Source organism: Neophocaena asiaeorientalis, unplaced genomic scaffold (assembly GCF_003031525.2).
Source record: "Neophocaena asiaeorientalis asiaeorientalis breed wild unplaced genomic scaffold, Neophocaena_asiaeorientalis_V1.1 scaffold186, whole genome shotgun sequence".
In the NCBI taxonomy this organism is placed as follows: Eukaryota; Metazoa; Chordata; class Mammalia; order Artiodactyla; family Phocoenidae; genus Neophocaena; species Neophocaena asiaeorientalis.
Window position 1 is genome coordinate 621,653 of NW_020172504.1, and position 72,089 is coordinate 693,741.

Here is a 72,089-nt window from a genome sequence, read left to right on the forward strand (position 1 = left end):
AAATACTATTGGTAAAAGTATTTAAAAAACAGAGAAAATATATATAAATTTGAGACAGTAGTTGCCTCGAAAGAGGGAAGGAAAGGAATGTGATTAGGAAAGGAGTACATAAGGGAATTTATAGGGAATGGTAATTTTCTTTTCTCATAATGGGTGATAAGTCACAGGAGGTTGTTGTATTGCTTTTGTTTATTCTGTACTCATGTTTTACAAATATTGTTTTATAGGCATTCAATGTTTAATAAAAACAATTAAAATTTGATGTATTTCCTTTCTCTGTAATATATTTGCTCTGCCATAAAACAAGTTTATGATTTTAACAGATTTCAATTCTTTGCTTTCAACAGCAGCAGTTACAACTGAATATGCATATACATTCAATAGTTCTATTACTGTGCCTAAGATCAAAAGAATTATTAAATCTAACTTTAAGAAATAAGATGTCCAAGGAATAGGGCAATTTTTGGAGTAAAAATTAGTTTAGAACTCATAAAAATAAAAACAACTTCTTAATCTTCTAAGTGGTTAGTAAATCAAAGATATAGGCTATGTATTTTTTTTTTTTTTACTTTAGATGGACAGCAATAACAAATCCCTAACTGGACAAATCTCTTCAGATTTTAACTTTACTAAAAACCTGATCCCAACCTAAGAAGTTCTACAATTTGCAAAAACACTTTAAAAACACTTTTTAAAAAAGGCTTATTCTTTTAAAAAAGAATATAACTATAATACATAAAACTTGGAAATGCTTACGCTTTAGTGGATTGTTCTATCAACATGTGGATTTATTGAAAGAGCTGTGTTAACACATATTAAAAACCTAGGGACGAACTTGTTAAAACATTCTTTTTTACCTTTTTACCAAAAAAAGAATTCTCAAACTGTGAAATACAGTTAGTTGTTTACCTAGTATGGAAAGTGATGAAACAATAATGAAATCTGTCAACTTTTGTCTGTCTCCATAAAAGTAAATCTTGCATCCCAAATATATACATATGGAGAGATATAAATAAAAATCTTTATACAGTTTTATCTATGGATGTGGTTTACAGATTGTTCTTCCCCAGAACTATACTCAAAAAGGTTTTTCCAGCATTAAGGGTTTTATAATTCGATAAGTCTGAAGCCTACCAATAGTCAACACAAAAGAGTAAAACACTAGCTTTTTGAACCATTTTAGTTTTCAACAGGAAATGATCCTAAAGGTAAAAAGAGGCTTAGCCAATTATTTACTCATTCTTTTACCCACATATTTAAATATTAACGATAAGAAAAATTTAAACGCCAAGCTTATAAAATTCCTCCATAAGGGTATAATTATTCTAGCTATTTTTCCCCCCAAAGTAGTATCTCTGAGCTCTTTCTTGGAATGTCTAAGAGTTTTGAATTGAAATGCAGCGACACCAACGCCAAAGATCCCCTTCCTTCCCATAAATCTAGAGATTCAGCGTCTAATTAATTACCTTTGGATATATTAATAACTCACATATAAATGCTAACCGCTATTTAGCATTTTTATTAACGTCCCGTCCATTAAAGACTTAGTAGTAATTTTCATATTTTACACCATCTATTATAAAATAATAATAAACTATTTATTACGAATATATATTTCACGGCAACTTCACCTCTTAAACCTAGGCTTAACTTTTTTCGTCCTCCCCATCTAACCAAAAACTTTAGGATCATATCCTTTTTAACACTTTAATTGAACCTCACAACTCAAAACTACCAACCCCGCTAATCCCTTATTTCATACGATTATAACTTTTTTTAAAGTACTTTAAAAGCCCTATACCTTTTTCCTTCATCCGTAAGACAAGCTCTGAGAACAAAAGTGAGGGGTCAAGGATAGTGTGAAATCTGAGGGAAGAGGTGGGGCAGAAGGTTAAAGAGAGTTTGGAGTAGGACAAAAGAAAGAACTAGAAAAGTAAGCTGGGTGACGAAAACCGTTAGGCGCTGGTTAGGCTTGGGTGCAGCTAAGGACACGAAGGGGAGGGGCTTAACCTCTTGCGCTCTAACCCCCAACGCACGGAAGCGACTGCCACACACCCTATCCGCCTCTCAGAGCAGCAGCCATTTTGGCTTTGCCCCAGCCCCGCCCCTCGGACGCGGACGGCTCCATCCCCCCACGCGCACCCCACCCCCGCCTTCTTCGCGCAGAAACAGGAAGTGGGATTGCGGACCTAGGAGCCAGGCCGGCAGCAGCTCAGGACTAGAGTCGCGCTCTGAGCGCACTGCAGTCAAATCCTTGCCGCTGCCCCTGCCTGTCGCCTCCCAAGAAAAGTCGTGGGACCATGTCGAATATGGAGAGTATCCTTTCCTTTCTTAAAAGCTGCTGCTAGGGCTTAAAGAGGTGGGAGAGAGGAGGGCCTGGAGCCCTGGAAGGTGCCTGGTGGTGACCTTTTAGGTCTAGTTGAGGAGGGATGAGGGTTCTGACTCCGATTGGTAGGCTTTGGCAGCTTATTTTGTTTTGTTTGTTGTTGTTTTCCTGGTAGCCACAAGCATCCTGAATCAGGGGACGTGGGGCTGCTTTGAGAAGATTACTGAACACGAACCCTCCCTTGTTGAAGGCTACTGTCACCTGTTCTTTCAGGGAATTTATCCACTTCTGAAAAATCGAAGGAGAGTGGTGTGGAAGCAGGCGACAGTTTGCCAGAGGTTTGGGGCAGAGGTATAGGTTTTGAATGGGTAACGAGGGCAAATAGTTTTTGTGGAACTTCTTCCTTTTTCTGGATGGAGGTGACTGGTAATGAGTTCTTAATACCAGCCCTCCGAACTAAGTTGATTGCTTGCTTGTTAATAATCTGATTTAGCACGTGAGGAAACTCATAGTTTCCTAAAGCCACAAAAATCCATCAGTTGCACCTGTGTTACCACTTAAGTAATGTGTTCAAGGTTAGGAACCAAACTGTGTGAAGCTCTGAATTGAAGAAGGATGAGGTGGTTTTTTGCAAGTGAAATACCATCACAGGATTTTCATGTCTTTGTCCTTCTTCCAGAAATTGGCATTACAGAAATAGAGTAGTTTGATATCTTGCTATTGAATGAAACTTGGCAAAATAACAAAATTGGGTCATAGAAATTCTCTGATAGCTCATATTGAAACTATTTTCATTCATTAATTTGTAAGTCTGAAATATAGAAAGACATTTGGTGAGAGGATTAAATTATGTAAACTGTACTGAGAATATTGGTAACATATTTGGTGCTGAACTGGCCAAGATAAACCAAGAATAAAATGTGAACCTTTGTGGAGGTGCAGAAATAGGTCATTTCATGAACAGAGTAGATGACTAAAAGGCCCAGTTTAAAGGATATAATTTATAGAAGTGTAGTTGTGTTAGATGATTTTTATTAAAGCACCATCATAAAAGAGCACTGGATTATGAGTCAGAAGATCAATTTCCAATCCCGGTTCTGCCTTTTAAGAAACATGTGAGTTAGAACAACTCATATAGCCTCTGTTATGCAATGTTTACTCATCTGTAAACATACTAACTGACCTGTCAGCCTTATAAAGCTCTTGTGAAGGTAAAATGAAATGTAAGGGATTACTAAATTACGAAGTTTTGAACATGTTAAGTATTAAGAAGTGGAGTACAATTTGCTATCTTTTTTGCCAGATCTTTTGGAAGGGTTTGAGGTAATAGCTCTAAAACTGCTTTTATTTCCTACTTTAATAATGCAAATTACTTTTGCTCACCTAAAAACCTACTCTATGTGATTTCCAATAATAAGATAGTTACTAATTTTCTTTCACTGAAAAGTATGTATGCCTGACTATAATTAAAATTAATGGTACTATTATCAGTAGTTTAATACATAACAAAAATGAACTATAACTACTCTTAAGTCCATCAAAGGAAGTGAGGACTTCATTCATACCGTCTGGCAGTGGTTAGTTCTCTTGGTCCTCTTTTTAGAATCCAGACCTTTTCCTTTGAGTATAGAGGAAGAAAATGACATATGGACTCAGACCTGTCTTTCATAAATAAATAACTTGAACTGAAACTTGAGTAACATTTATTTGTCACCTATTTGAAATGCAGAAATCTCATTGTTACAGTATGTAAGAAGAATAAATGTGCTAACACAATTGAATTAGCATAGTAATTGTGACTTCTGTCCTTGGGCAGATAGATACACTGAAGTTATGTTGGATTAGATCCAATATCATTTTAAACAACTGATGGAATAGCCAAATTTATTTATTTTTAAAAATTTTTATTACAGTATGTTTGCTTTTACAATATCATGTTAGTTTATGCTGTATGGCAATGTGCCTTTTCCTGGGGAAAATATTTGTCGCTGACATCTCTTTCTCTAGGGGATTCTAACCTGAAAAAGGTTGAGAAGCAACGAAGTAGATAATAGGTACTGTAGACATAAGAGTAAAGAAAGGGATGTTGTGAACTGGACTGGTATCATTGTCTCCTTTTGTAGTCACCTAGACAGATGAGACTGTGTTATAGGCAAAAATTGCCAGCTACCTTAAAAATGCTCTCCATTGTGAATGGCTTTACATCCTAAAGCAGAATTACAGATCAGAGTCCCTGAGGCTTTGCTAGTGTTGACAAATGTATTGTGATATTTTAACCAAGATATTAATAATAGTTCAAATTTTGTTTTTTAAATATCACCTGACAGTAGTCTTACAATGTATGTCCTGGCTTGCTAGTAGAATGTTGTCTTACAAGAAGTATTTTATGTAAGGAATGCTTATCGTTCATCATTTGATGCTATTTGAGGATCACTTCTGAGCAATTCACTATGAAAGTTAAAATACAAAAAGAGAAATAAGAGTTGAGCTGGCTTTGAATTCCTTCTTGTTCTTCTATTCACAGTTAATTACCCATCTCTAGGCTTCAGTTTTCACATCTGTACAATGAGGGAAGTTGACAAGCGATCTCTAAGGTTTCTTTCAATTCTGAAGATCTCCCTGAGTTTCTGTGTTCCCAAACTCTACCTCCCAGACATACACAAGGGATGATGAAGATGCTGGGAGCTGAAAAAGAGGAAAGTTGGGTATATAATGCCACTTTTTCTCATCAAATGTATGAATAACCATCTATGGTATGGCACCACTGCTTTATTCTGGAGCAGGCAGGTGCTAGTAGAACATTCTTATTCCTTCCTCTTACCTCCTTTGTTTTCAACCTTTACTTCTATGTAAAGGATTGTAAAATCCTACTGTTGGCACTTGGAATCAAATAGCTTTCTGCCCTACTATGTTGGGATAACTTACTTTCCCTTGGTGTTGCTCCACCCACTTCAGAGAGGTAGGCAGGATGTAAGAGTTCTACTATGAATTTCTGCTAGTAAACTGACTATAACCATTTTTCTTGAGGAAGCAGATTGAAATCTTAGAGCAAGGTTTCCTTCTGTATGCATATTAAATATGTGGAACCCTAATGATTGTTATTTAAATTTTAAAGCAATAATCTATTAAGGCATAGGTGATTTCTCCCCTTTGCCTGTCAGCAGTGTGATTGCTATTAAATGAAATCACACAGAATGTTTTTTTTTCCTTTTTAAATTTTTTTATTTTTGGCTGTGTTGGGTCTTCGTTGCTGCGTGTGGGCTTTCCCTAGTTGTGGAGAGAGGGGGCTACTCTTTGTTGCGGTGTGCGGGCTTCTCATTGCAGTGGCTTCTCTTGTTGCAGAGCACGGGCTCTAGGCGTGTGGGCTTCAGTAGCTGTGATGTGTGGGCTCAGTAGTTGTGGCTCGCGGGCTCTAGAGCGCAGTCTCAGTAGTTGTGGTGCACTGCCTTAGTTGCTCCGCAGCATGTGGGATATTCCTAGACCAGGGCTCAAACACGTGTCCTGTGCATTGGCAGGCAGCTTCTTAACCACTGCACCACCAGGGAAGCCCAACATAGAATGTTTTAAAGACACATTGGGATTTTTTTTATTCCTTGACTAGCTGTATTGCCCAGTTAAGATAGGTGACTTATCTAAATCATGAGGTGGTAATGACAATTTATTGAACATCTACTATGTACCAAACTTTGTGCTGGGGATTTTATATATTATCTCAAAACCTCAAAACAACCCTGGAAGACGGGTGGTAGTGTCCTCATTTTATAGAACAGGCAATTAAAGCTAAGAAAGCTACAGAGCTTGTAAGTGTAAAGGATCTGAGCTCGGCTCCAAAGTCTCTGGTGTGTTCACGTTTCCATAGTGCCTCCAGAACTTACAGTGCACTTCAGTTATATTTGATCAAGTCCTAGGGTTATGCAGAGCTACTCTTTCTATATATTGACATTGCATTTGAGATTTTTGCTTTAAAAAGAGTTTGGAAAACAATGAATCAACACAATCACTTTAGGGAGGACCTAGCTTAGATTTTCTCGAAGACAAGTCTATTCATAGATATATTTCATATTAAGAGGCACACCTGGGCTTCCCTGGTGGCACAGTGGTTGAGAGTCCGCCTGCCGATGCAGGGGACACGGGTTCATGCCCCGGTCCAGGAAGATCCCACATGCCACAGAGTGGCTAGGCCCGTGAGCCATGGCCGCTGACCCTGCGCATGCGGAGCCTGTGCTCCGCAACGGGAGAGGCCACAGCAGTGAGAGGCCCGCGTTCTGCAAAAAAAAAAAAAAAGAAAGAGGTACACCTGTATGATGTAATGTTTTAAATTTTAATTTTATAGAGTTAGAAGATAGGGAATACTACTTTCTGAAAATTTGAAATAATTGTTCAGATGATTCATTGATTTTTCTTATTTATCAATCCCAAGGGCTAAGTGAGTTAGTGTTTTCCTTTTGCATGGATTTTGGCAGGAGGAGGGAAACCTACTGCCATTAATGGAGATCTTTGAGACCAATTTTTCGGAGTCAGTGTTTATGTTAGCAAAAAAGCAAGCATGGTGGTGTATAATAAACCTCATAGTGGTTAAGAGGAAGATGGTAGGGAGGGGAGGAAGAAGGGTACACTGGACAAAGGAGCTGTATGTGAAGACATAGAGTCAGGTAACTGGTGGAGGCCATCATCACTGAAGCACAAGTTGCTGGAGCCTGGGATTACCCAAGATCTAGTTTAGGGCCTTATGCATTATTCTATACATGTTAATATGTATTACTCTTCAGCCTTTCTAAACCTTCAATCCATCAAAAATAAAGTATTTCAGTCATTGTCTTTTCAGTTGGCAAAGAAAAATAAATACTGTCTTAATAGCAACCACTTTGCCAAATTGAATTTATGATTAGTCAGTGAAGGAGATTATTCTGCCAGTTTTATTTTTTCCAAATAGAAAAATACTCCAAGGATTTACAGCTAACTAAAATATCTAAAATATTTCACAGTATATCAACTCTGGTTCATAGTTCAATTTAGTGGTTGAATCAACGCCATTATTTTCCACATTAGCAATAGAGGATATTCACTTATTGTAGTGTATACAGAGGGTGATTATTTGAATAGCAGGCACCTGAATTTAAGAATCGCCTACCCTGGTTGTAGAAGGTACCCGAGAGTTAGAGGCAAGGTTTTAGACGGAGGAGTGTTTTGATTTCTGGCCTAGGACAAAAGATACATCATCAGAAAAACACTGGTTTTACAGGTTGCCTGGGATACATAGACACATATGAATATATTTGGCAGGGGTGGTAGTCTAAGGTATGTAGTCCACCTCTATGGAATCATGTGCTTTACACTATATTTATGAGTCAAAATGGGAAAAATAAGAAGAGACCATGTAAAAAGTATTTTCCAAAACCAAATGTCTTCAATTTTAAAAGCCGTCCTTTATTGTGAGACTCTCCTTCCTACATTTTTGGTGCTGCGCTATTCTTTCTGTTAATTATACCAGTCCAAGGATTTTTTAAAAAGTCTGGGATCTGCTATGACATTGGTTTTCTCACTCTTAGCCACAGAGCCCTTTTTTTTCCTGAATGGAATCATGTAGAATCCTAATATACTACAGAAATAAACATCATTGTATTAGAGTAAACTTATTCTTAAGCTTATATGTGTAATCGAGTCCTCTTGCCCAACATCAGTGATGCTTTTTCCCCAGTATATCAGGTACCATTGCAAAACATTTTTTCTACTATTCATTTACTTAAATCTATTGAGTACTTCCATTAATCACTGCACTAAGCTGATGGTATAAGGATAATTAGGGTTCATCCATATTCTCAGGGTGTCCATAGTCTAGTTAAAGAAGTAGACATGTAAACAAAGAATTATAATGAAATACAGAAAAGTACATCATATATAAAGTAACATGGGAATACAGAGTAAGTAGCTACTGACACTGTAAATTTCAAATTAGTGTTTCCACAGAGTATACTTAAAATTTAGGACCAGAATGTTTGAAGACAGCCTTGGAGAAGAGCTATTTTATATTAAATTTATATCAAGCACAAACAGGTTCAGTGTATCCAAGTTATAATACTACTACACATTCCTAACAGTGTTGTCCATTTACCAGTATTATTTAATACATGCTTTTGGGTTTTTTTCTTTTAATTTTCAAGCAACCCTCTTTTTTAAATTGCAAGGATACCATCTCATGCAACAGGACTATAAACTCTCAATCTAACCTTTTATTTGAAATGAATTTTTTACAAAAATCATGTAACTTTAATCCTCACCTCCCCAAGAGCAAGTACAAAAAAGAATAAAAGACCAGTTACCTGCCACTGGGCTTAAGAAATAAAACATTACCAACTCATCTCCCTTATTTCCCCACCAAAGGCAACCACTGTCTAAAAGTTCATATTTATCATTTCCATGCATTTGTTTATATTTGACCACATACGTGTACATTCTTAGGATATAATTAATGCCTTGCATATTTTCCAATTTTATGTGTGTGGTATAATGTTTTCTTTTTTATTCAAGATGGTTCTTCAGATTCATTCATTATGTCATTTTCACTTTCACCTCTATGTAGTTTTTTTTTTTAACATCTGTACCTTTTCTTTTTAAACATCCAATAAAGGAGTATAATTGCTTTATTGTAGAAATATCATACAATTTATCCATTCTATTTAGTGATGAACATTTAGGTTGTTTCCATGGTTTTCTGTCATTATAAACAATACTGCTATGATCACTTGTACATATTTGCTGTGTCAGCTGGGGACAGTTTCTCTATGGTATATACCTAGGAGTGGGATTGCTGGGTTGGAGACTATGGGTATTTTCAAGTAATGATTTTTTGATGATTTCCATTGTAATCTATATACCTTTTATTTTTCTTATGCTTGGTAGGACTCCAGAACAATGCTTAATTTAAAAAAATATGTGTGTGTGTATATATATATATATATATATATATATATATATAATATGAATTGTAAGATATTTTATTCTAATTCTGTGAAGAATGCCATAAGTAGTTTGATAGGTATTGCATTGAATCTGTAGATTGCTTTGTGTAGTATAGTCATTTTCAAAATATTGATTCTTCCAATCCAAGAACATGGTATATGTCTCCATCTGTTTATGTCATCTTTGATTACTTTCATCAGTGCTTTATAGTTTTCTGAGTACCAGTCTTTCACCACCTTAGGCAGGTTTGTTCCTAGGTATTTTATTCTTTTTGTTACAGTGGTAAATGGGAGTGTTTCCTTAATTTCTCTATGTGTTTTTTTCATTGTTGGTGTATAGGAATGCCAGAGACTTCTGTGCATTAATTTTGTATCCTGCAGTCTTACCAAATGCATTGATTAGATCTAGTAATTTTCTGGTGACATCTTTAGGATTTTCTATGCATATTATCATGTCATCGGCAAACAGTGACATTTGTACTTCTTCTTTTCCAATTTGTATTCCTTTTATTTCTTTTTCTTCTCTGATTGCTGTGCCAGGACTTCCAAAACTATGTTGAATAAGAGTGGTGAGAGTGGACATCTTTGTCTTTTTCCTCATCTTAGTGGAAATGCTTTCAATTTTTCACCATTGTGTTTGATGCTTGCTGTGGGTTTGTCATATATGGCCTTTATTATGTTGAGGTATGTTCCCTCTATGCCCATTTTCTGGAGAATTTCTATCATGAATGGGTGTTGAATTTTGTCAAAAGCTGTTTTGCATCTATTGAGAAGATCCTATGGTTTTTATTCCTTAATTTATCAATGTGGTGTATCACATTGTTTGATTTGTATATATTGAAGAATCCTTGCATCCCTGGGTTAAATCCCACTTGATCATGGTTTTTAATCCTTTTAATGTCCTGTTTGATTCTGTTTGCTAGTGTTATGTTGAGGATTTTTGCATCTATGTTCATCAGTGATATTGGTCTATAATTTTCTTTTTTTGTGGTATCTTTTTCTGGTTTTGGTATCAGGGTGACGGGGGCTTTGTAGAATGAATTTGGGAGTGTTTCTCCCTCTGCAGTTTTTTGGAAGAGTTTGAGAAGGATCAGTGTTAGCTCTTCTCTAAATGTTTGATAGAATTCACCTGTGAAGCCATCTGGTCCTGGACTTTTGTTTGTTGGAAGATTTTTAATTACAGTTTCAATTTCATTAGTTGTGATAGGTCTGTTTATATTATCTAATTCTTCCTTGTTCAGTCTTGGAAAATTGTACCTTTCCAAGAATGTGTCTATTTCTTCATGGTTGTCCATTTTACTGGCATATAGTTGTTTGTAGTAGTCTCTTATAATCCTTTGTATTTCTGCAGTGTCAGTTGTGATTTCTCCTTTTTCATTTCTAATCTTATTGATTTGCCTCCCCTCCCTTTTTTTCTTGATCAGTCTGGCTAAGGGTTTATCAATTTTGTTTATCTTCTCAAAGAACCAGCTTTTAGTTTCATTGATCTTTGCTATTGTTTTCTTCATTATTATTTCATTTATTTCTGCTCTGTTCTTTATGATTTCTTTCCTTCTACTGTTTTTGGGTTTTCTTTGTTCTTCTTTCTCTAGTTGCTTTAAGTGTAGGGCTAGATTGTTTATTTGAGATTTTTCTTGTTTCTTGAGGTGAGATTGAATTGCTATAATTGAATTGCTATAAACTTTCCTCCTAGAAATGTTTTTACTGCATCCCATAGGTTTTGGGTCATTGTGTTTTCATTGTCAATTTTTTCTATGAATTTTTTAAATTTCTTCTTTGATTTCTTCAGTGACCTCTTGGTTATTTAGTAGTGCACTGTTCAGCCTCCCTGTATTTGTTTTTTACAATTTTTTTCCTGTAATTGATTTCCAATCTTATAGCATTGTGGTCAAAAAACATGCTTGATACGATTTCAGTTTTCTTAAATTTTTTGAGGATTGATTTGTGACCCAAGATGTGATCTATCCTGGAGAATGTTTCGTGTGCACTTGAGAAGAAAGTGTATTCTGCCACTTTCGGGTGGAATGTTCTATAAATATCAATAAGATCTATCTTGTCTATTGTGTCATTTAAAGCTTAAGTTTCCTTATTTATTTTCTGTTTGGATGATTTGTCCATTGTTAAACTCCTCTACTGTTATTGTGTTACTGTCAATTTCTCCTTTCATGGTTGTTAGCACTTGCCTTATGTATTGAGGTGCTCCTGTGTTGGGTGCATAAACATTTATAATTGTTTTGTCTTCTTCTTGGATTGTTCCTTTGATCATTATGTACTGTCCCTCCTTATCTTTTGTAACAGTCTTTATTTTAAAGTCTATTTTATCTGATATGAGTATTGCTACTCCAGCTTTCTTTTGATTTCCATTCGCATGGAATATCTTTTTCCATCCCTTCACTTTCAGTCTGTATATGTCCCTAGGTCTGAAATGGGTCTGTTGTAGACAACATATATATGGGTCTTGTTTCTGTATCCATTCAGCCAGTCTGTGTCTTTTGGCTGGGGCATTTAATCGATATGTATGTTCCTATGACCACTTTCTTAATTGTTTTGGGTTTGTTTTTGTGAGTCTTTTTCTTCTCTTGTGTTTCCTGCTTCAAGAAATTTCTTTAGCATTTGTTGTAAAACTGGTTTGGTGGTGCTGAATTCTCTTAGCTTTTGCTTGTCTGAAAAGCTTTTGACTTCTTTATTGCATCTGAATGAGATCCTTGCTGGGTAGAGTAATCTTGGTTGTAGGTTTTTCTCTTTCATCACTTTAAGTATATCCTGCCACCCCTTCTGGCCTGCAGTTTCCACTGAAAAATCAGCTGATAACCTTATGGGGATTCCTTTATATGTTATTTTTTGTTTTTCCCTTGCTGCTTTTAATATTTTTTTTCTTTGAATTTAATTTTTGTTAATATGATTAATATGCATCTTGGTGTGTTTTTCCTTGGGTTCATCCTGTATGGGACTCTCTGTGCTTCCTGGACTTGGGTGACTATTTCGTTTCCCATGTTAGGAACGTTTTCAACTATAATCTCCTCAAATATTTTCTCAGACCTTTTCTTTTTCTCTTTGTCTTCTGGGACCCCTATAATTCAAATGTTGTTGTGTTTAGTGTTGTCCCAGAGGTGTCTGAGCTTGTTCTGAATTCTTTTCATTCTTTTTTCTTTATTCTGCTCCTCAGCAGTTATTTCTACCATTTTGTCTTCCAGCTCACTTATTCATCCTTCTGCCTCAGTTATTCTGTTATTGATTCCTTCTAGTGTATTTTTCATTTCAGTTATTGTGTTGTTCATCTATGTGTGTTCTTTAGTTCTTCTAGATCTTTGTTAAACATTTCTTGTATTTTCTCAATCTGTACTTCCATTCTGTTACTGAGATTCTGGATTATTTTTACCATCATTACTCTGAATTCTTTTTCAGGTAGATTGCCCATTTCCTCTTCATTTATTTGGTCTTGTAGATTTTTACCTTGCTCCTTCATCTGTGGCATATTTTTTGCCATCTTATTTTTTTTTGAGTGAAATTGTACTGCTGTTTTACTGGTTGTTTGGCCTGAGGCTCCCAACACTGGAGTTTGTAGGCTACTGGGTAGACCTGAGATGGGTCTTGGTGCTGAGATGGGGAGCTCTGTGTGACCTCACTCCTATGAATATTCCCTGGGGTCTGAGGTTCTCTGTTAGTCCAGTGGTTCAGACTTGGAGCTCCCACCTCAGTAGCTTCTGCCTAACCCCAGGCTTGCGAACCAAGATCCTGCAAACTGGTTCACTCTGGGGTTCCTCCTGTCTCCTTGGGCATTAGAATATACCACCAGCGGCCGGCAGGCTCCCTAGTTGTTGGGGGAGCTAACTCCACATCTTACCACACCACCATCTTGACTCTGCCTCTCTGGATTGATTTTTATATGTTCTGCTTGCGATTGTTTTTTTGTTTGATTTTTTGTTTATTTGTGTTTCTTGAGTCTAAAGATTTTATTCTCATCAGTTATGGAAGACTCTCAAGTATTATCTCTTTGAATGTAACATTTTGCACATTGTCTTTATTATATCTTTGTGGTATTGCAGATATTAGACCTTTTTATTCTGTTTTCTTTATTTCTTGTCCTCTCTTTCATATTAACCTTATTTTTTCACTCTAATCTTAATTCAGATCTATAGTCAGTTTGCTAATTTTTTTTTTTTTGCTGTACGCGGGCCTCTCCAATTTGCTAATTTTCTCCTCAGCTTTGTCTAATTTTCTTTTATCTAGTTTGCTCCACCCCCAGCTGTGAGCCAAGGCCCATAATGACAGTTAACCTTGTCATCTCATCTTCCTTTGCCAGCTGATAAGACTTCTTTCTATGACACCCTTATGCTAATGTTGTAGCCTTCAAGGTTCTAGGTTTATTCAGAAAATTCAGTTCCAGCATCTCATCTCATGAGCTCCATAGGGGGCTTTGTCTTCAGGGGCTTCAGTGCTTACCTACTACTAATATTTACTTCTTCCTCCTTGTTTCTGTCTCCTGAGGATTTTCCTTCCATTTTTACAATCTAAGCTCTGTATTTAAAAGGGCATTTGTTGTAGTTTATCCAGTATTTCAAGGTGTTATTATAAATGTGTAGGCCTCCATATTAATGGAAGTGGTTCATGTCTTTTTAGGATGAAGGGGGGAAAGCTTTATGGTATTAAATGGACTTTAGTAATGGATCTCCTATTAATATTTTTGGCTAATATTTTATATCATGATCATTCTTAACCATTAATATTAAATTAGAGTTGGCTATAGTAGGTAGTCAGTCCTCAGTATCTGCAGTTTGTAGTAAATTTCAGGTTTAAGGGAAACTGAAATCATTCTTTAAAAACAACAATGAATATATAAATTATATGAATTCATCTAAAATAGTTGGCTTCTTAATTCAGCTTTTAACAATAGTGACTTTTTCTACAGAGACAGCAATTCTATTTGGGAGATGATTTGAAAAATAAAAAAATCATTACCTTTTTATTTATTTCCATCTATCTCAGTGATTCAGGTTCTCTGCAGGGTTCAATTTTGCCCCCCTCCCCAGGTAGCATTTGACAATGTCTGGAGAAATTTTTGGTTATTGTAATTCGTAAAACAGAGGGGTTGCTAGTGTCATCTAGTGGATAAAGCCAGGAATGCTTATAAACTTCGTAGAATACATAAGACATCCCCCACAACAAAGTATTATCTAGCCCAAAATATCAGTAGTGCTTAGGTTAAAAAACCCTGTTTATAAAAGGAGCTATAATTTTCTCAGTTACCTAGCTGAAATTGATAAATCTTACTTAAAAATGTAACATATATGATACATTAAAACTACCCAGAAATTCATACACATATACTTATTTTCTTAACAATTCTAGTTATATCTGTTGATGAAAAGTACTCATGGTAGCAAGTCTTCCCTCTCATTATCCATAAATATAAGGTGTTAAATTAAAACTATGAAGCCTTTGAGAGATGAACAAGGTTAATTTATGGTTTAGCTTTGGTAAATAATCGAATAATGCTTATTTTCTGATAGTGATATAATCAAACTAACAGTTAGCTTTTTAAACTATATAGTGTATGTGTGCCTTTCAAAAAAATGAACCCTGCATCCTTTATAAATGTCCCAAAGAAATACAGAATCAGGGTTTAAAAAAATAGATTTTACCTTTTTCTAAAGGGCAGAAAACACATAGCATCATTCTTAATAGTGATTTAATCATGATATAAAGCAGTTGGTTTTGAAATAATCCACATTGCTTTGTCAGATTCATGTGCATTACTTCATATTTGTTTTTGCTTGTGTCATGAAAATGAAAGATTTGTGGTATTGCTTATTTGGGTCTTATTCCCATTATATTTTTGTCGTTTTTAATTAAAAATGTTTAATCTTAAAATAGTTTTAGACTTAAAGAGAAATTGCAGAAATGTACAGAGATTTCTTTTATTCCCTTTACCAAGCTTCTCCTAATGTTAACACCTTACATAAACATAATCATAAGCCAAAGGAAATCCACATCACTACAATATTAACTAAACTACAGATCTTATTTGGATTTCACCAGTTTTTCCCCTAATGTCCTTTTTCTGTTTCAGAATCCAATCACGCATTGCATTTAGTTGGCATGGCTCCTTCGTCTTCTCCATTCTATAACAGTTCTTCAGTCTTTCTTTGCTTTACATGAACTTGATGCTTGACAAGAACACTGGTCAGTTATATCTTACATAGAATATCTCTCTCAGTACAGGATTCCCTGACGGTTTCTCTGGAGTAAATTGAGGTTATGTTTTTGACAACACCACCATATAAGTATGCTGTACTCTTCCCAGTTCATCATTTCAGAAGGTAAATGGTGTTGAAATGTTTTATTACTGGTGATATTATCCTTGGTAAGGTGGTATCTGCCAGGTTTCTCTACTATAAAGTTGCTCTTTTTCCCTTTGTAATTAATCTTTCTTGCCATTACTTTAATTTAAAAAATTTTTATTTTATATTGGAGTATGGTTGATTTAAAATGTTGTGTTAGTTTCAGGTATACAGCCAAGTGATTTAGTTAAACATATACATATATTATTTTTCAGATTCTTTTCCCATATAGGTTATTACAGAGTATTGAGTAGATTTCCCTGTGCTATACAGTAGGTCCTTGTTGATTATCTGTTTTATATATAGTAGTGTGTATGTTAATCCCAAACTCCTAATTTATCCATCCCCCCACCTTTCCCCTTGATAACCATCAGTTTGTTTTAATAGAAATAATTAAGTTTCTTAAAATTATTAAGTTTTATTTATTTCTTTTATTTTCTTCTAAAATTATTTCTTAAAATAATTAACTTAATTTTAACAGAAAACAAATGTGGAAGAGATAAAAATTGTTCTGTTTCCTCAAATACTTTGTGAATATTTGGTTTAAATAGCATAATCTTATAAGTTTTATAATTTTAACATCTTGTTTTCAGTTAGGTTGGGAAATGACTTTTTTTTTTTAAACCTTAACATATAATTTCAGAACACCTATTTAACTTGAAGTTTGCTACAAAGGAACTTAACAGGAATGCCAAGAAATGTGATAAAGAAGAAAAGGCTGAAAAGGCCAAGATTAAAAAGGTAAGTAATTTTGTGTGTGTGTGTGGTATGCGGACCTCTCACTGTTGTGGCCTCTCCCGTTGCAGAGCACAGGCTCCAGACACGCGGGCTCAGTGACCATGGCTCCTGGGCCCAGCTGCTCCACAGCATGTGGGATCTTCCGGACCGGGGCACGAACCCGTGTCCCCTGCATCGGCAGGCGGACTCTCAACCACTGCGCCACCAGGGAAGCCCCAAGGTAAGTAATTTTTAATCTTTTTACTTTTTTTTAAACTCATGAAATGAGCACAGTTATATGATGGAAGAGTGGTTGTTTTAGTTTATTTTACATTGAAGAAGGATTACTGGCTTTAGCATTTTAAGCCAAATATCTATTAAGTAAATTATTTATTATTTGACATAATTAATAATGGCTTTTTTGTTTATTTCTACTTATGTGTGCAAGTATGGCTCATAACACAGAGTATAACTGTACTGTTACCTAACTGTTCTGTTGCCTAGATCTAATGACTGTCCTTTGGTTTGTAGCCAGAACCACTGTTATTGAGAAGTATAAAGCCTGTATGTCAGAAAAATATTTCACATTTTTTGGCTCATTTGAATTTCTTTAGTCTCTAAAGTTTTTTTTTTTTTTTGCGGTACGTGGGCCTCTCACTGTTGCGGCCTCTCCCGTTGCGGAGCACAGGCTCCAGACGCGCAGGCTCAGCGGCCATGGCTCACGGGCCCAGCCGCTCTGCAGCATGTGGGATCTTGCCAGACCAGGGCACGAACCCATGTCCCCTGCGTCGGCAGGTGGACTCTCAACCACTGCGCCACCAGGGAAGCCCAAGTTTTTTATTTTTTTAACATCTTTATTGGAGTATAATTGCTTTACAATCATGTGTCAGTTTCTGCTGTATAATAAAGTGAATCAGCTATGTGTATACATATATCCCCATATCCTCTCCCTCTTGCGTCTCCTTCCCACCCTCCCTATCCCACTCCTCTAGGTGGTCACAGAGCACCCAGCTGATCTCCCTGTGCTATGCGGCTGCTTCCCACTAGCTGTTTTACATTTGATGGTGTATATATGTCAGTGCTACTCTCTCACTTCGTTGCAGCTTACCCTTCCCCTTCCCATGTCCTCAAGTCCATTCTCTACATCTGCGTCTTTATTCTTGTCCTGCCCCTAGGTTCATTAGAACCATTTTTTTAAAGATTTCATATATATATGTGTTAGCATACAGTATTTGATTTTCTCTTTCTGACTGACTGCATTCTGTATGACAGACTCTAGGTCCATCCCCCTCACTACAAATAACTCAATTTCATTTCTTTTTATGGCTGAGTAATATTCCATTGAATATAAGTTTTATATATACATAGTACATAGAATTAATGTATATTGTGACTTGTGCATTGTGTATTTTCTAGGATTTACAAGACTCAGCATATAGTTGGACTCATGGCTATGACATATTACACTAAAGGATACAAAGGGAAAACACATGGGGTGATGTCTGGAGGAATCCAGGCTTAAGCTTCCAAGAGTTCTCAGTGGAAACACACAGGACAAGCTTAATTCCTGCAGCAACAAATTGTGACAACATATGTTAAATGTTGTCTACCAAGTAAGTTCTCCTGTGACTAGGAGTCAAAGGCTTTTATTGGTAGTCACGCAGGGATCCTCTGCCTAGCACACACCAAAATTCCAGTCTCCCAGAAGGAAATCCATTGTTTGGCATAAACCACATTGTTTGTATAAAGAGTGTAGGCACAGTGAGCCATTCTTAACTGTTCTGGGAAAGATGGAAACCTTCCCCAAATCCAAGTTCCTAGATGCTAGTTACACGCCAAACTTGCAAATAGACGTTTCGAAGGACAGCAGACTCAGGCTTGCTGTGTTAACTCTTTTCTGCACATGTGTATTTTTGTATCTATTTTTAATATTTTATTAACTTACTCTGATCTTTGGTAATAGCGTATATCCTACCCTTAAATTGAGTCACTTTGGGTATTTTATGCTCTTAATAGAGAAAACTTTATGGGAAGAAAACTTTCAGAAAAGGAGAAAGAAATAGTTAGGCTGAGTTAGAAGAAAAAATACTTAAAATTAATGTATTAGCATCATCCTTTTCTAAAAGTATAAGCCCAACTATTTCAAGGAAAGAGAAAACATAAAAAAGATTTTGGTCTTACATTTTTGTATATTGAGGAAATTAGAAATAATCTAAAAATAATTTTTGAATTTTCAAATCTCAGGCAAGCACAGCAGTATTAAAACATGCATATTCCCAACAAACAAAGTCCAGGTCCAGATAGTTTTACCGGTGAATTATACCAGACATTTAAAGAATTAAAGTACACCTTTGAACAACACAGGTTTGAACTTCACAGGTCCACTTGTGCACATATTTTTTTCAACCAAGATGTACTATAGTACTACACTATTCATGGTCGGTTGAATCCACAGATGCAGAGCTGTAGATACAGAAGGCCAACTGTAAAGTTATACATGGATTTTTGACTGAGTGGGGTTTGGCACCCCTAGCCCCGTGTTGTTCAAGGGGCAACTGTAATACCAATCAACCTCAAACTCACTCATCCAAAAAATTAAAGAGGAGGGGACACATCCAAACTCACTCTATGAGGCCAGCATTACCCTGATACCAAAACCAAACAAGGAAACTACAAGAAAAGAGCATTATAGGCCAATAGCCCTGATGAACATAGATGTAAAAATCCTCAACAAAATAGTAGCAAACCAAATTCAACAATGCATTAAAAGGGTCATATACCATGATTAAATGGAATTTATTCCAGGGATGTGGGGATGGTTCACCATCCACAAGTCAATCAGGGTGATATACCACATTAACAAAATGAAGGATAAAAATCATATATTCATCTCAATAGATGCAGAAAAGGCATGTGACAAAATTCAACATTCATTCATGATAACAGCTCTCAACAAAGTGGATGTAGGGGGAATGTACCTCAACATAATGAAAGCCATAGATGACAAGCCCACAGTTAGCATCATACCCAAGGAAAAAAAGCTAAAAGGTTTTCCTCTAAGATCAAGATAAGGATGCCGACTTTTACCACTTCTGTTCCACATACTGCTGGAAGTCCTAGCCAGAGCAATTAGGCAAGAAAAAGAAATAAAAGACATCCAAATCAGAAAGGAAGAAGTAAAACTGTCTCTATTAGCAGATAACATGTATTACATATAAAAAACCCATGGCATTATATATAGAAGAATCCACCAAAAAAAAATTAGAATAGATGCAATAAAGTTGCAGGATACAAAATCAATATACAAAAATCAGTTGTGTTTCTATAACTAATAATGAACTATCAGAGAAGTTAAGAAAACAATCTTATTTACAATTTCATTAAAAATAAAATACCTAGGGAAACTTAACCAAGGACCTGAAAGACTACACTGAAAACTATAAGACATTGATGAAAGAAATTGAAGAAGATGCAAATAAATGGAAAGATATTCCATTCTCATGGGTTGGAACAATTAATATTGTTAGAATGTCCATACTGCTCAAAGCAATCTACAAATTCAGTTCAATCCCTATGAAGATGCCAATGGCAGTTTTCGTAGAAATAGAACAAACAGTCCTAAAATTTATATGGAACCACAAAAGACTCTGAATATCCAAGGCCATCTTGAGAAAGAACAAGGCTCAAACATCATGCTTCCTGATTTCAAACTATATTACCAAGCTGTGGTAAATGAGACAGCATGATATTGACATAAAAACAGACACGTAGATCAATGAAACAGAATAGAGAAATCAGAAATAAACCCACACATTTATGGTAATTTATTTGCAACAAAGGACCCAAGAATATACAATGGGGAAAGGACAGTCTCTTCAGTAAATAGTGTTGGGAAAGCTGGACAGCCACATGCAAAAGAATAAAACTGGACCACTGTCTTACAACATATACAGCAGTTATCTCAAAATGGATTAAAGACTTGGACTTTAAACGTGAAGTCATAAAACTCTAGAAGAAAACATAGATGGTAAACTCCTTGATACTGGTCTTGGCAGTGATTTTTTGGAATCGACACCAAAAGCAGAGGCAACAAAAGCAAAAATAAAGAAGTGGGACTTCATCAAACAAAAAAGTTTCTGCGCAGCAAAGGAAGCCATGAAAAAATTTAAAAGGCAGCTAACTCTATCCTAAGTTAAAAGTGGGAGAAAATATTTGAAAACCATACAGCTGATAAGGCGTTTACATCTGAAATATGTAAAGAATTTATACAAGTCAAAAGCAAAATACCAAACAATCTGATTTAAAAATGTGTAGAGGATCTGAATATACATTTTTCATAAAAAGACATACCAATTTGCCAACAGGTACATGAAAATGTTCTCAGTATCACGCATCATCAGGGAAATGCAAATCAAAACACAGTAAGACATCACTTCACACCTGTTATCAAATGACTGTCATCAAAAAGACAAAAAGTGGCTTCCCTGGTGGCACAGTGGTTGAAAGTCTGCCTGCCAATGCAGGGGACACGGGTTCATGCCCCAGTCCAGGAAGATCCCACATGCCGCAGAGTGGCTAGGCCTGTGAGCCATGGCTGCTGGGCCTGCGCGTCCGGAGCCTGTGCTCTGCAATGGGAGAGGCCACAACAGTGAGAGGCCTGCGTACCACACACACACACACACACATGCACACACACACAAAAAAAAAAGACAAAAAGCAAAAAGTGTTGGAGAGGTTGTGGAGCAAAGGGAACCCTTGTGTACTATTGGTGGGAATATAAATTAGTGCAGCCACTATGGAAAACAGTATGGATGTTCCTTGAAAAGTGAAAATTAGAACCTACCATATGGTCCAGCAATTCCACTTCTGGGTATTTATCTGAAGGAAACAAAAACACTAACTCAGAAAGATATATACACCCCCATGTTCATTGCAGCATTATTTATAATAGCCAAGACATGCGGGGCTTCCCTGGTGGTGCAGTGCTTAAGAATCCACCGGCCAATGCAGGGGGCACGGATTCAAGCCCTGGTCCAGGAAGGAACCCACATGCTACAGAGCAACTAGGCCAATGTGCCACAACTACTGAGCCTGTGCCGTAGAGCCCATGAGCCACAACTACTGAGCCCACATGCCACAACTGCTGAAGCCTGCACGCCTAGAGCCTGTGCTCTGCAACAAGACAAGCCACCGCAATGAGGAGCCCGCACACCATGATGAAGACCCAATGCAGCCAAAAATAAATAAAATAAATTAATTTTTTAAGAAAGACATGAAAACAACCTAAGTGTCCATCAATGGATGAATGGAAAAAGAAAATTTGGAATATATATATATATATATATACATATATATATATAAAGTCGAATATTATTCACCCATAAACAAGGAAATCCTGCCATTTGCAACAACATGGATGGACCTTGAGCATATTATGCTAAGTGAAATAAGTCAGAGAGAGAAAGGCAGATGCCATGTGATCTAACTTATGTGGAATCTTAAAAAAAAAACTCATGGATAAAGAGAATAGATTTGCGGTTGCCAGAGGAAGGAGGTGAGGGGTGGGTGTGTGTGAAATGGGTGAAGATGGCTGAAAGGTACAAACTATCAGTTATAAAATAAGTCCTGGGAATATAATGTACAGCGTGGTGACTACAGTTAATAATACTTTATTATATATTTGAAAGTTGCTAAGAGATCTTAAAAGTTCTCATCACAAGAAAAAAAATTGTAGCTATATGTAGTTATGGATGTTAACTAGGAAAAAAACTTGGAAAGTGTTTGAGGTTGCATATACTAATGTATTTATCACATTGGTGTTTATATTATTGAAGAATTGGAAACAAACTAAATACCCAGCAAACAGGGATCTTAACTGATCCATGTGCTCTAATTTCAGTCACTTATGTACCCTATCAATTTTGCTATACTGGGGTACCATCTGAGCTATTTAACATTTTTCTTTAAATTGACTTTTAACTTAATACCTGGCCATAGCTATTACAGTATAGCAGAAAGCATGGATCTGTGTTAGTCATATCCATTTCAGATATACATTTAAATAAATGCATGATTAAAATGAAGATACTTATGTCTGTGTAACATCTAAAATAATTTTATGTACTATCAGTAGTGTTTTTACCACACACGAGGAAAGCCCTGATTAATGGTACATCCATACAACACAGCCTTTTTTTTTCTTTCAACAGTCTTTAGAGTGATGATGTAGTTATATATTTATTGACTTAAAAAAATTTTAATTAGGTGAGAAAACAGTATGCTCTGATGCATGTACTCTTGTAATTTATATTGTAATATTTCAATAAATAGGTTTATGTACTTGGAATACTTTATACTGAAATATTAATAGTGGTAATGGCTGAGTGATTATGGAAAAAATTTTAAACTTTATATTCTAATTTCTTAAAATGTTAATGAGTATATATCTTTTAGTCATAAATAAAAAATTAAAGGACTATAAATTCTCCTTTTATTTCCTAAAAATACTAATTGTAAAAGCTCTTAAATATTAAAAATGTTAGTTGGGCATTGTTTTCCTCTTTCTAAAATATCTACTTTTGCTCCCTATATTTACTTTTGGTGTTTGTCTTCACTGTTTACTTTTGCTGTGTTTAAAACAGGCCATTCAGAAAGGCAATACAGAAGTTGTAAGAATACATGCTGAAAATGCAATCCGCCAGAAGAATCAAACAATTAATTTCTTGAGAATGAGTGCTAGGGTTGATGCTGTGGCAGCCAGAGTTCAAACTGCAGTTACAATGGGCAAGGTAAGCCTTAATATCTGTAAATAATAGGAACTCTTGATTTAAGTTATTGGAGATATTAAGAATTGTCAGAAATCTAAATCTACTGCAAAGTGTTACAAAGGTACTCGCCTTCCTGGGCAGGAGAAAGATAGTCAAAATGCTTACTGAGGAAACCGATTTTGGCAGTGGCTTTTCAGCTAAGGTCTAATTAGTTGTCTTCCAATGAATAGTCAAACATAAAAGATAGTCGATGCCTAGACCAGAAATACATAGTGTACTTTTACTGTTAAGGAAACGGTAGATAAATTTTATAAGATGATCTACAAGTAATATAAGAAACTACATAAATTTTGAGGTTGTTTATATTATAGGATTCTCAGTCTTTTTTTTTATACTCCCAATAGGTAACCAAGTCCATGGCAGATGTAGTTAAGTCTATGGATGCTACATTGAGGAGTATGAACCTTGAAAAGGTAAAAAAGATAAATAAATATATTGATGTTCAGATAATATCTTTTCAGAGTAAGTTTTTTTCTTATGACCATATTTCTTTTTGCAAATTTCTGCCCTGATGGACAAATTTGAACAGCAGTTTGAAACACTGGATGTTCAAACGCAACAAATGGAAGACACAATGAGTAGTACTACAACCCTAACAACACCACAAGCAAGAATAGTTTCTCTACTTATACTAACTTTTAAAAATTACCCAAGTTCAAAATATAATGGCTTTGTGAACCTAAATCATCTCTAGAATGTGAAGTAAACATGGTGTATCCCCAAAATGCAAGTAGGAAGTTATGCTCTGACCCTGGATTCCTAAGGACATGTTAGAAGATGACATTTCCTATCTTGTTTTGAAGTTCTAAGAATTATTATAGGTCACATGTCTAGAGAGTATGGAACTTGATTCTGCCCTGCTGCCAGTGGTCCTTATTGATAAAAGCATTGAACTAGGGACTCACTGAGGCCAGTGGGTATTAGGTATTATCCTAACCCCAGTTAAGTCATCTCATTGCAGATATTCTGCTTCCTGCCTACTCTTTAGGTATGTTATTAGGCATAGATCACAGATGAACAAATAGTAAATTATAAGATCAATTATTTTTCAGAAAACTAGGATGTTTTCTAGGATATTGTTGCATCTGCAGCTTAGAGATGTGCTACAGAGAAAATTAAATTTGAAACTAGTTTGGATGTCATGTGAGCCAGAAATAAAGATTTTGTGAAACTTGAGTATTAAAATAGAAGATTTATATCATTACCAATCTTCTTTTTGATCCCAGCACCTACACATAGTTCATCAAATAAAAAACTTGTTATCACTACATAAGATGATAATATGGATAATTTACAAAACAGGTTAGGAGAAAAATCAATAGCCATCCATCAGAATTTTACTGAAGGTGATGCCTTTCACTAAGAGGTAAATAATAAGAGAACAAGCTTATATTCATGTTTTAGAGTTAAGAAGAAAGTATTCGTGTATATGTCTTATAGAGAGCATATATTTAGTCATTACGTTTATACCTCCTCCAGAGCCTTGCTTCCCCAAAGTGTGGTGCAAAAATCAGGAACATCTGTATCATCTGGGAGCTTATTAGGAATGCAGAAATTCAGACCCTATCCACAGATATATTGAATTGGAATCATTTTAATAAGATTTACAGGTGATATTTATGCCCTGATTTTGAGAAGCACTGTCCTAGAGTTTCTGATTCTTATTCAGGCACCTTAGGTGATTTTATGGTCAAGATTAGGAAAACACAAGGGGACTGGAAAAATGACTTGAAGTCAGGACACTTGGATTTCTAATCCCTACTCTGTCACTAATTAAGTTTGGGACCTTAAGATACTCACTACCTTGGGCCTCAGTATTCATAACTGTAAAATGTAGGGTTGGATTTGATGATATCTAAATGCCTTTTAGCTCTGAAAAATCTTGAGATTCATTCACCTAACATTTGCTAAGCACCTTCTCCTGTTTCAGGTATTGTGCTAGGTGCTGGGGATATTCAAGTATATACAAAACATTTTTCATAAAGAGTCAACCAAAATTTACAACAGAAATGGGCATGCTTAGATGCCCAAATTCTCATACCTTGCTAATGAGTAATTAGAATTTAAATTAGCATATTCACTTTGGAAAAGCAATGCGGTAGTGTCTACAGTCCATTCTTAACATAGCAGCCAGAGCAATCCTGATAAAACAAGTCAGATCATGTCATTCTTCTGCTCAGAACCCTTCAGTGGCTCTGCATGTCTCTCAAAATAAAAGCCAAATTCTTTATGGTGGCCTATAGTGCCCTCTAGGATCTGCCTCATCCTGCTTCTCTGACCTTATCTCCTATTATTGCTCATCACTCTACTAAGATATTGGCTTCCTTGTTATTTCTCAAACACACCATGTACATTTCTTCCTCAAAGCCATTCACTTGCAGGTTCCTCTGCCTGAATCTTCTTCATCTGTCTTGCACTCATCCTCATTGCCCACTCCCCCACCTCCTTCAGTTCTTTGTTCAAATGTCATTTTCTCAGTGAGGTCTTTTAAGATCATCCTACTTAGAAGTACACCAGTGGCACATCCACCAAGTGCTGTACTCCCTATCTACCATCCCTGCTTTATTTTTCTGCATTGTACATATCACCTTCTAATAAACCACATAATTTAAAAAGTTTTTATTTGCCCCTCCCTTTCATGTGCACACACTAGAATGTAAGCTTAATGAAGGCAGGGATATTTTTAATTATTTTTGTTTACTGATGTATCCCTAACACTTAAAATGATATCTGGCATAAAGTAGGTGCTCAGTTAATATTTGTTGAATAAATCAGAGTATATGAAAATGCATGTGACCTATAACCTAGTACTTCTATTTTTAAATTTATACACAAAAGACCTACATGTGTATAAACATACTTCTACATAAGAATGTTCATTGCACTATTGTCTATAATCAGGAGAAATTAGAGGAAAATGTCTAAATGTCCAGAAATAAAATGGATAAATACAGTTGAGAGTATTTTATATTACAGTACTATACAGGAGTGAAAGTTAATGAACTAGAGCGCTAGATCTCAATATAATTAGATCTTATAAGGTTGAATTAAAAAAAACAAGTTGCAAAATAGTATACTTAGTATAATGCCATTTAAGTAAATTTTGAAAACACAAATAATGGTATTTTAGATATGAAGTAAAAACAACACAATCTAAATGCACCGAAGTATTTGATCTATTATTTTCTGAACTTGTTTATATTTTGAAGGTGAATGAAAGACAAGAGAGACTAAGACCCAACAACATTATTAGAGGTTTGCTTAAAATTTGGCACCTTGTGGTAGAGCTGTAACTATGTCTTAGAGCTCCTACCTGTATGTTCAAAATATTTTAAATAAGTTAAAAACAAGTTTTTTTTAATTAATTGGACTCTATTCCCTGAGAACTCCTGTACTGTTGTAAATATCTCAATACTTATATTTTATTCATCTCTAGATACTTTAAAAAGTAATCCTTAATATCAAATTTGCATCAACTAGCAGAAAGGACAGTTATGATTAATCTAAAATTTAAGTCTGTTACATTTTAAATACGAGCAAAGTTGGTTCACTCCATTAGAGAGCTACATTACTCAGATTCAAATTATATGTGAATATCACTGTGAATATTTTTCACATAACCTCATAGTTTAAGGCTTTATAATTTAACATTATTCATAAATAAATCATTTTATGAGATAATTCAGCTCCCTCTGGTGGTAAAAATTTTTTTTAAAACTTTCTTTTAAAAACTGTAGATCAGTTCCCCCTTTTTAAAGCTAGGTCAGAAGCAAAAACTACCCAAAAAGCAAATACCATTCAAATACAAATTCTTATTTTTTTATTCTAGAACCAGGTGGATATGCTGCTTCAAGAAATGGCAGATGAAGCTGGGTAAGAAATTATTCAGATGCTTTTGAAATAATCTTGATTTAATATCTACAAGTCCTACAATTATGTAATGTGGATAAAAATATCACCAATGGTCAGAGTTAGGTTTTTGACCCTAGAATTTAGTGCTTCAAGGAACTTTAGAACATCCAGCTCTTTGTCATGCTCATAAAAATATGACTTTGTTCCAATCATCTTAGTATTTTCTTAAAAATCTCTGGAGATAGATTCGGTTAGTGTGTGATAAGAAATGAAGGAAGGTGACTGAGGGAGGCAGGAGTGTTTAAAAAGTTTCCTCTGTACCGTTTGTGTTCAGCATATATCAAATGTTTAATTGTTTTTAATAGGATCTTCCAAAAGAATTCTACTATGATCAGGCCATTAAGTCTTAAGCCAAGTTTGAGTCCTGCAAACTGAGCAATATGTGCAAAACATCCAAGGAGTTCAAAAGATGGCAGCATTTCATTGTTGTAGATGGTTATTTGTTGTTTAAAAAAGTAAATAATTAACACCCTTTCTGGCCCAGCTATTAGAAATAGGGTATCTGTTAGGCTATTTATTTTAGGCTTTTCATGTTTGAGGGGAATGACTTGACTGTAATATTATCAGTGCTACAGAAGTCATGTTATATCAGTATTCTCTGGTATTTTACTTAGTTCAAGAGAACATTATAGTAAAGAATTAAAAATATTTTTTCAAAGATAAAGATTAAAACTGGGTGATACTAAAGTTTTATGCTTTATCTTCAAAGGTAGAGTAATAGGTTGAAATAAGGTTCTTAAAGACACCTGGAAAATAGAGTTGATTAATATTATTCTAGTGTTGAAACTAATTAGAAAGAACTTAATTAGTTACCAGCTCTTTAGTTCACTGTTGTATCTCTCATTAGTGGGTTAAAACCTAGGTTAATAAATCAGGTTTGCAATATTTGAGAACAGGGCCAGAGGGTAGGTGGTACACTATTTTGCTTTGTTAGTATCTAATATAGCCCATATCCAACAAGGAGTTAGTAAGAAGGATGATTTTTAGGTATTATAGGAGAGACTAAGGCATGTGTAAAAAGACTCCATTTTATTAATATGAGGCTAAGAACTTGTTTCTTTTTGTACCAAAGACGAAATAAGAAGATTGGGCTTGAAAATAGAGCAAGGGAGGTCTTTCAAAACGAATATTGCCGTATCACAGCCTTACTGACTCTCAGTGGAAATCAAGTTCAGTAGACAACTTTTTTATAAGATTTAGAATAGGATTTCTCAAACTTGACACTGTTGACATTTTGGGCTAATAATCCTAGGGGCTGTCCTATGTATGTAGGATGTTTAGTAGTGTCCCTGGCATCTACCCACAAGTAATATCACCCCTCCCCACCCAGGTGTGACAGCCAAAAATGCCTCCATACAATGACAAATGTTCCTTGAGTGTAGGGAGCCAAAATCAAGTGATTACTTCTGTCAATAATGGGTGGTGACTGGAGCAGTAGAAATAGGTAGAACCATTGATGTCGAAATACCCATCCTTATAGATGTTTAAGTATAGCAAAATTTTAGTATACTATATCTTTACCTTTTAAATAACAATCTGTCTCTAGAATCTCCTAATGACGAAGTTACTGTATTCACTGTAGTGTTTTCAAACTGGAGTTGGCATACACTCGTCTAGAGACAGGCAGAAAGAGTAGTTTGTATCCTCAGGAGTATCTATAATGGAGATTAAAATCGTGGCCTTGGAAGGAGACAAACCTGGATTTGAATCCTATCTGTCACTAGAGTGATCTTGGGCAAGTGTACTTAACTTTTCTAAACTTCAGTTATATGGGTAGATGCAAGTAATGATTTCTAGCAAGGGTAGCTCAGGATCTAAACACTGAACTTGTAGTTAGCTCAAATGTTAGATATGGATATTGATCCTGAGGCTACATATGTCTAGCCTGTTTTATCTTTTTTTGGCACATTAATTTTCTTTACAGTAGAAGACATATAGTAATCTCCAGTAAATTCAGTACATTGGATAACCATTGTTTTGGTCTTTCTTTTTGTTCAGATGACCAGATCATTATCCTATATTTTATTCACTTTTCTATCATAAGATTATCATCCACATGGGGTTGCCACTAGGGCTCAACAAAAACTCTTTAAAATTAGTAATTCATTTATCCTAAGATGGACATTCAGAATATGTATTATTATTATTATTATTTTGCTGTACGCGGGCCTCTCACTGTTGTGGCCTCTCCCGTTGCGGAGCACAGGCTCCGGACGCACAGGCTCAGCGGCCATGGCTCATGGGCCCAGCCGCTCTGTGGCATGTGGGATCTTCCCGGACCAGGACACGAACCCGTGTCCCCTGCATCAGCAGGCAGACTCTCAACCACTGCACCACCAGGGAAGCCCAGAATTTGTATTTTTGAATTAATTAACTTATTTATTTTTGGCTGCATTGGGTCTTTGTGCTGTGCACGGGCTTTCTCTAGTTGCAGCGTTGGGGGGCTACTCTTCGTTGTGATGCGAGGGCTTCTCATTGCAGTGGCTTCTCTTGTTGTAGAGCACCGGCTCTGGGTGTGTGGGCTCTAGAGCGCAGGCTCAGTAGTTGTGGCACAGGGGCTTAGTTGCTCCACTGCATGTGGGATATTCCAGGACCAGGGATCGAACCCATGTCCCCTGTACTGGCAGGCGGATTCTTAACCACTGCACCACCAGGAAAGTCCCCAGAATATTTTTAAGTTCTATTTGCATCTATAAAATTGAACCAGTATTATGTTTATTTAAATTAAGGTAAAATGCTAGGAAGAATATTCAAATTTGCAATAAGAATGTTTTTGTAATTTATAATAACAATTATAAGCTTGTTATAATTAGATAAGGAGAAAAATGCTTATATTAACATTCATTTATGTTAATTATTTTAAAATTGTAGCCTTGATCTCAGTATGGAACTACCACAAGGTCAAACAGTTTCTTTTGGCACAGGTGTTAACTTCCATGGAACAGGTAGAAGTTGGATTTTATCTTGATTTGTATGAACTTGATGAATGAATTAAATATATGTGTATTTATATGTATATATAAGCAAATATATTCTCCTTTTATCTATTATAAAGAGTATTTTTCTACTATAATATGACATCATCGTAAATAAGCAAGATGTAATTAGCCTTTAACTCCTTAATGATGGACATTGCATGCATATTTCATTTAACAATTGAATTTGTTCCCCTTCATAGCCTTCTGCTCTATTAAGTTCTCCATTTATTTTGAAATGTTTAAAAAAAGTAAATTCTTAATATTTTTGTGTGAATTTTTGAGACAAGATTTTAAATCTTATTTGAATATGAGCTATTTAAAATATTAGTGATTTATATTTGTCACAGCCCTGTGACTTTTAATTTTTGCTTTCTCCAGGATGAACTATCACAGAGACTTGCTCGTCTGCGTGATCAAGTGTAATTTAAAGAACTAGCGCTTTTGTTTACTTCACTGGCTTCTGAAATATTTTGTGTGTATGTATAGATAAGTTTCACTCCAATTACAATAAGAATGCCATACATTACAGAATGCTTAACACTATTTGTATATAATGCTTTCTTTTACCTTGCTGTACTTTCCAGTACTTTAATTCCAGAGAGTTTCCACCTTGACAGATTTTACAGTTTTGTATATTATGTTGAAAAGTGCAAGAGATGGGTTTTTGTAGGTGTCTTAGACTGAGCTAGCATTAACTTGTTGTATATGAAATATCTTCCTCAAAAATTACATTAAAAAATCTAGGACCAAAGTACTACAGAATAAAGTACTTTATACAGAATAAAGTATAGAATAAAAGTTTTGGTTTCTTTTTAACTCAAGGTAGTTTTAAATCTCTGTCTACATTCACATGTGATACATAAAAATAAAAACAGGGAAAATATGTTTACTTAATATGTTTACATAACCAAAAACACCTCATTTAGCATCATGCAATGGACGGTGCTACTTTTTGTGTTTTATGTTTGTTTTTGGTATTCAAGCAGAAATTCAGTTGACTTTTAATCTGTATTCATCAACTTTTAAATTTAGATTACTATGAGAATCTTTACCTAGTAATTTAATGACTATTAATTGAATTCCTTAAATAAAAAATATTTTCATTGATAAAAAATCTGCAAAATTAAATCAAAGAAATTAAGGTTTGCTCATTAAATATTTTTCTCTTTGGTAAATATCACTGTTAAGACTCACCAAGAAATTCAACATTTCATACTTTTAAATGAAAGTGAAACATTTTTAATGATTACCCAATTTGCACTCAACCCTTGTTAGGTTGTATTTTAAAAGGAGATTAATTTGCATGGCCTTAACATCATTTACATTTCTCACAGAATTGTTGATTGGTTTTCAAAAATCTTGGCCAGTGTTTTTAAACCAACCAACAAAAAATAACAACAAAATTGAACCAACTCAAGTTACAACTTTGTTGATCCTTGAACAACGTAGAGGTTATGGGTTTCAAGCCCCCTTTGCAGTTGAAAATCTGCATATAACTTTATAGCTGGCCCTCTGTATCTGTGGTTCCACATTCGCAGATTCAACAAAACACAGGTTGTGTAGTACTGTAGTGTTTATTGAAAAAAATCTGTGTATAAGTGGACCCACACAATTCAAACCTGTGTTGTTCAGGGGTCAACTGTACTATAAGTCCTGGTTAAATGTGTTCATTCTTTTATCTTAAACAACTCTCATAACTGGAAGAAATAAAGTGGAAAATAAATAAATTGGAATAAAATGTTTTGCCCAGCTATGCAAATAACTTCCAGCCTAATGGAGGTCAGGAGCATAACATACACGGTGGGCAGAAAACTCATAAGATTGTAAAGAAGACTAGACTCTTGAAGGCCAGGATTCTTGGGGGAAAGTATTTGATGACCAGCTGTACTACTTGCCATCTCCCCAGGAATATCTATATTTTACCCAACTAAGATGAACAAATTAACATATGCCTGCACTTTTCTGATGTAGCAGTCTCAAATGTGGAGAAGTGACCAAGTTAGATTTTAGAAAGTGTACTACTAATCTAGGTTAAGTAGGTAAAGTGTTTTTCCTTACTTAATGTATGATTGGTCCATGAAAGAATGCCAGTATTTCATGAAATTCTATTAAGAACACGTCTGTTTAGGCATTCTTCGTTCAAAGTGCAATTATGGAGGCTCTTTTTCTTTTAATTTTTAAATTTAATTTAATTTCTTTTTTTATACAGCAGATTCTTATTAGTTATCCATTTTATACATATTAGTGTATATATGTCAATACCAATCTCCCAATTCATCACACTGCCACCCCCACCCCCCCGCCGCTTTCCCCCCTTGGTGTCCATACGTTTGTTCTCTACATCTGTGTCTCTATTTCTGCCCTGCAAACTGGTTCATCTGTACCATTTTTCTAGGTTCCACATATATGCATTAATATATGATATTTGTTTTTCTCTTTCTGACTTACTTCACTCTGTATGACAGTCTCTAGATCCATCCATGTCTCTACAAATGACCCAATTTTGTTCCTTTTTATGGCTGAGTAATATTCCATTGTATATATGTACCACATTTTCCTTATCCATTCGTCTGTTGATGGGCATTTAGGTTGCTTCCATGACCTGGCTATTGTAAATAGTGCTTCAATGAACATTGGGGTGCATGTGTCTTTTTGAATTATGGTTTCCTCTGGGTATATGCCCAGTAGTGGGATTGCTGGGTCATATGGTAATTATATTTTTAATTTTTTAAGGAACCTCCATACTGTTCTCCATAGTGGCTATATCAATTTACATTCCCACCAACAGTGCAAGAGGGTTCCCTTTTCTCCACACCCTCTCCAGCATTTGTTGTTTGTAGATTTTCTGAAGATGCCCATTCTAACTGGTGTGAAGTGATACCTCACTGTAGTTTTGATTTGCATTTCTCTAATAATTAGTGATGTTGAGCAGCTTTTCATGTGCTTCTTGGCCATCTGTATGTCTTCTTTGGAGAAATGTCTATTTAGGTCTTCTGCCCAGTTTTGGATTGGGTTGTTTGTTTTTTTTAATATTGAGCTGGATGAGCTGTTTATATATTTTGGAGATTAATCCTTTTTCCATCGATTCGTTTTTTTGCTAAGTACTCACAATTCATATGTGATGTTTCCTATTGTAAAAGAGAGCATGTATAAATGAAGATTATTTTCACTGGTTAATGAAATGAGAAATTACTTTTTTGCTATGTTTGGGTTAAACCTATTTAACTTTCTTGGTAATTCATAATTTGACTATATGATGTGACTTCAATGTGGTAATCTTCCATTTTGTTTATCATTGATGCTTTGTCTTTTCTACTTAAAGGGTAAGTTTATTTACATTTGGAACATCCCAGAGAAGCATAGAAGAGATTATTACAGACTAAAATATCTGTGAAATAGAGTTTTCTTATTTTCCATTGGTGGGAATTGTAGCTTTTTTTTTCTTTTTTGACTTTAATGCAAATTGTTAAATTGCAAATATGGCTTACTTACATCTAGAAATATAAATGACTCTGATCTAAAGATAACTGCTCATAGTTTTATTTAACAACCGAATCAGATTTGTCTTTTAAAACTATTGTTCTCTGATAGACACAAAGTTTTGCTTTTGGATTCATTTATTATCTTATAATAAATTTTTCTTTCTTACAATTTGTTCTTAGACCAAGAGCCCCACAAACTGTGAACTCTTTCTTACCTTGTTAGTACAAGTTATATTTCTACTTTGATAAGTGATTCAATCATTGAAAAGTATAACACATCAAACTATACTATCATGAAAAGTAGACATCACAGCACCTTTCATTTACCTTCAGTTTTAGTTCCCTATCAATCTACTTTTCTCCAGATTTTTTTCTAAGTATTTGATTATATCATTTGGTAAAATGTATAAGGTTAAAAGCTCAGAAACATTTTGCTGCACCTTCACCCTTTAGACGATGTGGCTATTATTTAAAGCAATCTTAAAAAGGACCCCTGACAAAAATTATATCCCTGCTCCTATATGCCTCAATGCCTAAAATTTTCCACTTTCTTATGTAAGCATTGTGGGCTGGATTATTTTAACTGCTAATTTATTACCAGTCATTGCTACAAATAAACAAATAGGAGATAGAACAGGTAAATTATGATGAGAGATGAGTTTGCTTTACAATTTAGAAAGTTATGGGAAAGGACATCTGGATGGACTATCTGAAGAGAGTCTTAAGGGTACTAGTTATCTATAAAGAAAATAAGAAAAGGATTGATAGGTTGCCAAAGACAAACCTAGCGTAGTTTTCGGTGGATTTGCTCAAGTTAGTAAATAACTGTTAGTAAATAACTGTTCCAAGAGAGTCTTAAATTGGCTCTAGTGTAGACTGTAGAGGAAAAAGCCCCAGATCTGATCTACAGTGATTGATTTGGATTTCTAGCTCTAGCTCTGATACTGACTTCTAACTTAAATAATTCTCTTACCGCCATTTGGGCCTTATATTCCCCTTCTACAAATCTTTTTAGAGTACATTGGTTGCATAAACTGAAGTGAGTTGCTGTAGTACAGTACATTACCTCCATTCTTTTCTGTTTTCTACTATTCACCCAAAAGATTGCTAAATGCAGTATTAAGATGTTATGAGTCTTAGAGTCTTTTGTCTCAGGAGAGCTAGAGAACATCTAATCCACCCCATAACTCATTTTACAGAAGAGGAGACCAGAGAGGTTCAGATCTACCACATTTGTTGGGCATCTACTATGTGTTAGGAATGGTTCTGGGTACTTTGATATACTGTGGTTTATTTAATCCTCAAAATCCTGTGAGCAGTTGGATGATTGTTATCCCAATTTTTAGAGAACAGGAAATAGGCTGATAGTTGAAGTAGATGGTGAAGAGTCATACAGCAACTGAGAAACAGAGCTTGGATTTTATTACTGATATGTCTGACTTCAAATTCAGTGTTCATGGCACTGTACTATACTGGATTCTAACTGGAATTACAAGAGAAGCCTTGTTATACCTCATCTACATTCTATTCCCAATATATAATTTTCTGATTTTATTGCTGAGACAGTGAAAGCAACTAATCAAATTCTTGACTAGAGGGTAGTTCATCCTGAGACAAATAGGTGTTCTAGGTGAAGATTGGTTCTTCTCCTATTTCTTTCTTCTGCAGTTTGAGCTATCAGAAAAATATGATTTTATTTCAGTTTGGAAATCATAGCCGTTTTTCCATAAGTTAACAAATGGAATCAATTTGTTGCAAAGTTAACTAAGTTGTATTCATAATCAAGCTTTTCATCTTCCACACTGGGAAATGCTCCCAAGCAAAAATATATATTGGTCAAAATCATTTGACTAAAATTACAAGAATAAAATCTATCCAGCCTACTACCTACTGATGATACTGTCTATATTCTTGTCAGTATACTACTTCTCTACTGTACTAGCAGGTACAAAGTTCTTGAAAGTACCTCACTACAAATAAATGACTGTTGTGCCTGTGGTGCTTAATAATTTATATATTAACCACTAACTCATGAGTTATTTCATCTGCCAGACAGGTAAAAGCCTTCCAGCCTTCAGTTAGAAAAGTCCAAATAGAATGTTAAAGGAAAATTTATGCCTAGTAAAATAACTTATTCTGTTTAATGTTTGTTCTCTAACCTAGGGAAGGAAAAAATGTCTTCATTCAATGTCTTGCTTGGTCATTAAAATAAAGTTGGGTCCCATGTTCCAAGTGAAGGTTCATAAAATGATGCTGTGTCCATTTCTTAGAAATCTTACTCAAACTTGATCATGCCAGAGCTTGATATGTTTAGCTTTTGCTTTATCAAAATGACATGAAATCATTGGCAGGAAAAAGATTAAAACTTTTGGAAAACATCGCACAGTGATTTTATGTTACTTCTATAAAGGGATTTGGGTTTGAAGTAACAATTATATGGAATCTTGATAATTTCTTATTTAGATTCAATCAAACAAAGTCTAAGAGCCATTCTGGGGTTAAATGAAAGATGATGGAAGATACTTTTCCAAGTAATGAGAAGAAAAGAAAGATTTCCAATTACAAAAATCTATAGAGATTTCCCAGCTCATTATGCCTTTTTGAGGCCCTCCAGGTGGAATTGCCTATTTACAGAAGAAAGAAAATCGAAAGCTAAATTCATTATTCCCATTCATGTTACACCCATTGTAAGCTTCATAAAGAAGAGGCATTACTTAGCTCCGGTGAATATAGCAACAGCATTCTACTTGTAAAGGACTTGAAATTGTCTTGCTTCTTTTTTTTTAATATTTTTATTGGAGTATAATTGCTTTACAATTGTGTGTTAGTTTCTGCTTTATAACAAAGTGAATCAGCTATACATATACATATATCCCCATATCTACTCCCTCTTGCTTCCTTTAGCCCAACCTCCTGCTTCCTTTTAACTGACCAAGAAGGTCGACCCTATGGAAAAACCTTCCTGTTGCTATAAATCTCCAAGTAGAACTACATCTGAGACACCCCAATTCTTCTGACGTGTGTGAGATTAGAGAGTGAGAAAGAGGTTCAAAATGGCAACACTCATTGAAGTAGGAAATTTTCACATTAAATAACTATTTTTTCAGCACTTACTATGCACAAGGCCCAAACTTGTCTTTACTTATACTGCCCAGATGGATGCTCAATGATTCAAAATATTTAGAGGTTTTTTTTTTTGAGGGGAGGGAAATGATAACCAACATATATTAAGTACCGGGTATATAACTATTACTGTTTTACCTGTTACTTCATTTAATCCCCTCAACAACCTCATAAAGTGAATATAATCCCATTTTACAGATAACAAAAATTCAGGTCTTGTCCAAAGTAGTGATGATAGTAATTTAATTAACACTTTTTGAATATTTGCTATATGCCAAGCACTATTCTAAATGCTCCTAACTCTTTTAATTGTCACTTCCATTTTACAGGTGAAGAAATTAGTAAGTGGCAGGGCTGAAATTCACACCAAAATATTTAAGTTCTTTTAGTTTGCAAGGAATGTAGATAAGCTTAGATCATGTCTGCTAAAGAGGATTTATTATAAAAATATGTAGAGAAATACAGAGGTCAGTACACCATTTTGATAACCATACAACCAGGCCTCACAGGTAACTGGAACTTTACATATTCAAGATACAACAGTAGCTCTAGCAGTCTAATAAGAGAGATGGATTATCAATACCTCTACTAAAAGTTCCCCTCAGAAACTATTATGTTTCTCCTGCCCCTAACGTTACAGCATTTGGTGATCACCATTATCAGCTTACTCTGCCTGTTTCTATGGCTTCAATCAGCACCCATAATTGCCATAACCAATCTTTTCCTGTTTTCCATGTCCCTAATCCTCCTTTCTCACTACCAAATTCAAGAGAGGATCTGATGGACTCAGCCAGTTACCATCTCTCTAGGCCCCCTACTGGGCAAAGTTTTCATGCCAATTGACAAGCCCTTTATATGCTACTAAATGGGATGGTCACCAAAGGATAAGGAAACCCTCAGAAGGATACAGTGAGAATGGGAAACACCTTAAATGCCCTGTCCTGTACATTGACCCTTAAGCCCATGTATGCTTATACCATGTCACTTATTTTTTATTATGGTGTACTAACATTTTTATGTCACTAGGTCCTTACACCTTTTCCATTATCTTGATAGTGGAGTACTCAAATCTCAGGTCAAGCCCAGAAGGCATAAATTTGTTTCGTTTCCTGGCTTTCCTTTTAACACCCATCACCCTACTTTCAGCACCCTCCCTCTCATCATGTGTCAGAGACCATTGCTTTCCTAAGAAGGAATTGACATGAGCACTTACTATGTACCAGGCATGTCACAAATATCTCATAATTCTCACAGCAGTCCCATAAAGTGAGATGTTAATCCCCATTTTACAACAGACTGGGCCTGAAGCTCAGACAGGTAAAGTAACGTAGTCGGAGTCTCAGAGCTAGGGTGAGAGAGCCCAGATTTAATCCCACATCTGAATCCAAAGCCCATTGTGTTTACACTCTACCAAACTGTCTCTGAAAAGGAGGCATCAGCCAAACTCACTCATGGAGACTTTGGGAACTCTCCTACAAGAGAATTTGGATTTTAGGTAATAATAACATCTACCATTTTAAAAAACATTTTCCATGTGCCAAGCACTTAATAATATTATCTCTATAATCATCACAACAACCCTTAGAGGAAGATACCATTCTTTACCCGTTTTTAAGATGAGGAAACAACTTTAGAGAAATTAAGCAACTTACCTAGGATGAAGAGTTAGTAAATAGCTGAGTCCCAATTGGAAACTTGGCTCTTAATCACTGCTTTCCATTTTAAGGCCTTAGGAAGACGGCAATGCTTAACACAAGCACTGCTTAACACAAGCGCTGCCAGTAGAATCTGGGGCATGATTGCAAGGCTTACAAGAAGATATTTTTCAGTGGGAGGTTATAATGCATCTATTTATAAGGCTATCCCTGTCTGAAGCATCCCTATTCTTGATTATGTGGAGATAAAAATTTTAGAAACAGGTCCTCTGTTACCCACTTGACCAACCTCATTCCCTAAATTAAGCCCCAGTGCAACAATGGAACTACTCTTGATGCCCACCTTATGCAGAGATGATCGTCTCTTCTTTGCAGCCCTTTGCTTTTTCACCTGGAACAAGTTGTGCTGGATAATCATGGAAGCTGAGTCTGACCAGCTAGGAGTCACTACTTTTCTGAGGATGGCAGGCTGTTAGGGCCTTTGAGGTTGAACACACAGTTTCATTGTGTTAAGCCTCTGCATGAACAGTCTCTACTCATTTAATTCAGTACTGGGACATGGTGGCCGAGGGCTGGGAGGCTCTCCTGTAAATTAGCTGCTTCTTTTACCCAGTGGATGATTCAAAGAGAAGTGATCCTGGATTATTTCAAGACCTTGGAATATTTGCTATTGATTGAGCAATCATTTCATACTTACTGCCTGGAGCTTTGAGCCAGTGTGGACCACTGTTTCACTGTCCTGGAGTGTCTTTAGAACTTGTGAATCTTCCACTGAAAGCAGCTCACTGGGAGGGGGCAGTAGTGAGCTGCTCAGGGTTCTCCATGTAGATTCCTTCCAGAGTACAGACCTCTACAAAGGGTCACTGTTTCTTCTCTGGCCCTCGGGCTACCCCTACTGGACAGGAGAGGAGGCTACGGTGGCAGCCTTCTTTATCTTGGGCTTCTTTCCTCCCTGTGAATACCCAGAAAACCATGCTATCTATGAATGTCTGGGCCTCCTCCTCATGGAACAGATGGGGACATTGAGACCTAGAGAAGGACATGCCTGGAAAATATGCTATATCCACATCAAATCAGTGGGCTTTCTTGGCTCTAGGATATGAGGAATGATAATTTTTTAAAATTAATTTGCATCAATAAAAGCACTTTTAAATTAATTCAGTATAACTTTTCTAGAGTGAAAAATTTACTAACATTCAACCTATTGTTTTCTGGCCCCTCCAAATTAGTTGATATCTTATTTGTTAAAACTCATATGGCAAGGATTTATTATTATTTTTTCAGCATCATAATCATTATTCAAAAACTTTAATTTCTCTAACACCTACTAATTTACAGGATGCTTTCACATGTACCATGAAAGATTCGTTTTCACAACCCTGAAAGAAGAAAGCAGGGCAGGATATTATTAACTTTGTTTCATAGAAGAGTATCTGGAGGCAAAGATATTGAGTGATCTCTCCATGTCAAACCCACCAACCTGTGGTCCTAAGGTTCAAGGATTCTCCCCCACTTTCTTTTCTCTTTAGAGAATATTGGCCCCTATTGCCCAAATACCACCTAGCAAGCAAATTATCTTACCTGCTCCCAAGGATGGAGAGAATATGTGAGAAAAGTTTCAAAGTCCCCCACCCCCACCATGTCACACACATATTGAAAACAAAACAGGGACGTCCCTGGCAGTCCAGTGGTTAAGATGTTGCCTTCCGATGCAGGGGATGTGAGTTCGATCCCTGGTTGGGGAGCTAAAATCCCACATACCTTGCAGCCAAAAAACCAAAATATAAAACAGAAGCAATATTGTAACAAATTCAATGAAGACTTTAAAAATGGTCCACATCAAAAAAAAAACTTTAAGAAAAACAAATCAAACAAACAAAACTCTGCCATCAGTCACAATGCCTCGCTTTCCACTATTTGATGCATTCCTTTGAGCTGCTTCTTTTCATACAAATTCCTTGAAATAAATATCCCATTAAGCAGTATGAGCCATTCACATACTCATATTGAATATCTGTATCTAAATTCAGCATAGCCAGATATTAGAGAAATAGAAATTAAGTCAAAAAGAGGCATTGGCTTGGGTGAGGTTTAACATGGATAATGCCCACTGCTCAGAAATAGAGTGTCGGAGAATTAGGAAGCCAGGACTGGTTAGTCACTAGAAGGAGAGGTGGGAAGAGTATGCTGAAGACAAGCTTTGCCAAATTCCCCATTGATCTCAGAGTGTGTCATCTCTCACAGAAATGAGGACCTCAGTAGCCGTCAAGACTGGGGCACAAATTTGCCATCTTTGGTCTATTTGTCATAATCACCCCAGTCATACTGGAAAACATAATTTCTCTGACACTTTTCCGTGGGAAATAGTCATATCCCAACCATCTTGATGTGTTTTACAAGCCTTAACATACTTTCAGACATGAATTTAATCCTTCCATAAATGTGTGTCATTTTAACAGCACGGTTTCCAAATTAAAGGGGAATGTGAAGGGATGGAAAGGGCAGCTCTCATTAAATAGTGCTAGAAAGAAAAAACAATTTCCAAAGCTTCCTCTACTCTGTTACAAAAATCCCATTGAGAGCAGCCTCTGATCTGTCCATTGCTTTGGAAAACAGCAGAGAAGCTGACAAGGACTCACCTTAAAATTATGGAATCTAGAAAAATGGTACAGATGAACCTGTTTGCAAGGCAGAAATAGACACAGACGTAGAGAACAAACATATGGACACCAAGGGGGGAAAGGGGGCGTGGGATGAATTGGGATATTGGGATTGACATACATACACTAATATGTATAAAATATATAACTAATGATAATGTGCTGTATAGCACAGGGAACTCTACTCAATGCTGTGGTGACCTAAATGGGAAGGAAATCCAAAAAAGAGGGGATATATGTATATATATAGCTGATTCACTTCACTGTACAGCAGAAAGTAACACAACACTGTAAAACTATACCCCAAAGTAAAAAAAAAAAAAAGTTAAAATTTTAAAAATGAAATGGAATAGTCAGCTTCCTACAAGGATGTCTCCTGCCCCAGAATATGTCCCTACTGTCAACTGAAGTATCTTAAGTTCCACCATAATAATATCCTTGGGGTGTATTAAAGCATCAATACTCTTTTGAAGGGGAAACTTAAACTGTTAAAGCTCAAACAGTGGTTCTAAAAGTGCAATACTCAAACCAGCAGCAGCAGCATCTCCTGGGAACTTGTTACAAAAACAAATTATTGGTCCCACCCTAGACCTAAAGAATGGGTGGGGAGAGGCAATCTGTGTTTTAACAAGCCTGCAGGTGATTCTGATGCATGCTAAAGTTTGAGAACCATTTCCTTAGTAGGATTTAGTTTATCAGATAGTTTTTATCCTGCATAGTAGCTTATTATTATAGCTGTTTTTATAGTCGTAAACGTGCCAGATAGTGACCCATTACAAGGCATATCTCATTTAATTCTCAGAATAAACCCAGAAAGTATTATTTTTTCCTCTATTTTTAAGATGAAGAAACTATGTCAGTGAGATTAAGTTATTAGCCCAAGCTACTAAATGATGGAGCCGAGCCTGTAGTATATCTCAGGTCTTCTAACTCTAGATCTGTGATTTTCAATCATGGATCTACATTAGTATCATTTGGGAGCTTATAGAAATCCCAGAGTCAAGGTCAAACTCCAGACCAGTTACTTCAGAATTCCTGGAGGTTGGACACTTGGGTAATTTTTAAAAGCTTTCGATGATTTCAATGTGCAGCCAAGACTGAACATTTGTTCTGAACACTGACTACACATTAGAATCACCTGGAAAGCTTAAAAATTGAAACTAAATTTCACCAATTTAATGTAATGCTTAAAGAGTCCCACCTAGGAGTTCCCTGGTGGGACAGTTGTTAAGAATCCGCCAGCCAATGCAGGCGACACGGGTTCGAACCCTGGTCTGGGAAGATCCCACATGCTGCAGAGCAACTAAGCCCGTCTGCCACAACTACTGAAGCCCACGTGCCTAGAGCCCATGCTCCGCAACAAGGGAAGCCACCACAATGAGAAGCCTGTGCACTGCAACGAAAAGTAGCCCCCTCTCTCCTCAACTAGAGAAAGCCCACATGTAGCAACAAAGACCCAATGCAGCCAATAAATAAATAAATAATAAATGAATTTAAAAATAAATAAAGAGTCCCACCTAGCCAATGAGGATTGAGACCCCATGTTGTAGAAACTGTTTTACCACCTCCTTGAGCTTTAGAGAGTAGGGCCTATGTAAATGAGTCTTGATTGGTGCTGGGGGCCTATTGTGGAGGGAGATGTCAGGAAGCAACAAAGAAAAACTGTATTCACAATTTTACCAAGAGTTGGCTTGCCCAAAGTAGGTTTATAACCCACCCACCCCTTCCCTAATACTGGGTGTTTCTTCTTCAATCCTTATCTCCTATTCCCAAAGGGAAGACTCCATTTGTACTCTTATTAGAGAGACAATCAATATATGACATAATTTTTAAGCACAAGGCTCTTAAACCAGACTGGCACTTGCTACAAGGTGACCGTAGGCAAATCACTGAAGCTCTTTGTGCTTCAATGTCTTTATCTGTACTGTAAAATGTGAATAATTGTATTACCTACCATAAAGGTCTACAAAAGGTCATTGAGAAGACTAAGGGAGGTGATCCATGTAACATGCTTAACACATTGACAAAGTGTTATCTAACCTCTGTGCCTCAGTTTCTTCATGTGTCAACTGAAGGTGAACATACCCATAAATACAAAAATAAACAAATGGGACTTAATTAAACTTAAAAGATTTTGCACAGCAAAGGAAACCATAAACAAGACAAAAATACAACCCTCAGAATGGGAGAAAATATTTACAAAGGAAACAGAAGATAAAGGATTAATCTCCAAAATATACAAACAGCTCATGGAGCTCAATGTCAAAAAATCAATCCAATTAAAAAACGGGCAGAAGACCTAAATAGACATTTCACCAAGGAAGACATACAGATGGCCAAGAGGCACATGAAAATATGCTCAACATCACTAATTATTAGAGAAATGCATATCAAAACTACAATGAGGTATCACCTCACACCGGTCAGAATGGCCATCATCAAAAAAATCTAGAAACAATAAATGCTGGAAAGGGTGTGGTGAAAAGGGAACCCTCCTCTGCTGTTGGTGGGAATGTAAATTGATACAACCACCATGGAAAACACTATGGAGGTTCCTTACAAAACTAAAAATAGAACTACCATAAGACCCAGCAATCCTACTACTAGGAATATACCCTGAGAAAACCATAGTTCAAAAAGAGATATGTACCAAAATGTTCATTGCAGCACTATTTACAACAGCCAGGACATGGAAGCAACCTATGTGTCCATCAACAGATGAATGGATAAAGAAGATGTGGCACATATATACAATGGAATATTACTCAGCCATAGAAAGAAACGAAATTGAGTTATTTGTAGTGAGGTGGATGGACAAAGAGTCTGTCATACAAAGTGAAGTAAGTCAGAAAGAGAAAAACAAATACTGTATTCTAATGCATATACATGGAATCTAAACAAAACAAAACAAAATAAAACATGGTACTGATGAACCAAGTTGCAAGGCAGGAGTAAAGTTGTAGACATAGAGAATGGACTTGTGGACACAGGGAGGGGAAGGGTAAGCTGGGACAAAGTGAGAGAGTGGCATTGACATATATACACTACTAAATGTAAAATAGATAGCTAGTGGGAAGCATCTGCATAGCACAGGGAGATCAGCTCGGTGCTTTGTGACCATCTAGAGGGTGGGATAGGGATGGTGGGAGGGAGGCTCAAGAAGGAGGGGATATGGGGACATATGTATGCATATAGCTAATTCACTTTGGTGTACAACAGAAACTAACACAATATTGTGAAGCAATTATACTCCAATAAAGATCTATTAAAAATATGTATGGCATGATATGGTCTCAACTCCCTAACACACTAAATAGAAAACTTGCATACTCAGATCAGGACTTATCTCCCTTCTCTTACCTAGCTTACAGATGAGACATGATCGTTTTTGTTTCTTGTCAGGTTAGATTACAGTTTAAAAATTTCACTGTTTGGAGGTTACAGGTGGTTTGAAGGGAGGGTGGTGTGTCAAGTCCTAAGGTTAAGGCTGGTCTTATGCCAGATAGGCCAGAGGAATTGGCTGAAAATGCAGGATTATGTGTGGTCACTTAAAGGTAACAGTTGATGCAAGGATCAAATGCGCCCTTGTACCTGGCCATCCTTCAGAGAGTACAGGCTGTGTTTTTAAATATAATTCTGTGAAATGTGACATTCTTATGAGGGAGAACTCCAGATCTGAAGGACATGGAAGGGTTTATAAGTTCTTTAAAGTGTTATATGTGTATGTTTTGAATGTAATCATTTGTTCTGAAGAAATAAAATGTGTCCCCCCCCCAAAAAAATAGTAACAGTTATGAGAATTTATCTCCCTGAATTTTAAGGTATGGTGCCTGAAATCCCACAATTTTCTATTTATTATCACTATCCCATTTCATACATGAGATTGCATGTGTGAAAGCACCTAGTACCTATACAACAATAATTTGAAAATAGCAAAACATCTAATCCAGCAGCATCTCCACTCTCCTTCCCTGCCACACACACTAAAAGATATAAGTAAACAATTAATTAATTAAAAAGTCAGTCTATATAAATATTTCCCTTAAAAATCATCATGAGAAACCTTAATTTACCCTCCAACAGTGTTACACATTAGTTCCAGTCTGTTAGAAAGGGCTGAGACGAATTGCTATGACCTGGAAGTTTATAAAATCTATGAGAGTTACACAAACTTTCTTTCAAGAATTTAACAAATAGAGTCACTCTGGACATCCGAAAAGGTCTGGCCTCTCATCTTCTGCAGGCATACTCAATATCCATGGTGAAATTTTAATGTCCTATCAGATTTCTATTGATTCAGGCAGCAGGTGCTTAGTTTATTAAGGCCAAAAGAAAGGCTAAATTATTCAATAAGGAAGAAGGGGGTGTGGAGAGCCACTAGAAATCCCATTTCAAAGTTACAGCAGTTTCATTTATAACCCCTAGATCATATGTGTGCCCTATAATTTTTCAGTTTAAATTCCAAACAACAGTTCTAAATATGTTTTTTGCAAATGAGAACCACTTGGTAGGAATAAGATAACTATATACCCGCATTTTGATAGCACAGAATCAGTGGTATGCTGAAGCTGGCTGGGACAAGCTTATGAGAGCTTATTTTTACGTTTTTAGGAAATTTGTGAGCAAGTAGCTTGAAATTGACCATGATGGGAAACATACACCAAGACAAATCAGGACTTTTTCATTTTATTTGTCTTCAGAGAGTCAGTTGTTAAAATTGATTTGCTTCTACTACTGCATGGGATCAAAATGGCCACTTTTCTTACTGACACGTACAAGCAAACATTGTGAAAACAGCAATTTTTCTGTTTTCCCTCACAACAAAGCTTGTATGATATTAACAACAGTTAGAAACTTTTCAGCCATTATTTCTTCAAATATTTTTCTGCCTCCACTCTCTTGGGTACTTCAAATACACATATATTGGGACTCTCTTGAAGTTGTTCCAGAGCTTACTGATGTTCTTTTCACGTTTTCAATTCTAATTTCTGTTTGTTTCATTTTGAAGAGTTTGTATTGCATTGTCTTCAAGTCCACTAACTTTTTCTTCTGAGATGTGAAATTTTGCAATTTGCTGCTAATCACAGCCAGTGAATTTTAAATCTCAAGCATTGTAGTTTTCTTCTTTAGAAGTTTAACTTGCATCTTTTTTATATCATTCATGTCTCTACTCAGCTTTTTAAACATATGAAATATAGTTACAATAACTATTTTAACATCCTTTTCTGCTAATTCTAACATGTATGTCAGTTCTGAATCACTTTTGTTTGATTAATGTTTCTCATTTATGGCATGCATTTTCTTGCTTCTTCTCATGCCTCGTTGTTTTTGATTGGATATCAAATGTGAATATTACCTTTTTCAATGCTGGATATTTTTGTATTCTTATAAATATTCTTGAACTTTACTCTCGGCTACCATTAAGAAGAGTTTTGGTCATTCCAGGTCTTCATTGTAAGATTTTTTAGGCAGGACAAGAATAGCATTTAGTTTGGAATATAGACTCAAGGCATTATTCCTCACCACTGAGGCAAATGCCTTCTGAGTGCCTATTTGCCTATAAATTATAGGTTTTCCAATATCACTGGTAGTAATATGCACTAATTCTAGCCCTGTGTGAGCACTCTTCTTTGTAATCCTACCAGATAATTATTTCTCCAGTAGTTTACTTACATGCATTCACTGATGAGTACTCTGCTAAATATCCTTTGCAACTCTTCAGGGTTCTTTCTCTGTAGCTCTTTCCTCTCTGGTACTTTGTTTTGTGAACTCTAGCCAACTTGATCTCCCTGGACTTTCAGCTCCATTTCCTTAACACAGGGAATTTTCTCTGCTTCTGTTCCCTCTCCTTGTTCTGTGGCCTGGAAAGTCTCTCAAAATAATAACCTGGGGCAATCATAGGGCTAATCTCATTTGTTTTTCATCTCTCAGAGATCACTGCCCTTTTTTTGCCTGATATCCAGTATCTTAAAAACTGTTATTTTATATAGTTTGTCTATCTTTCTTGGTTGTTTCAGGCAGGAGAGTAAATCTGGCCCCTGTTACTCTATTTGGACTAGAAGTGGAAGTTGAGGGAATCGAATGTGATCTGATATCCAAGATAGATGCTTTAAGATATTTCCCTTTATAGTTATGCAGTATGTAGTCTTCAGTGTGTATATGGACTTGAAGGCCACTTAGGATGAGACTGATTGCAGGAGACCAAGGATATTGGCTATGATGCCTTCCACATTTATGAGAGAGGGCGTGGTTTACAATGTGTCAGTATTATTTTTATTTATAATCATCCATTCCTTCTTTTTATAGTCACACATATTGATTTTCCTCTGGAGAAACATCACTTTCTCACTCTCAGTCTGTGTGAGCCCAGTATCGCTGACATCACTCATCACTCTGTAGCAAGTAGGGTTGTCACATGACCCAGATCTGGGAAATCAAAATCACTGCTCTCTAAGCTATAGATATTTGGTTTAGGAAGGGTAAGTTTGTCTAAGACTTAACTCCAGAACATTTGCTGGAACTATTGGAAAGAGACCATTTCTTTCCACTGGACTTGTAGCTGGTTAGATGTAGGAATAGATCTGCTAAGGGCTACCCACCCCATACCCCTCTGCTACCCAGATATACATACAGAGAAAGAAAAATAGAGACCAACTCCTTGTGACATTTTTGAGTCCCTGAGTATTCCTAGAGTTTTCAGTTACAAATAAATTTATTTCATTGCTAAAACCAGTTTTAGTTGAATTTCTATCAATTGCAAATAGAAATTTTTGACTCATACATAAATGATCATTGTCAGCAGGGGCTCATAGGGAGATAAGTGATTTAACAAATAATTAAAATACAAAGTACAAAATGTTCATCCTTAAGAGTACAAATAGCATGATTTCAGAGAAGGGATAAATTACAATAAAAATATAGAACTGTCATTTACTGTGTAATTATACTGTGTTGTATATACGTTATCTCATTTAATTCCCATAAGATCCTGATCAAGTAGGTATTTATTTATTCCTATTTAACTGAAGAAACCGAATCTCAGAGACATTAGGTAACTCTCCAGAGATCAGGCAGCTTGAAAATGGCAGAGGCAAAGGTGTAAACTTTCTGTCTCCCTTCAGTATTTTTAACACTTCATTATATTGCAGTTGTGGCTTTGAAGAAGCTGAGAGGGCTTTGTGAAGAAAATGGACCTCGCAGAATGGGTGCTGGAGGAAAGGGAGGGTGTTTCAAGTAGCAAGAGAGCCAGAGCAAAGGGACTGAACAGGTTTGAGAATGGCTGGCTCTCTGGGGGAGAAGTAGGAAATGATCAAGAAACCTGCCTGGTGCTCTTGAACTTCCTGATGGCATCTAATCCTGACGCTCCTTGGCTGTTGAATTTTCTGTTCATCTATTCTTTCCATCCTAGTCGCTCCCCAGGATCTTTGTTTTGTGATCATTTTATCCTGGTTTTGTTTTGATTGTCATCCAGTCAGAGGCATAGGCAAGCCTGAGCGTGAGGTAGGGCCCACACCATTGATTGGTGAATGAGCTAACACACAAGACAGATGCCACCTTTTACTAACTTCTTTACATGCCTCATATGCTTGCTTTTATTTGGCATCCTTCAATATATTTTTATCATATTTCTAATAACTGTCACATCAACATTTACTTTAAAGAATCTGTTTCTAAGAACACCAAGTTATTTAACTAAGAGACACTCTCATACTCCTTTCTATAATAGGCACTGATCATTTTCCAAATATTAGCTTATTTAATTTTCATAATGACCTTATGAGATAAAGATATGCTATTATTCCCATTTTGTAGGCAAGGAAAATGAAGCACAGAGATATTAAGTAATTTGCTCAACAATAAACAGCTAAAGTGTGGAGCTGGGATTTGTACCATCTTGGCTCCACCATCCACATATTTAACCACTACATTGCAGGAGGTAATAGAGATAACTACTCTCATAAAGACACATGCATCCAGGCTATGATTTTATGTCTCCTTTTTGTCTTGTAGTCATTCCTAGAGATCTTTCTGAGACCCTCCCAAGATGACTAGGCCCTAAAGATGTGTCTGATTGGCAGTCCCTCCCCACCATAATCCCATCTCTCCTAGCCTTTGGGGTAGAATCCAGATATTATTGACTCTTGAAGACTTTGAGGATTTTAGGAGGTATAACTAATGCTTAGATATTTTTCCTACCCATTTTCCCCTCTTGTCGGTTACATTTATAGTATGTCTGAGGCATCCTCTTTTGGCTCTAGTTAACGCATTGTGCAAACACAGGGGAATCTGCTGGCATTATTTGGGCTCCTACCTACCCTATCTAAGGATAGGATTTCAATTGTGCATCTCCTCAAACAATGGATAAAAACATGAAAGTGGTTTAAAAGACAATGGTGTACTTTGGAGTTGAAGCATTCAGTCTTTGTAGCTGATCCAAGAAAGAATCTTCATTCTTCATTTTTTCCATATTGTCTTAAATTGTTCTGTTTCAGTGAATTCTTAATACCAATGTGGTTAACTTTAAAATTATTTTTCAAAGTCCAGAGTGCTAACCACAAGATGGTAAATTTAGTGATATGTGATTGTATCTACAATTAAAAATAAACATTTTAAAAATAAAAGCGAATAATAAATAAAATTAAGGTTTCAGCAATAATGGCTTTGAAACAGGAGGGAAGGAGTCAGGGCACAACCTTTGAAAGAATGACATAGCCCCAGGATATGACATAAACTGATTAGAACCAAATGGATCCAAGATGGTGGACAGATCAACTTTTTCCACTAGACCTTGAGCCTCAGTATATGCTCACATCAGCAAGCTAAATGACACACCCACAGGCACCATGACAGTTCCAAGACCAACCATAAGGATCAAAAAGTGGGCAGTGACCCAATTCCTGGAAATCCCCACCCCTTCCTAAAATAGCTGGAATACTCCTCCCACTCATTAGCCTATGAAATTGCCCACTCCTATAAAAACTGACAACCCCATACCCTTGTGCCTTTTCTCACCTTCTGAGATGGCCCACACTCTGTGGAATGTGTTTCTCTCTAAATAAATCTACTTCTTACCTATTACTTTGTCTCTCACTGAATTCTTTCTGTGATGAGACATCAAGAATCTGAGCTTCATTAAGTCCTGAAACCAAGTGTGTGATATCAGTTGGCGGACTGTGGATTTCAACCAGGTTTGAGTCCTGGCCACATAGGTTCAAGTCCCAATCTGAGGTGCACGGTTTCAGCTTTATCTGATATCTTCACTTCACCAGCAGTTGCTCATTCCTGTGCTACAGAATCTCACTTGAGCTTATGGGGAAGGGAAAGGAAGAAAAAGGAAAAGGGAAAGAGAAACAGATGTCCAAGACATGATACTGTGAGGAGCATTTTAAATGAGGGTAAATTGAGACAAACTGAGACTTCTTAGATTCACACAATCCTTACAACAATATTACCTCCTCCCCCAATCTAATCATGTTACTCCTTCCTTCTATTAAGTTCATTTTAAAAATCACTCTTCCTATAATTAGCAACATTTGAATATGGATTGTACATAGGGTACATCTATGTTAACTGTCCTGAATTTGATAATTGTACTATTTTCTATAAGATATTGTATTTGTTCTTTGGAAATACACACTGAAATAGGGGCGAAGAGTCATGATTTTTGCAACTTACTCTCAAATTGTACAGTAAGAAAAGAAAAAGGAGAGAAGTAAATTTAAAAAATTTTTTACCTGAAAGAAAAAAATAGTCCATCTTCTTTTTTCAAGTGAACCAGCTGGCTGTAGCAACAGCTCACATTTCCTTGCCTCAGGGCCATACAGCTGGAAACTGACAGGGCTGAGAGAAAAACCTATGGCTTCTGCTTCTAATTCTATTGTTTAGAAGTGGGTGTAATGGCATATACTTTTAAGAAATTTCTTTTGACTTGTGACCTATGGAAAACAAATCTTAAAACTGATATAAAATGATGTTGGTATCTTTTTCTTTAAACTCAAATTTTGTTGACAAAATAATTCATATGAAGGCTTTGCTAAATATCTCAAGAAAATGAAGCAAATATAGTTTTCTCCTGAAGCTAATTCACAATACATCTTACTACTCTCTAGTTTAAGTGTGATACCAGATGCTGTCAGACACAAACTATCAAGCTATGGTGTGTCTGCTTCAGGAAACTCAGTGAGTCACAACTTATTTGTTTAATCTTTTTTTTTCCTTTTAAGAGTCATTATTACATTCACCCTTACGTAGAAGGCACAGACTATTGTTTGAACAACATCCAATAAGGAAGCATTAAAAATCTCAGACAGGGATAGATAGAGTATAATATTTAACTTGGGAATATTTTCCAAATACGATATTATTTGAAAATCCAATTGGACACATTACAAATGTATATCACCTTAGTTCTTTGTAGAGCACCATGGGAATCAGGAAAAGCTACAGATTTATGAAATGTTTTTGGCAGCAAACAGAAAGCATGAAATATGTTGATCAATGTTCAGACACACACTGTTTAGTCCACAATTCAGTAATAATGTGGTGTTCATTAAACTGTTTTCAGAGTTTGCTTTTGCTTTAAATAGGAATTTACCCTTTCCCCCCTTTGATCATATTAATGTATGGCTCTCAGTTGCATAAATTGAACCATTTTCCATTAGGCTGGTAAAAAAAGGAAACAGAAAAAGAGAAAGAAGGAGAAAAAGAAACAACTTGGAAGAGTTCTTCCATTATTCTTGGGCCTCCCTGGGTAGCCAAGAACTGGATGGTCCAGAAACTTCAAGACAGCTAGTAACAATATTGAACTTTGAAGACTGTCACACTTATGGTGTGTTAATTGAATTCCTTTTGACAGTGAGCAGCAAACTTGGTAGGTTACCTCCTAAATGGAACTGAAGAATGGGTTCCTGCAAATCAATTATCATCTCAGTGTTGGTGTGTGGGAACACTTCTTGCAGGTCTGTGAAGAGAGTCATCAGGATGGACTGACAACAACAAATGGGAGCTGGAGAGACTACTCAGAGAGCCTAGGGTGATTGACCTCTGCTACTTCACATGAAAGCCAAACAAGAGGCAAACAGGGGCTGAAAGAATCAGACAGTAAATCACAGACCTGGATTATGCAGCACTGCTATCAGATGCTTCCAAATGTTTGATTAATGTTGAGTAGTAGGTTAAAGTGAGGCATAGTGAAGTAGACAGACAGTCATGAAGCCCCTCTAGCAGGGACTTGTGAAGGCCAACATCTGCTTGCTTGAATTCCATTGATGCATTACTAGTGAGGGAAAGAATATGACCTTAGTATAGCATTTGTTCTCTTTACCCCTCCCTTTGGATAATCGATCATTTGAAAATTATCTCTTTGGCTGGTTATTTCCTATGTGAATTACTTATCACCACCACTTGACCTCACCTCCAAAAATTTTCTTTTAAAAGAAAGGAAGAAAAACATTGTGCTATGACCTCTGTCTCATTGCGATATGATTCCACGTGCCAAAAAGGAAAGCCATGTTACAAGACCCAGATGCTATTAGTAGGAAAATTGAACACCTTTTATAAAGTCTAGATAATATTTAAGGAATTTTAGATTGCGCTTTAAATGACAAAAGTCAGGAAACTCAAGGTTTGGGCTGATTTTCTTCTTCCTCTGATGTTTGGAGAGTAAAAAGAACAAAGGAAAGAAAATGAAAACAGTTGAAAGAGAAAAAGAAAAGCACCAAGACAAAGGAAAACCTTTATTTCTTAGTCATTTTCTGCTACTTAATTTTATCTACTGAAAGTCATGGGCCATTTTCTTCCTGGATAGTCTTCCTGTTTCCACACTGCCAAGAGATACTTTTGTATGCATGGTGTGCTTGCTATCTCACAAGGACTTGAAACTGATCAAGAAATGGATAACAATCAGTTAAACCATATTTGTGATTGCACATTATATTGAACATAAAAAAGAAAGTTACTGGCAAAATTAGGTCTCACATTTTCCCTTGAAATACAAAAGACAAAATGATTTTGTTAAGAAAAGGAAAAGCCACTGACACAAGATCGAAAAGTACATGAGAGGCAAAACCAGCAAGCAAAGGAACTAAACTTTGAGTTTCATTCTAAAGTCCAGGTCCTCTAGAGCTAATTTGAGTGAGAGGAAGAAGCACTAGCCAGGAGACTTTGGTCTCATCTTCTCTGCTGCTCACTAAATATGTGACCTTGGGTAAGTCACCAAACCTTTTGCAAAGGGCCTCACTTTCTTTATATGTAAAGTGAGGATGATAATATATCTGCCTATCTCAATTGTGTAGGCCCCCAAGATATTTACACTTTGTTGAAAACTTAAAGGCATATAAATGTTAGGGTTATGCTTATGACTATTATTATTTTTTAACCATACTTAAATAGCTGATAAAACTCCTTTTGTAGGGGCAGGATGCTAGGGGCTTGCCCTGCACTGGAGCCAACAGAAGCTAGACTAAAATAGCTAACGTTATTTAAGCACTTGCCATGTGCCAAGACCTGCACTAAGCCTTTATGTGCATCAAGTCACTTAATGCCCATAACTTTCTAAAGTAGAAATAGTTATCCCCATTTGACAGATAAGGAAACAGGCTTAGTGATTTGCCCAAGGTCATACAGCTAAGACGTGAAAAAGCTGGGATTTGAATCTAGGGCCTGCTGCCCCAAACTTGCTGCTTCCAAAGTGAGATGGAGAACCAGGTTAAATCAGGTTCTCTGAATGGGGTGCACTATATCAAAACTGGCCTAAAGAAAATCGTTCCCCTTTGGGGATTCCTGATTTTAAGCATTTCTATCAGTATTAATGAATGTGATAAACTGAGGTGCTATTCCTTCCAAGAGTCTAGAGAGGGCAATGCGTAACCCATAGAATAAAGTAATAACAGTTGTTTTAAAGACCTTGTAGTATTAAAGTGGAGGAATTTTGTGGCAGGGCTTCCTTCAAATCATACCTTTTGATAATTGCCTCCTTTTTCTACATTTACAAATGTTCTTAATTCTTCAGAACATCGATAACAATGCTTCCTTAACTTTCTAGGGTGCAGCAACCACACCAGGGTTTGAATCCTGCTCTTTAACTACCTGTGAAGCCTTTGAAAAATATTTAACTTTCTTGAGCTTAGACCTCCCCTTCTGCAAAACAGAAAAAATAATTATTACCTCATAGTGTTTTTCTGAGAATTAAATGAGACAATGTAAGTCAAAGTGCCTGCTTCATAGTATTTCTCCAAAAATAAAAATAATAACAACAATTAAATAGTTATATAGTATTTACTATGTTGCAAATATTGTTATAAGCACTTATTTATATTAACTTATATACTCATAATGACCCTCTGAAATAGGTACTATTATTATCTTCATTATATAGATGAAGAAACTGAAGCAAAGAGGGGTTGACTTGCCTCAGGTCATATTACCATAAAGTGGCAAATCCAGGATTCAAACAGAGTGGCTCTCTGATTGTTGCCTACCTGTCAGAATTTTCAAAAGAAAACAATTCCATAAAAGAAAAGAAACAAAAGTTTTGAATGATGAAAGCACAGCTGGATTGTTTATGACTTCTGAAGGTGAATATTTTTGAAAGAGCAGTGGAAAAATTTGGGAGAATTTGTTTAAAAATGAGCAACAACAATAAAATTAATGATAGCTAACACTTATTCAGCCTTTACTACATACTAGGTCCTATATTACCTCTCAGTAATCCTGACCTATAAGTATTCAATAAGCATTGATAAGTATTAATATTTTCTATTATGATTATGGAGCTCACAATCTAGTAGAAGGAATACAACATGTACACAGATAATTAGAATACAAAATAGAAAGTTCAAAGTGACAAGAAACATTAAGATAAATTGATGTGAGAATTCAGAAGCAAGAGAGGGCACTTCTAGGGTGGCAACATATATGCCACTGATAATCAAAGAAGGTTTAAAAGAGATAGTAATTTACAAGAGGCAACTTGAAGAGAAGGTAAAGGTTGCAAAATGTGGAACAGGAAGGCAAATCACAGTCTGATAGAAGGTACAAAGACAGTGAAATGCATGGTCTGTTTTGTGAATGACAGGTAATTCAATTTTTTGTGTGTGAAGCGGAGGCTGTAGAAGTTGAACTCAGCAAATTAGGGTGAGGTCAGAATTGAGGAATGAGAGATTTGAATGTCAAGCCAATGACTTTGAACCTCATTCTGTGGGAAGTGGGGAGTCACTGCAGACATATAAAAATGTTTTTTCGCATGAATAGAGAGCTCAACTTCAGGAAAACTAACCTATCAACAAATGTAGAATGGATTAGAGAGGAAGGAAATAAAGGCAAGGGATCTAGTTAGGCAGCTATTGCAATAGCCATTTGACACTGACACACACACACACACACACACAGAGAGAGAGAGAGAGAGAGAGAGAGAGAGAGAGAGGCTTTGTTTCTGTGTCAAGGGACGAATTCAACAAATATTTGTTCAAAATATACTCACAAAATTCTTACCGTGAGCCAGACACTTGGTAAGTTGAGCAGAGTCCCTCTCTGAAGGGGCTTAGTAAATTACAATTTAATAATTATAGCTTTAAAGTCTCTTAGAAGCACATTTTCTGAAAAAGTAAGACTTGATAACAGTTCACTTTTTTCAAGAAACAATTTTAACTATGCAATCAAAAAGGAAAATAATAACCTCATAGAGATTGACTATAATCAAGCATGCAAATATTCATGAAATCACAGCCACAACCTGTACTTATATCTTACAACCAGTAGATGGCGATTACAAGCTTTAATCCAGATAAAAACAAGTGGCTTTCAACTCAAAGGATAGAAGAAAATAAGTGAAAGAGGACAGAGGAGAGAAGAGCAAACAAGGGGAGAATGAGAGGAGCTTGAAGGGAAAAGAAAGGTTGGAGGAAAGGAGTGGGAAATGGCAGGGTGATAGAAGGTATGCTTGCAGTTCAAATGTCTCTCTGAGATATACTTAGTTCAGAGCTCTCTTTCCAGAAGTTAAATTTGCAGCTAGCCCTGCTGGTGGGAAAGAAATTTGTATTGGCTTCCAGGCAGATATTGAAGAAGAGAATTTTCTTATTCCATAATCCCTCCAACTGATTTTAGTAAAGAGAGGGCCTCAGATGCCTTTTGACCCCGTGGAGCAAGAAATGTTCTTGAAAAACCTCATAGCTATTCTGCTCCCTGGGTGTCTCTTTCTTTCTAGTTAAGCTGAAAATCCTAGCACAGGAAGAGAAAAGTTGGAACAGACAAGTTCCCAATATATTACTGGGAGCATTTACTAAAGTCAAAACAAAGAGGAAAATTCTAGTCAAGTTGACCTTTTGAGATTCAGATGGAGACCATTCCCAAAGGAAGAATTAGCATGAAAATGCTCAAAGTTGGATGTTGGCTGTGGTTCAGCAATGGTTTGGGGGAATTACAGGACTAAAGATGAATAAGGAAATAAAGGAGAAGGTATAGGAGCTTCTTGTCTCTTTCTTTGAGAATATAAATCCATTTTACTTCCTCTTAGTGCAGACTATCTTGAGCAAACATTAGATCTATCTTCCTGGATAGACATGGGAAGATCAGGAGTTCAGAGAGGTTACAGGCAATTTTCTGTAGGTCGGAAGTCAGGCATGGGTCTCACCAGGCTAAAGTCAATTGCTTTTTCCCTACTGAGAGCTCTAGGGGAGGTTCCATTTCCTTGCCTTCTCCGGTTTCTAGAGGCCACCTGCATTCTTTGGCTCAGGGCCCCTTCCTCCCATTTTCAAAGCCAGCAATATTGCATTTTTATGACCATTATTCCTCAGTCACATCTCCTGCTGACCACAGCCCAGGAAGGTCCTCCTGATTTAAAGAATGCATGTGATTAGATTGTACCCACTCAGATAATCCAGGATAATTGCATAATTTCAAGGTCAAAACCTTTAATCATATCTGAAACAACAAAATCCCTTTTGTCATGTAAGGTAACATATTCATAGGTTCCAGGGATTAGAGGAGAGAGGGACAGGGAAGGAGGTAGGGAAGAAGGAAGAGTGAGAGCCAGGAGACAGAGAAAGAGAGAGAGAGAGAGAACCAAGTTCACATAATAAATGAACAACACTTTTTGTCTAGGAATATTCAACAGAACTTCTTAGAAATGGGTATAGTGCATCAGTCAATTGATCAGACAGGTACTTTGAATGTCTCAGATATTAAAAGAGCCTTTATTTTTGGTGGTATGAATTTGACAATGACAGAGAAATGTTAAAAGTAAATTAAAAAAAAGAAGATATTTGTCTTTCTTGGTCTGAATTTTTCAATGAGCATAATACCCTCAAAGTCCATCCATATTGTCACAAATGGCAAGATTTCATCTTTTCTTAGAGCTGAATAGGATTCCATTATACATACCATATCTTCTTTATCCATTCATCTGTTGATAAGCACTTAGGTTGTTTCCATATCTTGACAATTGTAAATAGTGCCACGATGAACATAGGGATGCATATATCTTTTCAAATTTAGTGTTTTTGTATTCTTTGGATAAATACCCAGAAGTAGAATAGCTGGATCACACAGCAGTTTTACTCTCAATTTTTTGGAGGAATTTCCATACTATTCTACAGTATGGAATTGGCTACACCAATTAACATTCTCACCAACAGTGTATGAGGGTTCTCTTTTCTCCACATCCTCACAAACACTTGTTGTTTCTTGCTTTTTGATAATAGCCATTCTAACAGGTGTGATATGATATCTCATTATGGTTTTGATTTGCATTTCCCTAATAATTAGTGATGTTGAACATCTTTTTATGTGCCTGATGGCTACCTGTATGTCTTCTTTAGAAAAATGTCTATTCAGCTCCTCTGCCCATTTCTTAATCGGATTGTTTGTTTTAGGTTGTTGTTGTTGAATTGTATCAGTTCTTTATATATTTGTATATTAAACCCTTAACAGATATATGATTTGCAAATATCTTCTCCCATTCAGTAGGTATTTTTGTTCACGGTTTCCTTTGCTGTGCAGAGGCCTTTTGGTTTGATATAGTCCTATTTGTTTATTTTTGATTTTGTTTACTTTGCCTGAGGAGACATATCCAGAAAGATATTGCTAAGACTGATGTCAAAGAGTGTAATGCCTATGTTTCCTTCTAGAAGTTTTATGGTTTCAGGCCTTATATTCAAATCTTTAATCCATTTTGAGTTGATTTTTATGTGTGGTGTGAGATAGTGGTCTAGTTTCTTCTCTTTATTTTTTTGCATGTATCCTCCCAGTTTTCCCAACACCATTTATTGAAGAGAGTAAGCTTTCTCCATTGTATGATCTTTGCTTCTTTGTCATAAATTAATTGTCCATATATGTGTGGGCTTATTTCTGGGCTCTCAATTTTTTTCTTTTGATTTATGTATCTGTTTTTCTGCAAATACCATGCTGTTTTGATTACTATAGCTGTGTATTATAGTTTGAAATCAGGCAATATTATACCTTCAGCCTTGTTCTTTTTCTCTCAGGATTGCTTTGGCTTTTTGGGGAATTTTTGTTCTATTTCTTTGAAAAATGTCATTGGGATTTTGATAGGGATTGCATTGAATATGTAGACTGTTTTAGGTAATATGGACATTTTAACAATGTTTAACCTTTCAATCCATGAGCAAAGAATATCTTTCCATTTATTTGTATCTTCTTCAGTTTCTTTCAACCATGTCTTTAATAAGTCATATGGAGAAAGACAAATACCATATGTTTTTACTCATATGTGGAATATTAAAAAAATGAGCAAACCAAACCAAACAAAAATAAACATGTAGATAGAGAGAACAGAGTAGTGGTTGCTAGAGGGAAAGGGGTGGGGGTGAGGGTGAAATAGGTAAAGGTGTCAACTGTATGATGATGATTGGAAACTAAATTTTTGGTGATAAGCATGCTGCAATGTATACAGAAGTAGAAATATAATGTGGTACACGTGAAACTTATATAATGTTATAAACCAACATTACCTCAATTTAAAAAAATGAAATAAATAAATAAATAAATGGTACAGTAGTCCTGCTTCATGCCATACTAGATGGCATGATGATGATGATGATAACAACAATTATTTTTACCAATCACTTGCTAAGTCTGAAGCATTATTCTAAACATTTTACATGAAAAATCTTATTTAGTCCTCCAAATAACCTCAAATCCATTTTACAGATAAGGAAAAGGAGACAGAGAACTTAAGTCATTTGCACACTTATAATTAGTAGAATAAAGAACCCATCCATCAGTAGTCTATTTTATACATAGTATCAATAATATATATATATGTAAATACCAGTCTCCCAATTCCTCCCACCCCACGCCTTTCCCCCTTGGTATCCATACATTTGTTCTTTACGTCTGTGTCTCTATTTCTGCTTTGCAAGTAAGATCATCTATACCATTTTTCTAGATTCCACATAAATGCCTTATTATATGATATTTGCTGTTCTCTTTCCGACTTACTTCACTCTGTATGACATTCTCTAGGTCCATCCATGTCTCTGCAAATGACCCAATTTCATTCCTTTTTATGGCTGAATAATATTCCATTGCATATATGTACCACATCTTCTTTTCCCATTCCTCTGTTGATGGACATTTAGGTTGCTTCCATGTCCTGGCTATTGTAAATATTGATGCTATGAACATTGGGGTGCATGTGTTTTTTTAGAATTATTGTTTTCTCTGGGTATATCCCCAGTAGTGGGATTGCTGGGTCATATGGTAGTTCTATTTTTAGTTTTTTAAGGAACCTCCTTACTGTTTTCCATAGTGGCTGTATCAATTTACATTCCCACCAAAAGTGTATGAGAGTTCCCTTTTCTCCACACCCTCTCCAGCATTTATTGTTTGTAGATTTTTTGATGGTGGCCATTCTGACCGGTGTGAGGTGATTCCTCATTGTAGTTTTAATTTGCATTTCTCTAATAATTAGTGATGTTGAGCACCTTTTCATGTGTTTGTTGGCCATCTGTACTGATGGGAACATACTGTATAGCTCAGGGAACTCTACCTAATGCACTGTGGTAACCTAAATGTGAGGGAAGTCCAAAAGGGAGAGGATATCTGTATGTGTATGGTTGATTCATTTTGTTGTGCAGTGGGGGCTAACACAACACTGTAAAGCAACCATACTCCAATAAAAATTAATTTTATAAAAAGATATTAAAAAAAAGAACCCATCCAGCTGGCTGTGGAGCTCAAGCTCTTAATCATTATACTCTACTGCTTCTACATTTTAGCCTTTCATGAAGAACTTGAGAAAGTTCTATAAATGGTTTCTAAACGTCAACTAAACATGCATAGCCCCTGGTTGTTGAGGGATAGCATTTCTTCTGTTTGACTTTGAAAGAAGAAATTATCTCAAAGCTTATCAGTACTACCCTTTTTCAGGGATTGATAACTTGAAATGGATTGGCATTGATTTCCTGGCCCTGAGCAGCCTTTTAAAACTTCAGTCTGAGATTCCTTATAAAAATTTCTAACACAGCCAATTTAAAGGACCTATGTGATAAATTACACTTACATAAGTAAGCAAGCCAAGTTTATTGAAATCAGGCTTAATTTGCAAACAAATTAATCTTAACTTGGATATATTTGGTAAATAGGGTATTTTAGAAAGAAAACGATTGTTTCAGTGGATATCAAATCCTGTTGAGTTTTGTATTTACTAAGACTCACTCCCCAGATAGCCCCTTCCTTCCTGTATAACTTTAAGTTGAGTGAATAAAATGACACTCTAAGATTGTTTCTGAAGCTTATCCTTCCCATGTGAACCCTGGGGATCAAGTTATTCTTAAAACCTGGAAAGAGGGGTCCCCCAAAGGTGAATTATTGCCAAATGAAAGGGCCCCTGTAAAGTAATTTTAGCCACCCCACCCTTTCGGTGTCAAACTGCAAGGGATATCTAGTTGGATACATTTAACCAGATTAAAAGCTTTTACCTCCAAAGACCCTGCAGGTCACAAGAGAAGAACAATACACCCGTGAGCCAGTAGAAGAATCTGAGATACCTATTCAGAATACAGGTACCATCGACAGGTAAGTAAAATGATGTGGTGGGTTGGACTTTTGCCATTCTTGCTACTGTACTCTTGCTTGCATTCCACCAGTTTGCTCAGCCACTGCCACCAGCGAAGGAGCTCCTTTGTCCATGCTGGGTTTAAGGGAAACACTGTCCCACAGAAATGCTCCTCCCATTGACTTTATCCACCTTACTAGTCCCTGTAACTAGGGGACAGTGGCAAGAAAATACACTTATCAGTATTTCCAGAATTGTATCTAAAGGACAACATTTAAAAGAATGCTGGATATGCCATCAACACCCCCAGCTGGCTACTGGCCCTCTTGCATTTCCCCTGAACCAGCTGGGTCCAGTGGCAATTAATGATGTAAATCAGGGACAACACCAAAAGTGTATGAGAGTTCCCTTTTCTCCACACCCTCTCCAGCATTTATTGTTTGTAGATTTTTTGATGGTGGCCATTCTGACCGGTGTGAGGTGATTCCTCATTGTAGTTTTAATTTGCATTTCTCTAATAATTAGTGATGTTGAGCACCTTTTCATGTGTTTGTTGGCCATCTGTACTGATGGGAACATACTGTATAGCTCAGGGAACTCTACCTAATGCACTGTGGTAACCTAAATGTGAGGGAAGTCCAAAAGGGAGAGGATATCTGTATGTGTATGGTTGATTCATTTTGTTGTGCAGTGGGGGCTAACACAACACTGTAAAGCAACCATACTCCAATAAAAATTAATTTTATAAAAAGATATTAAAAAAAAGAACCCATCCAGCTGGCTGTGGAGCTCAAGCTCTTAATCATTATACTCTACTGCTTCTACATTTTAGCCTTTCATGAAGAACTTGAGAAAGTTCTATAAATGGTTTCTAAACGTCAACTAAACATGCATAGCCCCTGGTTGTTGAGGGATAGCATTTCTTCTGTTTGACTTTGAAAGAAGAAATTATCTCAAAGCTTATCAGTACTACCCTTTTTCAGGGATTGATAACTTGAAATGGTGTCAAAGTTTCCTTTATATTCAGTGGTCCATGTCTCCATTGCTACTTTGTCAGCTCTTGCCTGCAAGGGATGATGGGAGGTAGGAAGACACTGCAAAACAGTTCTCTTCAGTACTGTTATTTTTGCCAGTTTTATTTGAATGAATTTTCACATCTACTCTAGGGCTTAGAAAACAAATGATGTGTTTGCAGGCACAAAGAAGAATGTATAATACCTAATATTCATTTTTGATTCATTTTAGAGATAAGTTTGAGGAGAAAGGAAATGTAATATACAATGTCTATCCTCAAGAGAGTAAAGATAAATTGTTTAGATCTTCACTTGATAAACTCTTCCTGGACACCTTGGCCTGCAATTCTCAGAGTATGAGGTGAATGGGGTAAGGCCTTATTGGAACCAGACCTGGCTTCCCACAGATATTGGTAAAGGAGAAATTATATAGAAAATATTTCTAGTCAAGTATTTTTCCTCCATCAAGATAGAATTAGTTCTTAAAATTATTATTTTTGAAATGATTGATATTATTTATTAAATAATTATATATTATTTGTTAAAAGTAACCATTGGCTAATCATTTTTAAAAGGCAATATGCAATTAGTATGATAATATTCTCTTTTGTATAGATCTTTACAGTAGGCAGATATTTTCTTTTTCTTTGATTTGCAAAACAGGTAAAGAAGACAGCAAGGAATTCTACAAACAAAGAAGATTTTCAACAATTGCCTAATCTCCCTTAGTCATTAGTTGCAGAACAAGAAGTTTAATCCAGGTTATCCAAATCCCAGTCCAGTGCTTGTCCCCAGTTGTCTTCAGAGAAGCACATCCAAAAGACAGGTGGTGAAAAAAGACAAAGTGTTGGAGAAACAGTAGATAACAAATTAGGTTTAGTGTTTGTAATAGCTATATTTATTAAACAAAAACAAAACAGGAGAAAACCCTAACCTACCCTCTGCCACCAAGAGGTTGATGCCTCCAGTTGGCTGTCTATGTGATGTCTTGTACAGATATAGGGAAAAATGGCTAGAAGGGTCTCAGACAAGGAGATGGTTGACAGGATGGAATGACTGTCAGAGCATGCACTGGATGCCAAGGTCAGTTCATATAGAAACTATAATTAAAATGCTAACAATAGTTGGTATTTACTGAAGGTCTTCTGTGTGTTCTTTTCTTACTTATATACTCTCTAAAACTCAACCCAAGGTAAGTCCTATACTTATCCATAGTGTATGAACATAAAAGTTAAGTCCCAGAAAGGTAAGAGAACTGCTTAAGCTCACATAGGTAGTAAGTTAAAGAGCTGGGGTTCCAGACCCAGATGTACTTGGTTTTATGGGTAGCCTATTATTTTTTAGTTCTATATTGAATATATGAATATTTTTAAGTTCTATATTGAATATATGAATATTCCTTGGAAAAATTAATATATTTTCATATAAGAATAAACTACTTTCTCAGTCTCTGTCTTAATTCCTCCTTCTTTTTTGGTTTGTATCTTACTAGACCTTTTTCTATGCATTTACATATGCTATAGAAAGTATATCATGTAATGTGTGTGATTGTATGATACCATACTGAATATATTGTTCTGCAGTTACTTTTTACTGTTATGTATATATGTATATATTCTCTCTATCTATCTCTATCTAAACTATCATCTATCTGTATTAATCATTCCATATCATTAGTCATTTTAGCTGATAAACTGTAGTCCATTATATAGATAAATCATGATATTTTTCAGCCGATACTTTCTTAATGGACATTTAAGCTGTTCCAAAGTTTTCATTATTGCCAATAATGCTGAACATCCTTGCATATGTCTCCCTGTGCATAGGTACAAAAGTTTATTTGTTGTAGTAACCATATGTCTTTGTGCAGACACATTATAATTGTTAACAAACACTGCCTAATTGCACTCGCAAGTGATGGTCACAATTTATACTTCACCTGCAGTGTTTGAGAGTGCTTATTTCTACATTCTCTGTTTTTGCCAACTTACTTGGTGAAAAAAATTGTGTTAAATTGTGTTTTCCTGCTTACTAATGAGATTGAACTTTATTTCATATAGGCACTAATAATTTGGTTTTCCTCATCTTTTAAATATCTATGTATATATTTTGCATTTTATGATTGGAATATTTATCTTATTATTGATCTGTAGGAGTACCTTATATATTCTAGATACTAATGCTTTCTCTGATATTTATGTTGCAAATATTTTCCCCAATATTATCACTTGTATTTTAAATTAAGAATGGTATCTTAGACTTCGCTGGTGGCACAGTGGTTGGGAATCCGCCTGCCAGTGCAGGAGACACGGGTTCAAGCCTTGGTCCGGGAGGATCCCACATGCCACAGAGCAGCTAAGCCTGTGTGCCACAGCTGCTGAGCCTGTGCTCTAGAGCCTGCGTGCCACAACTACTGAAGCCCGCGAGCCTGAAGCCTGTGCTCTGCAACGAGAGAGGCCACCACATTGAGAGGCCTGTGCACTGCAGCAAGGAATAACCTCCACTTGCCACAGCTAGAGGAAGCCCACACGCAGCAACAAAGACTCAATGCAGCCAAACATAAATAAATAAATATTTTTTTAAAAATGAATGGTATCTTTTTGTCATACAGAATTTTTTAATGGCTTAGTCAAATTTATTGATGCTTTTTGTTTCTTTTGCTTTTTATTTTGAAATAATTATAGGCTCACAAGAGGTTGCAAAATAAGAGTTTCTTATACCTTTCACCCAGTTTGCAATAATGATGACACCTTAAAGAGCTGTAGTTCAATATCAAAACCAAGAAACTGACATTGGTACAATGCTATTAACTATATTACAGATCTTATTCTGTTTTCACTATTTTTACATGTATTAATTTGTGTGTATGGGTGTATTTCTATGCTATTTTAATCTTATGTGTAGATTCTCGTAACCACCACTGCAACCACCATGCACAACTATTCAATGACCAGAAAGATCTTCCATGTGCTCTCCCTTTATAGTTATACCCTCCTCTTCCCTGCCATCCCTAAACTATGATAGCCAATAATCTGTTCTCTACCTCTATAATTTTGTCATTTTGGAATTACTTATAAATGGAAACATATAGTATGAAACCTTTTGAAACTTACGTTTATCACTAAATGTAATATCTTTGAGATTCATCCAGGTTTTTGCATGTATCAATAGTTTGCTCCTTTTTGTTGCTGCATAGTATTCCATAGTATGGATACAAGAGTTTGTTTAAACATTAACCTTCTAAGTAACATCTGGGATATTTCCAGGTGGAGCTATTACAAATAAAGCATTCATGAATATTTGTGTACAGGTTTTTGGTGTAAAGAGAAGTTTTAATTTCTCTGGGCTAAATGACTAAGAGTTCAAGTTGTTGGGCCATATGGTAAGTGTATGTTTAACTTTATAGGAAACTATCATACTCTTCCAGAGCAGTTGTACTATTTCACATTCCTACCAACAATATATGAGTAATCCAGTTCCTCTGAATTCTCACCTGCATTTTGTATTGTTCCTGTTGTTTTTTTTTTTAATTTTAGGCATTTTGATGGGTGGGTACTGATATCTCATTGTAGTATTAATTTGCATCTCTCTAATGGCCAAGGATATTGAACATCTTTTAATGTGCTTATTTGCCACAAGTATCCTCTTTGGTGAAATGTATGTCTATTTATGTGTTTTGCTTATTTTCTAGTGATATAGTCAACCTTATTAATGTTTCTCTTTATACTTTTACTTTTTAATCTTTCCTCTTTAAAAAAAAGCACTTCTTAAGCTCCAAATCATGTATATTCATTTAATGCTTTTGTAATCTTTTTATAACATCTTTATTGGAGTATAATTGCTTTACAATATTGTGTTAGTTTCTGCTGCATAACAAAGTGAATCAGCTATATGTATACATATATCCCCAGAGCCCCTCCCTCTTGCATCTCATTTATGATAAAAACTCTCCATAAAGTAGGCATAGAGGGAACTTACCTCAACGTAATAAAGGCCATATATGATAAACCCACAGCCAACTTCGTTCTCAATGGTGAAAAAGTGAAACCATTTCCTCTAAAACCAGGAACAAGAAAAGTATGCCCACTCTCACCACTATTATTCAACATAGTTTTGGAAGTTTTAGCCACAGCAATCAGAGAAGAAAAAGAAATAAAAGGAATCCAAATCAGAAAAGAAGAAGTAAAGCTGTCACTGTTTGCAGATGACATGATACTATACATAAAGAATCCTAAAGATTTTACCAGAAAACTACTAGAGCTAATCAATGAATTTGGTAAAGTAGCAGGATACAAAGTTAATGTAATCTTTTTTTAAATTGAAGTATACTTGATTTACAATATTGCATTAGTTTCAGGTATACAGCATAGTGATTCAGGATTTTTTTGCAGATTATATTCCATTATAAGTTATTACAAGATATTAAATATAATTCCTGTGGTATACAGTAAATCCTCATTGCCTATTTTATATATAGTAGTTTGTATCTATTAATGCCATCCTTCTAATTTGTCCCTGCGCCCCTCCCTCTCTCTTTTGGTAGTCATAAGTTTGTTTTCTATGTGAGTCCTTTTTTATTTTGGGGACTCTATTCCAGAACTAACTTTTGTGAGTTCTGTGAGGTATGGCTTTAATGTTATTTTTTCCCCAAAGCAACAGCAATTGAACAACTGAATAATACATTTGTTTACCACTGTTGGAAATACTATTTATATCACATTCATGATTCATATATATCATATACTAATTGCTAATCATATACTATATGTTAATTGTATGTAATCATGTACTAATTTTGTCATATACTTACTATATAATCTGTTTCTATACTCTAATTCTACTGAGCTATTTATTTAATCTTTAACCAATACCACACTGTTTTACTTTATATAGTCCTATCATATGTCATAATATCTGATAGAATGGGTTCTACCCCTTATGTATCTTTTTTTTCCAAACATGAATTGGCTACTGTACATTTAATCCAACATAAAAATTTTAAATCATTTCCATGAAAAAAATCTTATTGAGGTTTCCATTGACATATCACTGAACTTATAGGTTATATGGAGGGATAAATGATTATATATTTACAATATTTATTCACTCCTCCATTAGTATTATAAAACTCTCAGTTGACTCAAATCTCCTTTTATGTCATTGCCTGTCATTTTTCTACATAGCACGTTACCTCTGTAGGGATGGAAGATGAAGTTAAAATTTGAAGGACAGCAGCAGGATTGGAGCCTTACTAGGTGTCACAACTTGGCATGTGGTGGTCTTAGCTGTAGGATAAAAATAGGAGGTTTCAAGGGTATGGGCATGGATAGAGGAAGACTGATATTGTGGTTCCTTAGTTTCAGAGCCCCATGTACAAACCATGGGAGATGCTTAGGGGGCACCTATAGCTAAAAAGGCAAACACAGAGCTCTAATATTAGAAGAAGATGCAAGACTGGGTGGCAAAGCTGGCATCACAAACTTAACACAACCTGAGAAGAGTTTGGATAAAAGTCACTTGTAGTAATTAAGAACCCACAGAAACTGAATTAGGCCTCAGTTTTTATAGTATTTTTAAAAATATTGCTAATTTCTATTAGGCATTGAAATACAGACAGAATTTCTCCACCTCCTACTTTTACCCCAACCCCAGTGAGTTTACCTGATAATATTTTCTTCTAACTAATGTATTGGCTGAGTACACTTTGACTGAGAGAAAATGTGGTTTTGAGCCTGTTAGGGAGAGTAATTTAGGATTAAATACTTGCATCAGAGAAACTTCTTATGTACTGTCCAGGGAGGGTACATTTATAGGAACTAAACTCCAAACCAGAAGAATAGTCTAAAAGTCTTATGTCCAATTCCTGGCTCTGCCACTTACTAACCATATATCTGTGGGCAAGTTACTCAACCTCTCTGAGAGTGTTTCCTCACCAGGTAAACGTGGATAGTAACAGTACCTACACCACCAGCCTGTTCTGAAGAATTAAATGAGACTGTGTATATAAAACACCTGCTAAAGGGCCTGGCATGTGGTAAGCACTTGGCAAAGAGTGATTTCCTTCCACTCTGTCCCTCTCATCTGTAAAGACTAAACATCCCTCTGCCTAACTTGCAGGGTCTTTGTGAGACTCCAGGAAGATAACAGTTAAGAGAGCACCTTAGTGTACAGTGTATTTCAAAGGCTCCAGGTTATCACTCAACCTGTTACAGGGAAAGACCATTTAAAATAATGAGGTAAAAAAAAGCACAAGGAAACTTCAGGTAAATATCTGAGAAAAACATATGACCATGAAAACAATGGTGACTTAGATGCCTCTGAAAGGGCAATGCCTTAGCAGCTGTGATTTCATCAGTGTGGGGTGAAGGCAGGTTGTGCAAGCTAGGAAGCTGGCCTGGCAGATAGCCTAAGTGAATGGCCAGGGAGCCTGTTTCTATTGCTATTTTCCAAGGCTTCCTTAAAAGTGATAACTGACCTGAATTTTAAAATAGAAAAAAAGAGTGAGAGCTCGCCTAGGAACTAGTTGTAGGCGAAAGTGAGAAATGTGGTTCTCATTTACTCAAATAATTGCTTCCAGATGAGTCACCCATTAAAAGAAGTCAAAGAAGGAATCTAAAGAAAACAGACGAGCAGCAGTGCAGGCTGCTAGGTGTAGCCAATGCAGTTCCTGGGATAATAAACTGAAATCTGCAAGCAGGGGTACAGGGCAATGACTGTTCTCTGTCTTAAGAATGGATATACAAAATAATTTATTTCAGCAAGCAATTTCTAAAGCAACTGAATGGCTTTGAACACAGTGTTTTCCAACATGTTTGTAAACTTTAAAATTACATTTAGGGTTTCCCTGGTGGTGCAGTGGTTGAGAATCCACCTGCTAATGCAGGAGACACGGGTTTGAGCCCTGGTCCAGGAAGATCCCACATGCCACAGAGCAACTAAGCCCGTGCACCACAGCTACCGAGCCTGTGCTCTAGAGCCCGTGAGACACAACTACTGAGTCCACATTACACAACTACTGAAGCCCGTGCACCTACAGCCCATGCTCCACAACAAGAGAAGCCACTGCAATGAGAAGCCCGTGCACCGCAACGAAGAGTAGACCCCACTCACTGCAGCTAGAGAAAGCCTGTGCACATCAACAAAGACACAACACAACCAAAAATAAATAAATAAATTTATAAAAAAAGAAAATAAATTACATTTAACCTCTTGAACCCACTTAAAATTAAAGAAAAAGAATTTCATGCTTTCATTATGCAGGATAGTTATGATAAAAATAAACATCTTCAAATCTGTATATCAAATATAGTTTTAGTTAATCTAAAAGAAACCAATTATAGTTTATGTAAAGATACCTTTTCCCTTTAAATTTAATACATATAGGTAAACATAAATTAGTTAAGTAAAAGTATGATTTGGGAACAAATAGATTCAAAAGTAGTACATCTTTGGCTTGAGAATTGAATATATATATAAACGACTAACATCTCATCTTGTAATATTCTCATCTTGTACTTTTTTCTCACTCTTCCTTTAATAATAGAATCATGCCTTCAAATATATCATATTATTTGTGGAGACAGTGTTATTGGATAATTTATTTGTGAAATTAACAGCAATGAACATATAACAATATTTCTTGCATACTGAATATTTATATTTTCCACGATAGCATGGGCTCTTTAGCTTTTGCAACTCATAAAAATTTTAATGTCTAATAAATTTAGATTGAGTTGAATAATAATTGATAAATGTAGCCAAATATCAGAGGTTTATAATTACTGATTTTATGGATTTTTTTAAATCAACTGATTTATTAACACAATTTTGATGCTTATTTTATGAAGAATGAGGTTAAGAAATTTTAGGTTATGATTTGCAAATAATGTGGATGGCCTTGATTCCCATGAAGGAAAAACCAAATTAAGTATAATTTTTACTTTGTTTTCTATCTCTTACATTGGTTTTTGAGGTATTAGAGATATCTTGCTATGTTGTATAAGAATATCAGATGAGTGCAACTTATTTCTCTATATCTCTATATCTGATGAATAGCATCTTGAAGCTAAATGATTAAAATTTTCAAATTTGTTGTTTTATGCTTTTCATTAAATTGATATGTGTCAGTATCAGTGTTCCTAGTGTCTCTTATTTTAACCCATAATTAATTATGGACATAAAATCCCTTTGACAATTTAAAAATGTATAAAGGTCAAAACCAACACAGCAGGTAGCAGTGTTTAGCTATAATACATAGACTGATTGATTGAGACCTGAGCTTGCTCATTTGGTCTCCTCTAACCAACATGTATGCTCTCTTTATATATACTAATATATGTTCAAGTGATTTAATTTTAAAGGATAAACATATTTAAATAATTATTCTATTTTATTTTAAATTTAAAATGAATTGATGTCATCACTACTCAGAAGTACATTCACATGTCCCTAGAAGTTTGTGAACACTTCTATTCTAAATACTATTCTAAAGAAAGGAAAAAGTCAGCAATGTTGAATGGGTGTCACTGCCCCCAAATATATGCAAATGAAAATTTCCCAACATTAAAACTCTATACCATGAGTGATTATGATCATTCATATGCCTGGCCTCAAACTAAACATCTTATCCCATCAAAACACAGATTTTATTCATCCAGTAACTTCTGCAGATTAGCTTACAATAGTTTCTATATCCTATAATCAAGATCACACTATTTAGCTTCACTTTTAAGAAGCTCCTTAATCTAGCCTCCTCCTAACCATTTAACTTTATCTTCCTCTTCTCCCCAAAAGTTCCTTCCACTCCAGCAAGTCCTCCCTGTCTCAATGCCTTTGATAATACTACTTCCTTTGGCCTTTAGATTGAACCATATAAAATTTCTATTTTATGTCTAAAGTCATTAAATAGTAGTAATTTCAGATGGCTCAACTTAGAATGTTTTTCAATCCCCTTTTCTTAGTTTAAACCCTACCTACCCTTCAGGATCCAGATTATATTCTGTCTTCATCAAGAAGCCTTCTTACATTACTTCAGTTTATACAGACTTTTCTCTTCCTTGAATTCTTAACATATTCAATTTACACAGTGTTACACATATATGTTCAAATACGTATACTTATATATGTTGCATAAGTATACCTCCTCTTTGCACGAATATGTAATAGTATGTGCCATCGAATTACCAGGACATAAAGTACTATAAAACCTACTGCAAGCCACTCGGGTTTATATTAGCTTGCACATTGTCTTCCCATAAAAACGAGTCTAAGAACATTTTAGGAGACCTAACACTTTTGCCTTAATTTAAAAGGAACGTGTTCCACCAGCAGGGAATAGGCCAGAGATCACAAAGTCAAATACCTTCAGGAGCCCAAACAGTTAATATAATGTGCAAATGATGGGCACAAGGTTAACTAGCTGTTGGTAGAGGAGAGGAAGGAGTATGTGGCAAACAGGAAAAGGTATGCATTACAGTAGAAGAAATGGCATTCAATTCAGATTTTCTAAAACATGGGGCAGAAAAAAGTCCAGTGATCCAATTTTATCTCTTGGCTTTGACATTCTGGAGCAGCAGGCATCTGTGAGCCCAGATTCCCCTGGGGATCCATGAAAGTAACAAAGAAAGAGAACACTCTTTTCCCAGGGCCAAAGGTCACCTCATTATTTCCTTTGTCATAGTTTCCTACTCTCTGATTCTCTCTATCTTAGCTTCGGACTTGCCTGGTTACTTTGGTCTTATCTAACCTCCCTGGACTCTATTCTGTTTTATTTGCTGACAACCCCCTCAGTATCTAGCACTGTCTGTGGCCATTTCAAATTTGTCTGCTTCTCTGAGATCAATATTCTACTTTCCTGACCCTACCTGCCAGCCTCTGTCATCTTCATCCCACTCTTAACTCTCCACAGTTTCTACTTTGGGAGAAATGTTTAATCTGACTCTTGAATGAATTTTCGTTTTCCAAATATTTCCAGAAAGCTAGGGTAGATTTGGAGTCCCTTAATTTAGAAGGATTTTAGGAAGAATTCAAAGAATCCAGCTGGATTCACTAACTAATATTAAGGGATTCCAGAGCTTCAGTAT

At 36.0% G+C, this 72,089-nt stretch overlaps 1 protein-coding gene across 1 annotated transcript; it reads left to right on the forward strand.

The window, feature by feature from the left end:
- Window positions 1-2,175: 2,175 nt before the first annotated feature.
- On the forward strand, window positions 2,176-30,876 carry LOC112395172 (charged multivesicular body protein 1b-2-like). Its single transcript, XM_024738223.1, is given in 11 exon segments — window positions 2,176-3,441; window positions 4,851-5,031; window positions 15,503-15,605; window positions 16,270-16,367; window positions 22,985-23,131; window positions 23,515-23,584; window positions 23,671-23,777; window positions 27,000-27,043; window positions 29,954-30,011; window positions 30,013-30,027; window positions 30,439-30,876. Coding segments are annotated over 9 exon segments (618 nt in total). The 5' UTR covers window positions 2,176-3,441; window positions 4,851-5,031; window positions 15,503-15,571; the 3' UTR covers window positions 30,484-30,876.
- The last annotated feature ends 41,213 nt before the right edge of the window (window positions 30,877-72,089 follow it).